This window comes from Bufo gargarizans, chromosome 4 (genome assembly GCF_014858855.1).
Source record: "Bufo gargarizans isolate SCDJY-AF-19 chromosome 4, ASM1485885v1, whole genome shotgun sequence".
Classification (NCBI taxonomy): domain Eukaryota; kingdom Metazoa; phylum Chordata; class Amphibia; order Anura; family Bufonidae; genus Bufo; species Bufo gargarizans.
In genome coordinates, this window is record NC_058083.1 from 472,520,552 (window position 1) to 472,592,640 (window position 72,089).

Sequence of the window (72,089 nt, forward strand, 5' to 3'; positions counted from 1 at the left end):
ACCTATTCTGAGGATAGAACATCAATATTACTGGCTGCCAAACGGCTTTTAAAGTCATTTAATAGCCATTGAACAGCCTTACTAAATATAGTAGAAAACAATAGATAAAATGAAATATATGACTTTTGAACACATATTTGTGGTGGCTGGATATTAGTAAGATTTTTAGAGTCACATTTATGTACAAATATTATGGAAGAGGCAGATTGTGCTCAAATATCATGGACGAGTGTCCAGGCCCAACCTTGGGTCTACAGATCTGAAATCACATTGTTAAAGGCATCTATAATATTGTAAGATGGGTCAGTAGATACACAGTTAGCTTGGGACACTTGTCCATAATATGGATGCGTAAATGCTTGTCTCAAATTAAAGGCTTAAAGGTGTTCTCCGGAAATAATTTAAAATGGTCGCCAGCAACCTGTCCTAAAGTGTCAGCTGAATTAGTTGCCTTCACCTGTAGAGCTACCTCGGAGGATGATGGGGCCGGGCCTCACTACACGTGACTCTGGCTCTTGTACATACTACGTGTTTCTGAGTCTTTATGTCGGGCTGCTCAGCCATGATGGCAAATTAGCTCACCTCATCTTTCTATCCAGTTCTAGACCCAGTGGATCCTTTCAGGATCATATGATTTTTTATTCTGGATATAGTTAAACGTTAAGCCCCTTGGTTTAAACTTGTTATGCCATGTATCTAACATAGTTAGAAGCAGACAGCAAAAAGAGCTTCCTAAGTATTATTGATGGTCTTATACATATTCCTGATAACACGTCATAAATCCTCCTGCTCTCTTCACAGTGCAAGCACATGCATATGGGAACAGGGCTTGACCTTGGTATTTTAAAGATACACAGATAAGCATTGCAAGCCTTTCTATTGGATAGGAACACATGCTATTGTGTATTTGTGTGATTGGGTTGACAACATGGAATTAATATTGGATGGATGTAAATAAATAACAGATTTGTATCCAGTCCTAAAAAGAAAAAAACATGCATTTTCTTATTTTTATTTTTTTTAAGATTGCGAATAAAGTTCTTTTAGCTGGAAATGTGATTGCTATGTGGATACCTGCCAAGTGAGAAGTAGACCATCAAGTTGCTAAGCTTAGGTCTGTAAGCAGCTGTTGGATGATAATGACTTTCAGTATGTCTTGGTCTATGCTGGAATTTAACCCTGTGACTCTGAGTTCACTGAGGCTCATGTATCTGTCTATATCTGTCAGCCTTTGATGCAATTCAGACCCAATGCTGCGTCTGCTGACTTATAGCTACTGAATATTAAAACTGCAAGGCTCATACCGTGCTTTATCATGTGACCCATAAAGAAGCTGAACATCTTATTAATTTCCATAGATGTACATAGATATGATGAGTCTGCAGAATATGTCAGTGCATATGACTTTACATACAGTATATATATATATATATATATATATATATATATATATATATATACAGTGGATATAAAAAGTCTACAAACCTCTGTTAAAATGTCAGGTTTCTGTGATGTAAATTTTTTTTGACAAAGATAAATAATTTCAGAACTTTTTCCACCTTTAATGTGACCTATAAACTGTACAACTCAATTAAAAAACAAACTGAAATCTTTTAGATAGAGGGAAAAAAAACATATTAAAATAAAATATTATGGTTGCATAAGTGTGCACACACCCTTAAACTAATACTTTGTTGAAGCCCCTTCTGATTTTATTACAGCACTCAGTCTTTTTGGGTATGAGTCTACCAGCATGGCACATTTTGACTTGGCAAGATTTGCCCACTTATCTTTCCAAAAACACTCCAAATCTGTCAGATTGCGAGGGCATCTCCTGGGCACAGCCCTCTTCAGATCACCCCACAGATTTTCAATCGGATTCAGGTCTGGGCTCTGGCTGGGCCATTCCAAAACTTTAATCTTCTTCTGGTGAAGCCATTCCTTTGTTAATTTGGATGTATTCTTTGGGTCGTTGTCATGCTGAAAGATGAAGTTCCTCGTCATGTTTAGCTTTCTAGCAGAAGCCTGAAGGTTTTGTGCCAATATTGACTGGTATTTGGAACTGTTCATAATTCCCTCTAGCTTAACTAAGGCCCCAGTTCCAGCTGAAGAAAAACAGCCCCAAAGCATGATGCTGCCACCACCATGCTTCACTGCGGGTATGGTGTTCTTTTGGTGATGTGCAGTGTTGTTTTTGCGCCAAACATATCATTTGGAATTATGGCCAAAAAGTTCAACCTTGGTTTCATCAGACCATAACACCTTTTCCCACATGCTTTTGGGAGACTTCAGATGTGTTTTTGCAAAATATAGCCTTGGATGTTTTTCTTCATAGGAAAAGGCTTTCGTCTTGCCACTCTACCCCATAGCCCAGACATATGAAGAATACGGGAGATTGTTGTCACATGTACCACACAGCCAGTACTTGCCAGATATTCCTGCAACTTCTTTAATGTTGCTGTAGGCCTCTCGGTAGCCTCCCAGACCAGTTATCTTCTCGTCTTTTCATCAATTTTGTAGGGATGTCCAGTTCTTGGTAATGTCACTGTTCTGCCATATTTTCTCCACTTGATGATGACTGTCTTCACTGTGTTCCATGGTATATCTAATGCCTTGGAAATTCTTTTGTACCCTTCTCCTGACTGATACCTTTTAACAATGAGATCCCTCTGATGCTTCGGAAGCTCTCTGTGGACCATGGCTTTTGCTGTGGGATTGGGTTAATCAGATGCGCTTTAAATAATGGCAGGTGTATGCTGACTCCTATTTAACATGATTTTGAATGTGATTGCTTAATTCTGAACACAGCTACATCCCCAGTTATAAGAGGGTGTGCCCACTTATGCAACCACATTTTTTTTTTCTTCCCTCCACCTAAAAGATTTCAGTTTGTTTTTCAATTGAGTGGTTCAGTTTATAGGTCACATTAAAGGTGGAAAAAGTTCTGAAATGATTTATCTTTGTCTCATTTTTTTTACAGTCCGGAAACCTGACATTGTAACAGGGGTGTGTAGACTTTTTATATCCACTGTATATTCACTAGGGTAGCTGGATGGGTCTACATCTTTATATTTTCTAGTTAGCAAGAACAGGATCGTAGCAATAATTCATAGGACCCCATAGCAAAATATGATGGCCCCCCAACAACTAGTGAAAGAAAATTAATACAGCAGCATAATGGCAATAGTTAAAGGCATGTATACTAGCACCATATGTCACAAAGCCCACATTACAGTAAAAAGCCTCTATATTGTTAATCTCCACAAACACTTAAAATGTTTTTGCACCTGACTGGGCTTCCCCAGCAACCTGGCCCAAAAGCAAACACTATAAACCCATAACGAAGAAATAAAATTTCAAATTCTTAAAATATATAATTTACCAATCTTGTTGGTATTGAATTACGTATCTTAGTTTACGGCTGATGTGGAAATAAGTAAATGTAGGAATAAATAAAACCAACGCAGAATAATTCTCCCTGCACTCTACCTGCAGTCTCTCTGCCCTCTCCCTGCACTCTACCTGCAGTCTCTCTGCCCTCTCCCTGCACTCTACCTGCAGTCTCTCTGCACTCTCCCTCTTAAATATTCTTCTATTAATTGTTTTCAGCAACACTGTCCCTAGCACATGCGCGCTTGTCACTTCTCTCCCTATGCTCAGATCACAGGACAATGGCGGAGACCACGCGGGATGAGGGTTTTATAAGGCTGGAACATCACAGGGGATAGCCATCTGCGGATTGGCTGGCTGCACGGCATTATGGGTGATCTCGCATTCCCAGGCTTCATACTTTCACTTTGTAACACGTGCAGCCGCTATTTTAGGAAAAACAGATTCTTTACCATGAAGAGCGAGGGAATTCAGATTCTTTGCGAATCAAAGTTTTCCTAAACTTCGGACTGAATTCCCCTTCGAATGCTTCGCTTACTGTAGCTCAACACTAGTCATCATAAAGTTGCTACCACTCAAAAAGCATATTTATCTCCTTGATGCCGTTTTAGTATAGATAACACAAAGTTTTATAACTTATTACGGAAATCTGAGTGAATAAAGCTTTGCCTTCAATTCAGGACACACATAGATTAAAAACACATATAAATGTCTGAAACCATATGGTGACTCATTGCCATTATATTACATTATTTAGAATTATTCTTTATTGTGCAGATCACATAGATGATAACGCAGAGACATAGTGTAACTGCTTCTTTTGATTCTCCAGAATAGTGCAAAGTCGACCAAGTATAGTCCATTAAGTTTATGATCTTCAAAAATAACATTTTCAACAGAAGTACATTCACATGAAAAACACATCACAAGCATTTCCCAACACATCTAACCACCGAACAAATGTTATTTTCGCTCTGGCAAGATTTTCCAGTGCTAACCTTTTGTATTACAGGGTTATGAATACTTGCTAATCCATAAGGTTTTTGCAGGATGACTGTGGATTTAGTATTCATTTTCATTTACCATCAGTTTACAGCACATTGCTGAAAGGAATCAACTTCCAAGTTGGAAGCTTAGTATTTTTATTTGAGTGCTTTTTGTCTGGACTCACTTTCCATTTTATTTTTTGCTACACTTTTTAAGACTGAAACTGGTTACCGGGAACTGGATCTTCTAAGGACCATGAAGCTTAGGGTAGGCGAAACCCCAAAGGGTGCAATCACCATAACATTCATACAGCACAAGAAACCGAGGAGAATGATAGTTTTATATATATATAAAGATTAAGTTTTTTTTTAAATTTATGCTGGGTTTATAGATCTAGTGGGTGGTGCTACTGAGTGAATAACAGGTAGCTCTGTATGAACACCTACAAGAAGGTTGTCAATCACTGATTAGGACTACCCACTGGACTCAAAAGCATGTTGTAAACAGTGAATTCCTAGTTAAGTGAATCATTAGTCACAAACTTAAAGAATTGTCTGAGTGACTTATGTGTTTATTTCTAAAGGAAGACAAGGAATCTATCAGAATAATAAAAAATTATACTCATTTTCCCGGACCCTCTCTGTTCCAGCTATGTTGTCCTGACAGCACCTTCTTTGTAGATGATCTTACATCTTTCTAATGCCCTTACAAGGGTCATCTGGTTCCAGATCTGTTTACAATTAAAGTGAGGCTTTAAAGGTCTCATAATGCAATTTTTTTTATTTGGCCAGGGTACCACAGACACTGCATATTTTAATACTGTTTATACTGTTTGTCATGTCAGCACCTTGTTTCCTGTTTTCTCAGCATCACTGCATCCTGGTAGGATGTTTACATGCAGAACTTCCTGTTTTCATCAGGGTTCTGCTGGGATTTGTAGCCACACCCAGAATGATTTTGTCATGCCTACCAGTGCTCTGCTTTTGCTCGCCGCACTGCTCACCTGCTCCCCATGCTCCAGAGGCTGAACGCACTGACCTTCCTCTCCTTTTTTATGGTGGGCCCAGCCGGTGGAGTAGCTGGCTGATCCTGCTTGCCAGCAGTATCTCTCATGGTCCATGAGGCACGAGTTCTCTCTTGCTCTTAAAGGGCTAGTGCATGTGCACATTAATCTTCCCTAGCTTATGTTTGGCCAACAAAGGTGTACTTAAGTCACCTTTTCCTGTGGAAGGATTACTGAGCAATACGTTCTTGTCCGCTATATCCTGCAAAGGTGTGCTGTTTCTGTGTTCTCCTGTGTACTGACTTCTACCTGTTTCCTGGATTTAGCTCTTCGCTGCCTGCCTGATGGCCTGTTTTCTGTTCTGATCCTTTGCTGTCTGCACTGACTTCAGACTGTTTATTGAATTGCATGTATTTTGCCTGTCGGACTTCAGCCTGTCCCTGAAAACTGTTTTTTTTTTCCTGATCCCTTGGTGCTCCCCACCAATGTCTCTTGACTCTCATGGGTCAGCAGTCACTCAAACATAGATTACTCCAAGAGGTAGTGGACTGGTGGTTCCCTTTCAGCAAAGTTCAAATCCCTGTATAGGGGTTAAATGTTGGATACAGAGGAGCCACTTAGATGACACCCTTGAGAGTAGTCTTAAGCCAAATCTGTTCAAGTGACACAGAAGGTCCACAGCCGCAGTACAACAGGTTTACTCTGTAATGTTTCTCAAGCCACACTGTTCTCTCTGCAGTAGTCATGCCCCCGACACCTCCCCTCTTAAATAAGTGGGGAAGCCAAATGAAAAATACAGGGCAAGGCATGCTGGGTTTAGATAGAAAACCCAGCAAGAGGCTGATGAAAACCAAAAGTTCTGCATGCAAACTTTCTGACAGGATGCAATGACGCTGAGAACAAGGGAAGGAAAGTGCTGACCTGAAAAACAGGTACTTGGACCAAAAATAGGAAATGGAGATCTCTGGGCTGATTAAAAAAAATTATTATGAAACCAGAGAATTTAATCTAGGGTTACATGATGACTTTGGACTGTGAACATCGCAGAGTCCTATTACATGTTCAGGGTTTGATCAGGTTTTGTTTAAGTTTTTTAATGCAGTTTTGATGCAAGAACCAGCTGTAGATGATAACGGGAAAGCAGGTATACAGAAAGATCATAACGGGAAAGCAGGTATACAGAAAGATCAAAACGGGAAAGCAGGTATACAGAAAGATCATAACGGGAAAGCAGGTATACAGAAAAGATGCAAATTGCAAAAATGGAAAATCAATTCAGCTCACCACTTCTAATGGTGCTCAAATGTGTCTGCTTCAGCTGCAGCAAGCCAATGACAATAAATCTGTCCTTACTCATGACTAGTGATGAGCGGCATAGGCAATATTCGTTTTCGCAATATTTCGCGATAATATTTGCAATAAATTGGAGAATTCTAGAATTCGTGATCTCCAGTCATTATTTTCATAATTGTGCAAATTGGCACTAATGATGCGCATATTTTTTGCGCAATACATGCAACTTTAAAATTTATCAGGTCTGAGTAGATATTAATCATTGGTGCACTAAATATTGTAGCATGTATGTATGGACAGCTGAGAAACAATAATTCCTATCACACTACCTAACACCCTGCAATTCCTACACTGACTATCTCCAACTAACTATCTGTATTATATATATGAGCTAACTAACTATCTAATGTAATTGGATAAGGAATAGGATCCAGATGAAAGCACAGAGCACAGCAATGTCACTTCCCTCTCTCCCAGAACTGCAAAAAAACTGCAGAAAATGGCTGCTGGGGAGGTTCTTATATAGTAAGGGGTAGGCAACTTTCCTTTTGGTTGCTAGGGATGTTGCTAAACTCTGACAAAGATATTGCAGTAGTACTGATGAAAAAAAATTCTAGAATATTCGCAAATATTATACGAATATATATACATCTTCGCAATTTCTCGAAGTGCTGATATTCGCGATATTACTCATGACAACCATGAGTAAGAACAGAGAGTAGCTGTCCGAAATGCGTAGAGTACAGTATATCTACATTTTAATGCCTTTTATTGGATTAAATGGAATAAATTAAAGGATGAAGTTTTAATGGACAAAGTGTTGGTATGGAACTCTTTATTGTCATTGATTCTGCTTTTTTGAATCCATTCCCGATTTTAGCTTCACAAACGACATCAAAAGTCTAAACAAAATCAGATTATAACTTAAAAGTGCAGTAGCAGCCCAACATCTGATCTCAATCAAAAGTACAACTGTCTACAACTTTGGTGTGACACTATACATGGGCGACTTCTCACTTGCAAGACTTGCCAATCCTTTTCGATTAAAAAAATGAATTGCGCAAAAGTCACTTGTGACTTGAAGTCAAATGATCAAAGTAGCCGAAGCCTTAAAAGGCTAGAATTTACTCAAACCAATGTAGATTGAGCGGACAGAGATTATTTATTGCTATAAATTATGGTAGGTTCAGCTGTAATTTATAGCAAACTAGCAGAAGGACCCGACTTTGCACAGGTATATTATATCTATTTTATTTCATGTTTGTGTGTGTCGTTAAAAGATATTGACAGTATCCCCAATAACAGTGACCTCCACAGCCCTCCACCCCTTAACACTAAACCCCCCACAGTGCCCCGCGTCCTTAAAATGTGACCTCCACCGCAGCCCACCCCCTTAACTTTGACCTTCACAGCTGCCCGATCCTCTAACAGTGACCTCCACAACACTAAACCCGCCCCCCCCTAACAAAGACCCCCTCAGTGGGCCATTATTGTCTTTAATTGACAGTATATAAAACCCCACAGAAGTAGTATACACTTAAGGTCATGTGAGTTACATCGGACTCTACAACAATGTTGGCTAAGCGTCGCAATCAAAATAATATTAAAGGGGTTGCTTGAGTTATTTTTTTGTTCTTTGTATGTTTCTAATTAATCAAATGTAACAGTTTTACCATACACTTACTTCATCTGTAGTTTCTCTTTTCTCAGATTTCACTGAGGGTCACATGACCTGTAATGTGAGCTTCTCTCCCTGCTCTGATGATGTTTCGTGCACAAGCCTGAGAGAGCTGATCTGTGTCTGTACACGAGGCGTCACTGTGCTGGCCATGCCCCCCTGCACTGCCGGCTGCTGCTTATTGCTCTCTCCCTGGATTCTTGAGGCAAAACATTAACCCCTTCAGATGCACAGACTCAGGGCTGAAGGTTTTACTCAGTAGCTGCAGGCAGTGAGGAGACAAATGCTGGGCATAGGAGCTGACATAGGAGTTCTGCAGAGCATTGCACAAGAACAGGTAGGGGGAAGATCCTGTGTGTATCAGCAGTGTCATTGTACAGCTGGGACTTGTAGTCCAACACATATAATATGCTGCTGAGTGTCCCAGCAGGTAGACATGTCACTCAGGGCAGCACTTGTATTTAGTCCCTTTGCAGAGCAGGGGGAGGGGCAGAGATTGTTGTTATTGCAGGTAAACAAAGGGCCAGAAGAGAACCATGGAAATGAGGAAATATAGATTTTGTTTGCCTAAAATTTGCTTAGCTTAGTTATATATTGCTGCCCATCAGATTTACAGTGCTATATTTTTTTTCATAACTCGGACAACCCCTTTAACTCACACATAAGGTGTCTTATACTAAGAATGTCCTTCTTTAAATATAGAAACCAATCAGAGCTCATATTAATGAACTGTAGCAAAATAGAAGCTGAGCTATGATTGGTTGTTATATGGAACCTGATGAATATCCAGGCTAACTGCTACAACAGCCAACAGACAATGGCTCCTGTATTTTGGCGGTTAGGTTACTAAGCATATTTTTTGGCAAATAATTAGAAAGTGATGGATGAAAATTTCCACTCAAAACATAATCTATGACGTTCCCCGAGTCACAGGAGGTGGCTGTGCAAAATTTTGTGAATGCGATGGTGCGGATTCCTTTAGCTAACATACATACATACAAACTGTACATACATACATAAACTCAGCTTTATATATTAGATCTGTTGAACTTTGGGAGGCCATGCTCTCCCGTTGAAACCTGTTTCTTTTATTATTTTTTTTAAAGTCCTATGAGTGGATAAAAAAAAAAAAAAAAGCTTTAAAATATTTACACAATTGTTGCTTGTACCAATTTTCTTGTACAAAGGCCTTGATAAATTCTAACAAAATGTTTTTTTATTTTTTTTATTAAAATTTATATAAATTTTTTTTAATTTAAAGGTTTTTCTTTGCCGCAGGAAAAAACAATTGCCTTTTAAACGAGCTATTCTATATATTTTGTTTGTCCATAAAGAACTATAACATTTCTGCCTATTGTATTTTGGTTGGTAAGTGCAGAATGTGCAGAGAAAAGGCCAGCCAAGATGAAAATACAATACCTGGTGATGACCCATTTTGGGAATTAACATTTAACTTTAATTATGCATCTTCTCTTCAAAGTCAACCCCATATCCCAACCCTGTTAAAAGAATAGAGTTTGAACTACAATTTGTCATGGTCTTCTAACCTCAGCATTTGAAAAGACCATGATGTATTGATAGAATCGCCTTGTTTTGGATCCTTAACCATTTTTCAAAATGTCTCACTTCTCATTAGGAATGAACGTTTATCTGTGTGATATGCTACATGAGTTTTGATCAATGCTATCCATGATCTCATTTTCTGTGAGTGGCACGTCAATTAGGTCTAATTTAATAGAAAAAAAAGTCTGAATAATCTGGTATATACAGTATATGATGGTGGCACAATACATAATCAAAATACATTTATGCCTACTGTGTCAACATCATATAATCAGCTTTCCTTTACCTCCAGGGACAGTAGCAGGTTTTATGGATTTGTCTTTGGAAATGTCACTGTATTCCCTGCATACTGTAACCCTCTTTTTTGTAAAAACGATATTTAATGTGAATTATTCAATCAACACGTCAGACTTTTCTAAGGTAACATTTAATGACCAGAACTAGTTCAAATGGATTAAAGGTTTATTCCCATCGTGGCCTTTCATGGCTTAGATGCAGTGATGTAGCTGGGGCTAAAGGAGTAGTTGCACCAAGCAGCAAAAAGCTAGGGGTGCCCAGCCGGCAGGCACTGTCAAGACAATGCCATTTACTCTCTCGGGCCACACCTCCAGCCACAGATACCAGATAACTAGACCGCTTAAGAAGGTCCAACTAGGATCGAAATGTCCGGTCGATATGTTTACTAGAAGTGGCTATGATAATGCATGAAGTATCTGGATCATGAGTCAAAAATTATGATGCTTAATCAATGAATGATACATAATTGCAAAGATATTTCTGTGTGCCGCAATCTTCTTTTCTATAATGCCATTTACTCTGTCATACACCCCACCATTTTCATTCAGTGAATGATTAACTGACTGGCAATGCAAGATGCGCACAATGCACGGCCTGCAAAAGAGTGAACCTACACTGCTCTGCAGCCTAGTAAAGCACTGGGCGAGCTCCGCTGCTCCACTCTAACTCCCGTCAAGCTCTATCCCTTGCTCAGTGTCTAGTTCACTTGACAATGACATCACCAGTCCCCAGAGCGTCACTCCACACACTGTAGCGGAAGTGCAGCGCTTCCTGTTTATCTACAGTGGCTTTGACCACTAGGGGAGGTAAATACAAGCAGCTGTCCAAGTGTGGGTCACGTAACATGTGGTGCTCCTACAAGTACTGGATTTTCTTATGTAGTGTGAAGTCTGTAGCTGTCTGCATACTATTATTTTGGTGGAAGCTGTAGTATTGGGACTGCTTACCTATGGAGGCAAACCTGAAGCAGGCAGCACTGCTTGCAAAAGATGCTATAATAGTTGTGATTAGAAGTAAGGCTAGGGCCACACTGCATAATGCCCCATGAGTGCTATGCAGTGACCCGGGGATCATGTGTCACAGGTTAGGGGGGTGACATACTTGGTTTTCCCTGGGCGCTGTCAACCCATGCTATGCCACTGTTGAGATGGGAATAACCACAGTAAAGGCCAGCTGGGGGTAGGCAGAGTTATAGAAATAGCTAAGTGGCTGGCACTCATTTTCTTTAAGTCTGTAGCAGTAGATGGGAGCTACAGAAAAAGCAAAGCATAGCACAGTAAGCCATGCCAAATCCCTAATTCCAAAGTTGTGCAAAGGCTGAGATGGAAATATTCCTCTAATGATGAGAAAGGATTTATTGTTGCCTGGTTCTCAGAACATGTCCTACCACCTATATAGCATTAACATATTCCACATTGTCACCATTCACATCAGTCCCATATTTATAGAAGCATTTATCCTATCTGTATATTTTTAGAGTTTGGGAGGAAACCACAGTATCTGGAGGAAACTTGGGTAAACAGAGGGAGAACATACAAAATCCATGCAGATGTTGCTCTGGGTTGGATTCAAACTAAGGACGCCAGTGCTAATCACTGAGCTACCACATCCTACTTCTTCTGAGGCGCATGGATTACAGATCCCTTGATAAAGGTCAAAACTGACCGAAACGTCTGGACCACTGTATACAATTCCATGCTATGCCTTGAAATAATATTGGATGTAATGGGACACAAAGTGTTTAAGATGAATGAATAAAACTACAACCTTTAATATCATTATAAGTGGTGTGCGATAGATTTTCTCCTACACATTGACTTGTTTCTCTATGAGCACCCACCTCCAAGAGGAGTGCAGATCTCAACAACCAAAATCATGAGCTACCACATTGACCATTATTGTACAGGTCAACAGAAAATACCTTCTGGAGCTATCCTGAAATATGAGTATAAACCCTTTTATAGTTTACTATCTTAGTACACCAATACCACGACTTGCAGTACATATTATCTTTTTCATATTTTCATATCTTCTGTTGTCTATGTTGGGGGTCCTACAGCAGGAAGAAGCAGCATATTTTTCAGTAATTAGAACTTCCTGTAAGAAGTGTTCCCTCTTACTCTGCAAAGGAGAGGTTTAAAACAGCATACTAATGAGCCTTAAAGGGGTTATCCCATCTTAGACAATGGGGGCATATCGCAAGGATATGCCCCCATTGTCTGATAGGTGCGGGTCCCACCTCTGGGACCCGCACCTACAACAAGAACGGAGCCGGGGAGAGTTATGGCTGGAGGACCCCGGGTTTCCCAGGGTCCGACCACCACCAGGCACAGCTCCCCGCCTCTCCTATTGAAGTGAATGGGAGCGCACCGCACATGCGCGGCCAACGCTCCCATTCATTTCTATGGGGCCGACGGAAATAGCCGAGCCAGCGCTCGGGTATTTTCGGCGGCTCCATAGAAATGAACGGAGGGCGGCTGCGCATGCGCAGTGCGCCCTCCTCCACTATCTCTGCCCCGTTCACCTTGTATGTGCGGGTCCCAGCGGTGGGACCTGCACCTATCAGACAATGGGGGCATATCCTTGCGATATGCCCCCATTGTCTAAGATGGGATAACCCCTTTAAGAAGTATAATAAGAGCTTCTGCCTCTAACTACAGATCACAGAAAGTCACTATTAGGCTCCATTCACACTTTCTATATGTTATTCTGTTGCATTGACAGAAAAAAGATGGGGAAAAAATTCCATCAATGACCCCACTGATAAAGATGGGAAAACGGCTTTCATGGTCATCTAACCCCGAATAAACTATGATCAATATGGCTAAATACTAACAGTCCTGAGCTTAATAATATTAGTGACTACTAGGGCACATGCAGATACTTGATCATTTATATTCATGTATGCAATACATATGACAGTACAGTATGGTTTGAAAATGGTTTAAAGCAAAATTAACTTAATTTTAAAAATAATATGCAATAATAACTATTTTCTATTTTTTATGTAATAAAAGTAAAAAATATATGTCAGGTATAGACTGATAGGTAATAAGTATTTCAGTTCTAATAACACATATAATAAAGTGTTCACAGCATTCAAGTGAATGCTGTAAAAATAAAATTAAAATGTAGCAATATCTTTTTTTATGCATAAAAACAAAACCTCAATATAGACTTAAAAGCTAAAAATGACAGAATGTTAAGAGGCAAAAGTAAAAAATAAATAAATAAAAACCTTGGCTCAGCTTTGAAAAATTAAAGTATTTTGTAATAGGTCTGTTACAGCTCCTATACAAACCTATTTGCTTTCATGGTAACAAGAACCCCCCCCAGTGTAATCTAATTCTGAAGTCACCCTTCCTCACATATTTCTCCCTATTTATGCTAACAAACATTCAGTAGGTTTGTCAAACAAAGATGTAAAAGAGTATGGCTGCAGGATAAGACTACAAAGGGTTTATTTGTTGTCTGTTACCATGGAGATGCAGACATTTTTTCATATAATATTTGTATCAAGATTTATTACAGAGCTGCTTCATTTTCAAGTCATTATAGTGCCTTGAAACATGACTTGGGTTATCAGCCAAACCAAAGTGCCATCTATAGATAGGTTTAGATTTCTGGTCTGGGTGATAACCTGAGTCATCTACAGGGCAGCCATCTGTAGATGCAAACAGAAATACAGTGTTACTCCTTCTTGAGGAATTTTGAGCATTTTTCCCCAGAGATTCCATAGTGGCTTGGTCTCCTCAAGGAGAATTAGGTATTTTCATGTGAAAGCTAAGGAGGAACATATCTCAAATCCTCTGAAGAAGGGCCAGAATATATTTTTTTTCTATAGCCCAGTCTAAAGAAGGGCCAGAATATATATTTTTTCTATAGCCCAGTCCCCAATATCATTCATTATTTGTTAGTCAAACCAGCTATAAATATAGTTACTATTTGCTAATGTTTACTTACTTATGATCACCTGTAAGACCATTGTCTGAAAAGAAATTTCATGAATACCTCCTTTTTCATAATATAGTTTCAATGGCTAAGCCCATATGCATGGGAAATATTCTTTCCTATTAAATCAAGTTCTAGATAATGATAGTGAAAATGGAAATTACGGGGATTGTTATAGAAGTTGTTTCATAATCCTTGCATTGAAATGAACATTTCAAACTTTAAAGTAAGGTCTTTACAACATGTGATAGCTATTAAGGAGAGGGGTTCTCGTGCCTTTATCACGGCAATTCGAACAAAGACTATGACATCAATAAAATAAAATTTAAGATGATAGTTTTTGCACATGTAGAAATAGATAAAAGAGAAAATGATTGATTGTCTAGACTATTAAAGAGAAATCCTTTTTGGACCAGTGTGATGAAAATCCGCCAAAAATGATGAAATATGAATGAAGAATATGGCCCTCGTTTACTAAAATGCACTAACACAAGTAATAATATCTATTAATGGTTTAATTTCTCTTGAAGGACTGCTGGAAGTGTTTTCTAGTGACTATTAGGCAAGAACTGGCCAGAACATGTATCGCTGAACCACTGTAGTTAAGTATTTCATCTTTAATCTGACCACACACATGAAGATATCATAAATAATGGTGGTATTCTACCTAAGTGGATGACCATATCAATGTGTCACGTTGGAACAGATTCCCATTTAGATTCTATGTAATCCAGCAGGGAGGAAATCTGAGTTACACAAAAACATCTATGAATTCATACATCAACTTCTTGACTCTCTCATTACAATATATGAACATCTGGAATACTTGGAGCAGCCATTAAGCATTACATTGAATATGACCTATAATGATACTGTCTCTTTTATCTCTGTATGGTAATAAAATGTGCTCTGCTTGTGGAATTTCCATATATAAGTTCCTTTCCAACAGAAAATTACGACTTGAGAACAAAACTTATGAATTAAGTTGGACTGCCTTCCCAAAAGGTTCAAGAATAGATGTATTTGAAAAGATATTTCCCAGAATAAATATCTGGAAATAGTGATGATGACAACCTAATAAAACGAGAGATGCTTTGTTTATAAATGTAGTAATGCATATGTCATGAATATCTCTGATGTGCATGGTTCTCTCTATTCTAGTTTATGGAATTCCAAAAGCAGCCGAGCAAGCTGCTCACCTTGCCATTCATTCCCTAGACAGATTTTGGCCACCTCTCCAATAGGTATGGAAGTCAGGGGACCACTGTTCTCCAGATAGGTTGGGTCCCAGAAGTGGAACCCCAATATATGAGATATTTATGCCAGTTTTTAGGATCCACCAGTCATTGGTGTTGACGTCACCGCACCCGGCTGCCGTGATGACATCGCACATCAGCACGCATGAGATTTAGTATGTTTTCTTCAATCAAGATGGCCGCAATGGCCTCTGGGCGAGCCAATGGATAAGTTGAGTATGTATTCTTTTGTTTTTTACTGCCATTTCAGGAAAAATGTATTCGTTACCACAAAGCTCCAGTAAATTCAGCTTTGTGGAAAATCGAATTTTACCTGAAATACAGATCAAAGTCAATTTGTTTAGCTTAGATTCGCTCAGCACTAGTCCTAGTGTTCCAGTATTACCAATTAGGCCGCCTTATAATTCTTCTCATAGTGTCCACATGGCCCCAGAAAGAGTGCATAGTGGAACCTAAAACAACATCAAGCATCAAACCTTTCAAGAAACTTCAAAAAAATTTCAGCCAGTTGCATGTGATCAGCTATGCATGATCGATTCAGACAGTAGACCTTAAGCCCCTTTCACATGGGTGCCGCGGAAGAGGTCCGGATCTATTGCGGGTGCCTTGCGGGAAACCCGCGCGAGTGCACACACAATTTCAATCAGTTTTGTCTGCGATTGCGTTGTTCAGTTTTTTCCGCGCGAGTGCAAAGCATTTTAATATGTTTTATTGTGTTTTGCATGCGCATGATAAAAAACTTAATGTTGAAACCCAGACCCGAACCCGGACTTCTTCACTGATAACATGGTTATAATGGAAAATAATAGCATTATTTAATACAGAATACTAAGTAAGATATACATTAAGGTTTAAAAAATAAAAAAAGACTTACATCATCCACTTGATCGCGCAGCCGTTATCGTCTTCTTTCTTCATCTTGCAGGACCTGCAAAAGGACCTGCTCTGACGTCATCGCTCTCACCACGTGTGAATGAAGATAGAAGGACCTACATTCAGCAGAAACTGCGCTAACGTCATCGCACTCACCACGTGGTGAGCGCTGTGATGTCAGCTCAGGTCCTGCTGAATGAAGATAGAAAGTCAGTGCAGGTGCTTTTGTAGGTCCTGCAAGACGAAGAAAAAAGACGATAATGGCTGCGCGATCAAGTGGATGAAGTAAGTAATTTTTTTATTATTTTTTAACCCTTAATGTACATTTTACTTAGCATTCTGTATTAAAGAATGCTATTATTTTCCATTATAACCATGTTATAATGGAAAATAATAAATTAAATGGACTTTAATGGGGTCCCGGGGCTCATCTCATCATCTCCTTAGCAACCATCAGTGAAAATCGCATTGCATCCGCACTAGTCAGAGACACTAGTGCAGAGCATTGAGATGTCAGGTAAAATCATAGTCATATACAGTACAGACCAAAAGTTTGGACACACCTTCTCATTCAAAGAGTTTTCTTTATTTTCATGACTATGAAAATTGTAGATTCACACTGAAGGCATCAAAACTATGAATTAACACATGTGGAATTATATTCATAACAAAAAAGTGTGAAACAACTGAAAATATGTCATATTCTAGGTTCTTCAAAGTAGCAACCTTTTGCTTTGATTACTGCTTTGCACACTCTTGGCATTCTCTTGATGAGCTTCAAGAGGTAGTCACCTGAAATGGTTTTCACTTCACAGGTGTGCCCTGTCAGGTTTAATAAGTGGGATTTCTTGCCTTATAAATGGGGTTGGGACCATCAGTTGCGTTGTGGAGAAGTCAGGTGGATACACAGCTGATAGTCCTACTGAATAGACTGTTAGAATTTGTATTATGGCAAGAAAAAAGCAGCTAAGTAAAGAAAAACGATTGTCCATCAGTACTTTAAGAAATGAAGGTCAGTCAGTCCGAAAAATTGGGAAAACTTTGAAAGTGTCCCCAAGTGCAGTCACAAAAACCATCAAGTGCTACAAAGAAACTGGCTCACATGCGGACCGCCCCAGGAAAGGAAGACCAAGAGTCACCTCTTCTGCGGAGGATAAGTTCATCCGAGTCACCAGCCTCAGAAATCGCAGGTTAACAGCAGCTCAGATTAGAGACCAGGTCAATGTCACACAGAGTTCTAGCAGCAGACACATCTCTAGAACAACTGTTAAGAGGAGACTGTGTGAATCAGACCTTCATGGTAGAATATCTGCTAGGAAACCACTGCTAAGGACAGGCAACAAGCAGAAGAGACTTGTTTGGGCTAAAGGACACAAGGAATGGACATTAGACCAGTGGAAATCTGTGCTTTGGTCTGATGAGTCCAAATTTGAGATCTTTGGTTCCAACCACCGTGTCTTTGTGCGACGCAGAAAAGGTGAACGGATGGACTCTACATGCCTGGTTCCCACCGTGAAGCATGGAGGAGGAGGTGTGATGGTGTGGGGGTCCTTTGCTGGTGACACTGTTGGGGATTTATTCAAAATTTAAGGCATACTGAACCAGCATGGCTACCACAGCATCTTGCAGCGGCATGCTATTCCATCCGGTTTGCGTTTAGTTGGACCATCATTTATTTTTCAACAGGACAATGACCCCAAACACACCTCCAGGCTGTGTAAGGGCTATTTGACCATGAAGGAGAGTGATGGGGTGCTGTGCCAGATGACCTGGCCTCCACAGTCATCGGACCTGAACCCAATCGAGATGGTTTGGGGTGAGCTGGACCGCAGAGTGAAGGCAAAAGGGCCAACAAGTGCTAAGCATCTCTGGGAACTCCTTCAAGACTGTTGGAAGACCATTTCAGGTGACTACCTCTTGAAGCTCATCAAGAGAATGCCAAGAGTGTGCAAAGCAGTAATCAAAGCAAAAGGTGGCTACTTTGAAGAACCTAGAATATGACATATTTTCAGTTGTTTCACACTTTTTTGTTATGTATATAATTCCACATGTGTTAATTCATAGTTTTGATGCCTTCAGTGTGAATCTACAATTTTCATAGTCATGAAAATAAAGAAAACTCTTTGAATGAGAAGGTGTGTCCAAACTTTTGGTCTGTACTGTACATGCTATATGGTAAATGATCCAAGGTCATGGAAGAGAGATTTTAACCTGATGAAGGGGCCCATTCAGCCCTGAAATGCGTTGTTCTTATTTCAATATGAAAAGCATCCTTCTGTTACTGTTGTCTCAAGAATCCTCTTGCCACCGTTAAGTGCAGCGCCACTAGATCTTCTATTCAGTGACCTACCTGCAGGTGAACTAGAGAGATATTTATTTATTCAGCAAGGTGGGATAATTGTTTTCCCCCAGGCATCTCACCCAACCAACTAGCACCCAACAACAAGATTCCCAACATCAGGTGGATCTCTAAAAGAACTAGAGTTCATCTCTAAACACAATTTAGTATGATTAAAGACTAATTAGATTTGTAATATCCCTATGCAATGAACACAGGGGCAGCCATAAATTCAAAACATTTCTGAAAACTTTTACCTATCTCTGTTGTAACTTATTTCTATTGTAACCCATTTTAAAACCACCGCAGCAGGTTTGAATCGTCCTTGTCATATGGTGTTACCCTACTCATAAAGTAACATGGTTCAATTGAAATGTAATTTTTAACTTATTTTGTGTGCAAATCTCAATCAAAACCAACCACATAAGCAATAACTGTTCTTCAAAATGAGTCTTTGGGTCAACTCTAGGCCAGTACGTTTGAACTATTTTGGAACAATTCATTTCTCGTTACAGCTTTGCTGGGGAGAACTAACGGCAATATGTTTTCTTTTGAAAGCATGGAGCAAGTCATGTAAGGGAGACTTTTCGTGGATCCCCTGCATATTGTTGACAGATTCTCATGCTGCCCACAGCAGCAATCTTGGATGTACACGTCTGGTGTTTGTAGAAACAAAGGATGGCAATGCTTTGTCTTCCCAGATGTGTTGAAGCAATACACAGCGGGAAGGAATGTCTGACCTGTCAGGAAGCCAACCCATAGCTGGTGCCTTATCAGGTTACTACTGCCAAGAAATTGTACTGCTTAGATCATCATCAACTAAATAATAAAAAAAAAATATTGCATTCAGATGTGGCAAACCACAAACAGTATTAGGCAGTCTTGTACTGTAAAACTGCCGAAGTGTAGCAGTCTGCAAGTTCAAGGATTACAACTTGTATTCAGTTCATTGAATGAGGTACTTCCTTTTAGGATGCAATTTGACTAAAATATTATGATTAAAAATAAGCTGAAATAAGTAATTAGCAGTCATGTAACTGAGTCCGACTAGGGCTGCATGGCGTGACAGCAAGTGGCATGCAAGTCAAAAAAATGTGTGCAATTTGACTTGTTGTGGCTTGACTATTTTAGACTGAAATTTGACCGAAAGTGCCCTTCAAATGAAGGACATCTCAAGTGAGTCAGTCACATATAAATTACACTGAAATTTGTGCTGGCAACATTTTATGTGAGTTGAAACCAAAATAAATAAATGAAGGCATTTACTGATCACATAGGAGCCTCTACTGTCTTCAGGAGCAACTAAGCAACAGGTAGGGAAGTAACACATAACTGTGCGATCTGACTACAGAGAGGGACTGTTTGTAGTCAGTAACGATGGCATTACAGCTGCATCAGCCTGGAAGCTACATACTCAAAGTTGAGGGATATTTTTAATGAAGACTAAATCAGGAACAAAATTTTAAAAAAGTGTAACTTATGGTAATTGACAGAAGTTCATTTTCAAAATGGATGACATCCACCAAATGTAATATTTTTTTTGAGCGCATAAGTGAAAAGCTGGATGCTATAACCATGTGCCCTGAGAAACCTGATAAACATTCAGGTATTTAGGTTTTATATAGGGATAGAGATATTTAAGATATCGGTGTGGCTCTGATTGCCGGAACCTTCCCTAGTCCTCAGAATGAAGGAGCTCCTTCTTGGTTTTTCCCACTCAGCAGTTCTCCTGCCCATCTTAAATGGTGACTAACCTTTCAACAAACTTAAGAACACATAATAATAATAATCTTTCATTATATAGCGCACAATCCACATAACTTTACAATCAGAGGGTTAATGTACAAACAAAAGCATACGTTACCCAGCAACCAGTCAACAATTTAAAAAAGAGGAATGAGGACCCTGCTCGCAAGAGCTTACAATCTATGAGGAGAAAGGGTTAACACTAGAGTTGAGCGAACACCTGGATGTTCGGGTTCGAGAAGTTCGGCCGAACATCCCGGAAATGTTCGGGTTCGGGATCCGAACCCGATCCGAACTTCGTCCCGAACCCGAACCCCATTGAAGTCAATGGGGACCCGAACTTTTCGGCACTAAAAAGGCTGTAAAACAGCCCAGGAAAGAGCTAGAGGGCTGCAAAAGGCAGCAACATGTAGGTAAATCCCCTGCAAACAAATGTGGATAGGGAAATGAATTAAAATAAAAATTAAATAAATAAAAATTAACCAAAATCAATTGGAGAGAGGTTCCATAGCAGAGAATCTGGCTTCCCGTCACCCACCACTGGAACAGTCCATTCTCAGATATTTAGGCCCCGGCACCCAGGCAGAGGAGAGAGGTCCCGTAACAGAGAATCTGTCTTCATGTCAGCAGAGAATTAGTCTGCATGTCATAGCAGAGAATGAGGCTTCACGTCAGCCACCACTGCAACAGTCCATTGGCATATATTTAGGCCCAGCACCCAGGCAGAGGAGGGAGGTCCCGTAACAGAGAATCTGTCTTCATGTCAGCAGAGAATTAGTCTGCATGTCATAGCAGAGAATGAGGCTTCACGTCAGCCACCACTGCAACAGTCCATTGGCATATATTTAGGCCCAGCACACACACAGGCAGAGGAGAGAGGTCCCGTAACAGACAATCTGGCTTCATGTCAGCAGAGAATTAGTCTGCATGTCATAGCAGAGAATGAGGCTTCACGTCAGCCACCACTGCAACAGTCCATTGGCATATATTTAGGCCCAGCACACACACAGGCAGAGGAGAGAGGTCCCGTAACAGAGAATCTGTCTTCATGTCAGCAGAGAATTAGTCTGCATGTCATAGCAGAGAATGAGGCTTCACGTCAGCCACCACTGCAACAGTCCATTGGCATATATTTAGGCCCAGCACACACACAGGCAGAGGAGAGAGGTCCCGTAACAGAGAATCTGTCTTCATGTCAGCAGAGAATCAGTCTTCATATCATAGCAGAGAATCAGGCTTCACGTCACCCACCACTGTAAGAGTCAATTTTCATAAATTTAGGCCCAGAACCCAGGCAGAGGAGAAAGGTCCCGTAACAGACAATCTGGCTTCATGTCAGCAGAGAATCAGTCTTCATATCATAGCAGAGAATCAGGCTTCACGTCACCCACCACTGTAAGAGTCAATTTTCATAAATTTAGGCCCAGAACCCAGGCAGAGGAGAAAGGTCCCGTAACAGACAATCTGGCTTCATGTCAGCAGAGAATCAGTCTTCATATCATAGCAGAGAATCAGGCTTCACGTCACCCACCACTGTAAGAGTCAATTTTCATAAATTTAGGCCCAGAACCCAGGCAGAGGAGAAAGGTCCCGTAACAGACAATCTGGCTTCATGTCAGCAGAGAATCAGTCTTCATATCATAGCAGAGAATCAGGCTTCACGTCACCCACCACTGTAAGAGTCAATTTTCATAAATTTAGGCCCAGAACCCAGGCAGAGGAGAAAGGTCCCGTAACAGACAATCTGGCTTCATGTCAGCAGAGAATCAGTCTTCATATCATAGCAGAGAATCAGGCTTCACGTCACCCACCACTGTAAGAGTCAATTTTCATAAATTTAGGCCCAGAACCCAGGCAGAGGAGAAAGGTCCCGTAACAGACAATCTGGCTTCATGTCAGCAGAGAATCAGTCTTCATATCATAGCAGAGAATCAGGCTTCACGTCACCCACCACTGTAAGAGTCAATTTTCATAAATTTAGGCCCAGAACCCAGGCAGAGGAGAAAGGTCCCGTAACAGACAATCTGGCTTCATGTCAGCAGAGAATCAGTCTTCATATCATAGCAGAGAATCAGGCTTCACGTCACCCACCACTGTAAGAGTCAATTTTCATAAATTTAGGCCCAGAACCCAGGCAGAGGAGAAAGGTCCCGTAACAGACAATCTGGCTTCATGTCAGCAGAGAATTAGTCTGCATGTCATAGCAGAGAATGAGGCTTCACGTCACCCACCACTGCAACAGTCCATTGGCATATATTCAGGCCCAGCACCCAGGCAGAGGAGAGAGGTCCCGTAACAGAGGATCTGGCTTCATGTCAGCAGAGAATCAGTCTGCATGTCATAGCAGAGAATCAGGCTTCACGTCAGCCACCACTGCAACAGTCCATTGTCATAAATTTAGGCCCAGCACCCAGGCAGAGGAGAGAGGTCCCGTAACAGAGGATCTGGCTTCATGTCAGCAGAGAATCAGTCTGCATGTCATAGCAGAGAATCAGGCTTCACGTCAGCCACCACTGCAACAGTCCATTGTCATAAATTTAGGCCCAGCACCCAGGCAGAGGAGAGAGGTCCCGTAACAGACAATCTGGCTTCATGTCAGCAGAGAATTAGTCTGCATGTCATAGCAGAGAATCAGGCTTCATGTCAGCCACCACTGCAACAGTCCATTGGCATATATTTAGGCCTAGCACACAGGCAGAGGAGAGGTTCATTCAACTTTGGGTAGCATCGCAATATAATGGTAAAATGAAAATAAAAATAGGATTGAATGAGGAAGTGCCCTGGAGTCCAATAATATATGGTTATGGGGAGGTAGTTAATGTCTAATCTGGACAAGGGACGGACAGGTCCTGTGGGATCCATGCCTGGTTCATTTTTATGAACGTCAGCTTGTCCACATTGGCTGTAGACAGGCGGCTGCGTTTGTCTGTAATGACGCCCCCTGCCGTGCTGAATACACGTTCAGACAAAACGCTGGCTGCCGGGCAGGCCAGCACCTCCAAGGCATAAAAGGCTAGATCTGGCCACGTGGACAATTTAGAGACCCAGAAGTTGAATGGGGCCGAACCATCAGTCAGTACGTGGAGGGGTGTGCACACGTACTGTTCCACCATGTTAGTGAAATGTTGCCTCCTGCTAACACGTTGCGTATCAGGTGGTGGTGCAGTTAGCTGTGGCGTGTTGACAAAAGTTTTCCACATCTCTGCCATGCTAACCCTGCCCTCAGAGGAGCTGGCCGTGACACAGCTGCCTTGGCGACCTCTTGCTCCTCCTCTGCCTTGGCCTTGGGCTTCCACTTGTTCCCCTGTGACATTTGGGAATGCTCTCAGTAGCGCGTCTACCAACGTGCGCTTGTACTCGCGCATCTTCCTATCACGCTCCAGTGCAGGAAGTAAGGTGGGCACATTGTCTTTGTAGCGTGGATCCAGCAGGGTGGCAACCCAGTAGTCCGCACAGGTTAAAATGTGGGCAACTCTGCTGTCGTTGCGCAGGCACTGCAGCATGTAGTCGCTCATGTGTGCCAGGCTGCCCAGGGGTAAGGACAAGCTGTCCTCTGTGGGAGGCGTATCGTCATCGTCCTGCCTTTCCCCCCAGCCACGCACCAGTGATGGACCCGAGCTGCGTTGGGTGCCACCCCGCTGTGACCATGCTTCATCCTCATCCTCCTCCACCTCCTCCTCATCCTCGTCCTCCTCGTCCTCCAGTAGTGGGCCCTGGCTGGCCACATTTGTACCTGGCCTCTGCTGTTGCAAAAAACCTCCCTCTGAGTCACTTCGAAGAGACTGGCCTGAAAGTGCTAAAAATGACCCCTCTTCCTCATCCTCCTCCTCCTCCTCCTGGGCCACCTCCTGTTCCATCATCGCCCTAAGTGTTTTCTCAAGGAGACATAGAAGTGGTATTGTAACGCTGATAACGGTGTCATCGCCACTGGCCATGTTGGTGGAGTACTCGAAACAGCGCAACAGGGCACACAGGTCTCGCATGGAGGCCCAGTCATTGGTGGTGAAGTGGTGCTGTTCTGTAGTGCGACTGACCCGTGCGTGCTGCAGCTGAAACTCCACTATGGCCTGCTGCTGCTCGCACAGTCTGTCCAGCATGTGCAAGGTGGAGTTCCACCTGGTGGGCACGTCGCATATGAGGCGGTGAGCGGGAAGGCCGAAGTTACGCTGTAGCGCAGACAGGCGAGCAGCGGCAGGATGTGAACGCCGGAAGCGCGAACAGACGGCCCGCACTTTATGCAGCAGCTCTGACATGTCGGGGTAGTTGTGAATGAACTTCTGCACCACCAAATTCAGCACATGCGCCAAGCAAGGGATGTGCGTCAAATTGGCTAGTCCCAGAGCTGCAACGAGATTTCGCCCATTATCACACACCACCAGGCCGGGCTTGAGGCTCACCGGCAGCAACCACTCGTCGGTCTGTTGTTCTATACCCCGCCACAACTCCTGTGCGGTGTGGGGCCTGTCCCCCAAACATATGAGTTTCAGAATGGCCTGCTGACGTTTACCCCGGGCTGTGCTGAAGTTGGTGGTGAAGGTGTGTGGCTGACTGGATGAGCAGGTGGAAGAAGAGGAGGAGGAAGCCGAGAAGGAGGAGGTGGCAACAGGAGGCAAAGAATGTTGCCCTGCGATCCTTGGCGGCGGAAGGACGTGCGCCAAACAGCTCTCCGCCTGGGGCCCAGCTGCCACTACATTTACCCAGTGTGCAGTTAGGGAGATATAGCGTCCCTGGCCGTGCTTACTGGTCCACGTATCTGTGGTTAGGTGGACCTTGCCACAGATGGCGTTGCGCAGTGCACACTTGATTTTATCGGATACTTGGTTGTGCAGGGAAGGCACGGCTCTCTTGGAGAAGTAGTGCCGGCTGGGAACAACATACTGTGGGACAGCAAGCGACATGAGCTGTTTGAAGCTGTCTGTGTCCACCAGCCTAAATGACAGCATTTCATAGGCCAGTAGTTTAGAAATGCTGGCATTCAGGGCCAGGGATCGAGGGTGGCTAGGTGGGAATTTACGCTTTCTATCAAATGTTTGTGAGATGGAGAGCTGAACGCTGGCGTGTGACATGGTTGAGACGCTTGGTGACGGAGGTGGTGGTGGTGGTGTTGGTGGTACATCCCCTGTTTGCTGGGCGGCAGGTGCCAACGTTCCTCCAGAGGCGGAGGAAGAGGCCGAGGCGGCAGCAGCAGAATAGGCCGAGGCGGCAGCAGCAGAAGAGGTAGCAGGGGGAGCCTGAGTGACTTCCTTGGTTTTAAGGTGTTTACTCCACTGCAGTTCATGCTTTGCATGCAGGTGCCTGGTCATGCAGGTTGTGCTCAGGTTCAGAACGTTAATGCCTCGCTTCAGGCTCTGATGGCACAGCGTGCAAACCACTCGGGTCTTGTCGTCAGCACATTGTTTGAAGAAGTGCCATGCCAGGGAACTCCTTGAAGCTGCCTTTGGGGTGCTCGGTCCCAGATGGCGGCGGTCAGTAGCAGGCGGAGTCTCTTGGCGGCGGGTGTTCTGCTTTTGCCCACTGCTCCCTCTTTTGCTACGCTGTTGGCTCGGTCTCACCACTGCCTCTTCCTCCGAACTGTGAAAGTCAGTGGCACGACCTTCATTCCATGTGGGGTCTAGGACCTCATCGTCCCCTGCATCGTCTTCCACCCAGTCTTGATCCCTGACCTCCTGTTCAGTCTGCACACTGCAGAAAGACGCAGCAGTTGGCACCTGTGTTTCGTCATCATCAGAGACATGCTGAGGTGGTATTCCCATGTCCTCATCATCAGGAAACATAAGTGGTTGTGCGTCAGTGCATTCTATGTCTTTCACCGCTGGGGAAGGGCTAGGTGGATGCCCTTGGGAAACCCTGCCAGCGGAGTCTTCAAACAGCATAAGAGACTGCTGCATAACTTGAGGCTGAGACAGTTTCCCTGGTATGCATGGGGGTGATGTGACAGACTGATGGGGTTGGTTTTCAGGCGCCATCTGTGCGCTTTCTGCAGAAGACTGGGTGGGAGATAATGTGAACGTGCTGGATCCACTGTCGGCCACCCAATTGACTAATGCCTGTACCTGCTCAGGCCTTACCATCCTTAGAACGGCATTGGGCCCCACCATATATCGCTGTAAATTCTGGCGGCTACTGGGACCTGAGGTAGTTGGTACACTAGGACGTGTGGATGTGGCAGAACGGCCACGTCCTCTCCCAGCACCAGAGGGTCCACTAACACCACCACGACCATGTCCACGTCCGCGTCCCTTACTAGATGTTTTTCTCATTGTTATGGTTCACCACAACAACAAATATATTATTTGGCCCAATGTATTGTATTCAAATTCAGCGGGATATAAATTTGAGGCCTAGTATTTAGGCGCTGGGTGACCGGTATGGATTTAGTGACAGAATTAGACTTGGAAATGCACAGAAGCGTGTGTGTGAAGTTATTCTGAATGACCCTATGTGCACCTTCAATATTATATACCCTTTTAGGGATAGATTTCAAATAGCTCTGATATAGCAGAAACCACTAAATTATGAAATTGCTAAATTGGGAATTGTACTTCAACCCAGAACAAAAAATGTGCTTTGACGGACACTAAATATCTTGCCCAGCAACAACAGTACAGCGGTGGGTAACGAGAGATTTAGAGGGATTTAAATTTGAGGCCTAGTATTTAGGCGCTGGGTGACAGGTATGGGTTTAGTGACAGAATTAGACTTGGAAATACACAGTAGCGGGTGTGTGTGAAGTTATTCTGAATGACCCAATGTGCACCTTCAATATTATATACCCTTTTAGGGATAGATTTCAAATAGCTCTGATATAGCAGAAACCACTAAATTATGAAATTGCTAAATTGGGAATTGTACTTCAACCCAGAACAAAAAATGTGCTTTGACGGACACTAAATATCTTGCCCAGCAACAACAGTACAGCGGTGGGTAACGAGAGATTTAGAGGGATTTAAATTTGAGGCCTAGTATTTAGGCGCTGGGTCACCGGTATGGATTTAGTGACAGAATTAGACTTGGAAATGCACAGAAGCGTGTGTGTGAAGTTATTCTGAATGACCCTATGTGCACCTTCAATATTATATACCCTTTTAGGGATAGATTTCAAATAGCTCTGATATAGCAGAAACCACTAAATTATGAAATTGCTAAATTGGGAATTGTACTTCAACCCAGAACAAAAAATGTGCTTTGACGGACACTAAATATCTTGCCCAGCAACAACAGTACAGCGGTGGGTAACGAGAGATTTAGAGGGATTTAAATTTGAGGCCTAGTATTTAGGCGCTGGGTCACCGGTATGGATTTAGTGACAGAATTAGACTTGGAAATGCACAGAAGCGTGTGTGTGAAGTTATTCTGAATGACCCTATGTGCACCTTCAATATTATATACCCTTTTAGGGATAGATTTCAAATAGCTCTGATATAGCAGAAACCACTAAATTATGAAATTGCTAAATTGGGAATTGTACTTCAACCCAGAACAAAAATGTGCTTTGACGGACACTAAATATCTTGCCCAGCAACAACAGTACAGCGGTGGGTAACGAGAGATTTAGAGGGATTTAAATTTGAGGCCTAGTATTTAGGCGCTGGGTCACCGGTATGGATTTAGTGACAGAATTAGACTTGGAAATGCACAGAAGCGTGTGTGTGAAGTTATTCTGAATGACCCTATGTGCACCTTCAATATTATATACCCTTTTAGGGATAGATTTCAAATAGCTCTGATATAGCAGAAACCACTAAATTATGAAATTGCTAAATTGGGAATTGTACTTCAACCCAGAACAAAAAATGTGCTTTGACGGACACTAAATATCTTGCCCAGCAACAACAGTACAGCGGTGGGTAACGAGAGATTTAGAGGGATTTAAATTTGAGGCCTAGTATTTAGGCGCTGGGTCACCGGTATGGATTTAGTGACAGAATTAGACTTGGAAATGCACAGAAGCGTGTGTGTGAAGTTATTCTGAATGACCCTATGTGCACCTTCAATATTATATACCCTTTTAGGGATAGATTTCAAATAGCTCTGATATAGCAGAAACCACTAAATTATGAAATTGCTAAATTGGGAATTGTACTTCAACCCAGAACAAAAAATGTGCTTTGACGGACACTAAATATCTTGCCCAGCAACAACAGTACAGCGGTGGGTAACGAGAGATTTAGAGGGATTTAAATTTGAGGCCTAGTATTTAGGCGCTGGGTGACAGGTATGGGTTTAGTGACAGAATTAGACTTGGAAATACACAGTAGCGGGTGTGTGTGAAGTTATTCTGAATGACCCAATGTGCACCTTCAATATTATATACCCTTTTTGGGATAGATTTCAAATAGCTCTGATATAGCAGGAACCACTAAATTATGAAATTGCTAAATTGGGAATTGTATTTCAACCCAGAACAAGAAATGTGCTTGAACGGACACTAAATAACTCGCCCAGCTACAGCACTAGGGACAGATTTAGCTGGATATAAATTTGAGGCCTAGTATTTAGGCGCTGGGTGACCGGTATGGATTTAGTGACAGAATTAGACTGGGATATGGCCAAAAAATAAACAGACTATTGCTGGTTAAATGCACTTGGTGTGACAGCTTCACCCTGATGTAGGCTTTAGCCAAAAAACAACCACACCATTGAGGGTTAAATGCACTTGGTGACAGGCGCAGCTTGCCCCTGATTTTGTATATGGCCAAAAAATGAACAGACTATTGCTGGTTAAATGCACTTGGTGTCACAGCTTCACCCTGATGTAGGCTTTAGCCAAAAAACAACCACACCATTGAGGGTTAAATGCACTTGGTGACAGGCGCAGCTTGCCCCTGATTTTGTATATGGCCAAAAAATGAACAGACTATTGCTGGATAAATGCACTTGGTGTGACAGCTTCACCCTGATGTAGGCTTTAGCCAAAAAACAACCACACCATTGAGGGTTAAATGCACTTGGTCGCAGCTTGTGCTGGCGCACCACAAGACACAAAATGGCCGCCGATCACCCCAGAAAAATGAGACTGACAAACGGTCTGTGCAGCCTAAAAACAGTGAGCAATTGAGGATCAGCAGCTCAATGATCCACAGCTGCAGATCGATCAGTTAATCAAGTCCTTTGGAGGAGTTAATCTGCCTAATCTCGCCCTACTGTCGCAGCCGCAACCTCTCCCTACGCTAATCAGAGCAGAGTGACGGGCGGCGCTATGTGACTCCAGCTTAAATAGAGGCTGGGTCACATGGTGCTCTGGCCAATCACAGCCATGCCAATAGTAGGCATGGCTGTGATGGCCTCTTGGGGCAAGTAGTATGACGCTTGTTGATTGGCTGCTTTGCAGCCTTTCAAAAAGCGCCAAGAAAGCGTCACAAAAGCGCGAAGAAAGCGACGAACACCGAACCCGAACCCGGACTTTTACGAAAATGTCCGGGTTCGGGTCCGTGTCACGGACACCCCAAAATTCGGTACGAACCCGAACTATACAGTTCGAGTTCGCTCATCCCTAGTTAACACAAATGGTGAAAAGTGCATGTTTTATACAATGGTCCTGCCATATTAACGAAATAGGAGAATAGATATAAAGCTGCATGAGCCAGCCACCAGCCGATATCGCTAGTACTTCTGAGTACATGGGATGTGGTGGATGAGGTATATTCTGTTAGATGATGGATCAGGCTCTGAAGATTGAGAGTGAAGAGGTGAATGGAATAGAGCTAGATTGGAGGATGTGATAGTGTAACGTCCCGCTAGGGGGCATTACCACTCTTTTTGCCCCATCAGTATCTCTTATGGTTGAACTAATGCCATCATGTGTATTTATTCCAGATCCTGAACAATGTCTATCTCTATTTCCAAGTAATGTTATATCAAAGTGTAATGTGCTGGGTTTACCACCAGATGGCAGCAATAATGGCAGAGCTAGTTTTCCTAGAGTGGAGCCTTCTATCCATTCTAGCCCTCTCTAGAGAGGGAGGAGTTTAGTTAGTGTGAGTCAGTCTAGCTTACCCCCTTTAAGGGGAAGAAGCAGGCCCTCGTCCCTCCTGGGTGAGCCTGCAGAAGTTGAGTCTACCCCCTGTAAAGGGAATGCTGTGTTCCATCCAGCAGAGCACTGTCTGCTCTGCTGGGCGCCGAGGCCTAAGCTGAGTGCCTCCAGAGTCAGGAATAAAGATTTCCTGGATAAAGACAAAAATACAGATCAAGATAAAGACAGAGTCAGACTACAGAAAGTTAAGTTGTAGCCTACAGCAGAAAGAAGAAAGGAAAAAGTTCCTATTTAATTCAGCCAGCATAGCAGAGCTGAAAGAGTAGAGATGTTTCAGAGCTGATTGTGTTTGTAAAGATGTATCAGAGCTGATTGTGTTTGCCTGCCAGAAACTAATGCCAAAACCTGCTGATAACCAAGATAAAGTTGGAAGATTTTTTCCTGATGAAAGTTTATTCAAGTATAGCTGTTAACTACTTCAATACCAGTCTGGACTCAATTTATTCTACCCATTCTTCAACAGTTAACCCTATTGGCACTGCTTTGGACTCTGGGGGGGGTTCCAGGATATCCAGGTAGGAACACAGTGATAAGTGCAAAGCCGTATCTAATGGGACACTATAGGCAACCCTTACACTACTCTGCCATTACTACACCTGGGTTCCACCATCACCTTCTACATAGGGGGACTTAGTCTCTCGTTGCTAAAATGCAACTGGTGTCACGACAAAAACTCTAAAAAAAACATTCTCATTTAAGGGAATCCCTGGCACATGTCATCCAGTAGTCCGATGCAATAGGCCTCCCCCAAAAAAATGCATTTTTAGGGAGCACCTAAAACTGTAGATGTTGGGAATTAACCTAACTGCTTGGGGTAGGGCATTCCAGAGAACTGGTGTAGCTCGGGAGAAGACTTGCAGATGGGAGTTAGAGGTTTGGATTATGGTGTTAGTCTTGAATCATTTGCAGGGAGTAAAGGACAGGTAGGGTAGTAGACAGATGAGTGAGGAGATGTACGTAGGAGGGTACAGCACTGTGGAGAGCTTTGTGGATGAGAGTGAGAAGTTTAAATTGAATCCTATACTGTATAGGAAACCAGTGTAATGACTGGCACAGGGTGGATGCATTGGAGTAGCAGTTAGACAGATAGATGAGCCTGGCTACTGCATTAAGGATAGATTGCAGAAGGGAGACCGGCCACCAGAGAGGCTGGCACTTTTTCTTACAGTATAAAAGCACGGCCACAGCTGATGGATTGCAGGGTGGTTGTAGAAATGAGCAGTGTATAATGTGAGGGAAAAATGAATCCAGCTAACAAAGGAAGCAATATGGACAATCACAATACATTAGTAAGTGCCTTGTATTAACTTTCTCTACATGATAAATGCCACTTGCTGAAGTGAGACAGCCCCTTCAATAATGAGTTACAGTAATCAAGTTTAGAATGTATCAGGGCAATAATGAAAGTTTTTGTTGTTTCCACAATTAGAAACAAGCGAATTCTAGAGATGTTTTTGAGGTGCAGGCGGCATTAGTGGGCGAGTGATTGAATTTAGGGGATGAAGTAACGACCAGAGTCGAACATAACACAGAAACAGCGAGAATGCTGCCTAGGCAATATAGTAGTGCTACACACTGAGAGAGATATACTGTATCAGGTTTAGGTAGGTTAGTAGATAGAGAAAACACAAGTAGTTCAGTTTATCAGATATTCAGTTGTAGATAGAGAGAGAACGTGAGACAGTGGACAGGCAATGACTGGTGTTCTGTAGTAGCGCAAAACACCACTTGGTATGAATCAACAAATGAATATAAGCAACTTTGTAATATATCTTGTCAATTAAAGAAACATCTTTCTCCATTTATCAGGCCCCCACCTAAACTAACTTTTTTTATTTTGAGACGAGATGTCACTCACTAAAGGATCAGATTATATGCATCCCCTAGAAGTCTATGATGAGGCAGGAGGGGTCACTCCAGATGACAAATGTTAGTTTAGGAGGAGGGAAGGGGGAAAATAAATTTCTCATACGTGGAGACAGAGGCATTATTATCTGATATATTACAATGTTTTCCTGGGCACCGGGTGGCTGAGAGTGCAAAAAGAGCTTTAAAAAAAGCCAAAGGAAGCCCTTCAATTAATAGTTATCAGGTGACCCTCACAATCAAAATGATGGCACATCCTAGCAGTATACCTTGACGTTATATAAGAGGAATATCTTTTAACCATTGGAATTAATGATCCTAATATCTATGAGAAGGGGTGCATCTAGCATTTAAATTGCCTGAGGCCTAAATTAAAATGCACATCCCTTGGTGTATTTAACCCCCTTCCAACCAGCGCTGTACATGTATGACAGAAGTCGGATGTTTAAAGATGGCGCCCTATTGCAAGCACAGCAGGCACCATAGCTGCCAGCTGCCAACCCCTCACAATTCGTGTTCAATTGTGACCACGGCATCTGAGGTGGTTTTTGTTCCTGGGGCCCGAACAGCTTCTTTGTGCTGAAATCAGGGAAGCTGTTTATATGTGGTAATAGTCTGGGTCTCTCTGAAGAAACCCAGTCTATTATAGCTGTAGTTGTCATGGAGGCCTGCTGGTGGCAGGGCTTCATAAGAACATAGCTAATCTGCAATACATTGCAATGATACTTCATCGCAGAGTAAGGCAGAAGTGATCTGAAGATAGCATGTACAGGTCCCCTAGGTGGGGCTTAAAACTTTTAAAAAGTAAACAAGCTATTCAAAATACCCCTTTCCCCAATAAACACTAAAACAATAAACAATAAACATCATAGGCATCACCGCAAAATTCCAGTACTATTAAAATATAAACATATTTATTCCATACTGTGAACGCTGTAACAGAAAAAAATCAAAATGAACTATGCGCCTTTTTTTGAACAATTGAACAAAAAGTGATTAAAAAGTCAAACACACTCCAAAATGGTATCAATAAAAGCTACAGATTGCCCTGCGAAAAAAGAGCATTTACACAGCTCTGTAGACATAACTTTAAAAAAAGTTATGGGAGGCCTGAATATGGCAATGCAAAGAGAAAAAAATAGTTTTTATTTGTTTTTCAAATTACACACCATTTTGATATTACAAAGTACGAAAAACAAGCGCACAATCATCTATGTGAAGAGAAAAATAAAAAAGCTATGGCTCTGGGAAGCTAGGAAGTAAAAAACAAAAATTGCGAAACAGAAACTTGCTGAAAGCGTTACACAATTGAAACTCTTTTGTGAGTAATTATTAGATACTGAGCTGAAAATATGGCTTCAGAATCAGATATAACAGACACAAGTAGTGGTTTCAAAGTGATGATCTAATGAAAGCAATGGATTGTTGTAATATCCCCCCAAAATGATAGAAAATGAAAATATTAGGACTCTTAGGAGTTTTTTTTTCCCGTTTACGTTCCTTTTTTTGCGTTTTATATACTGTCCGTATAGAACCATTCATTTCAATGGATCTGCAAAAAAAGGAAGGTACTCTGTATGCCTTCCGTTTCTCCATTTTCCATTCCGTTCAAAGATAGAACATGTCCTATTATTGTCCGCATAACGGACAAGGATAGTACTGTTCTATCAGGGGCCAGCTGTTCTGTTCCACAAAAAAACTAAATGCACACGGACGTCATCCGTATTTTTTGTGGATACGTTTTTTGCGGACCACAAAATACTGAAAAAGCCATACGATCGTGTGCATGAGGCCTTACATAGAGGAAATAGGAAGATTGACTGAAACTGTGCTGCTCACTTCCATCGCTTTTTGTATGTAGTTCGGCTCATGTCTGCTACTTTTAAGATGCCCAAAAATTGGTAACTGAATTTAAAAAACTGACTTCATCCTTTAACTCCTTCATTGTCTAGCTGTGCCGTTGCCTAAAATATAACACATTGCACTTGAGATTATTAATGGAAAATGAAGCATATTTTTATTACGTGATGTATGACCACAGCAGTAACACAAGGCACAGAGCCATACATTCATCAGAAAAATATCTTGCAGAAATATTTCTTGCAGGAAAGCTTTTACCCCAGAGCCCCTTCCTCCCTTGTGAAATTCCTGATAACTTTTACTCCCTTAGTTGCGGGTCTTTAAATTTATATCCCTCAACTCACTAAATGGCAAAACTGAGACCTAGAATAACAGAGACATTGAATATTGTATTTGTCGAAGTAAGCTGGCATGATCTTTTTTTTCAACGTAGACAAGTTGTAGAAGTTTTATTTCTCCAGAGGATTAATTTGAATCTATTTTATTGAATATTAGAATGACAGAAGTGGCCAAACAGGACTGCATTTATTAGTTCTTGGAGACCAAGTGGAATGGTGGGAGGTCATTTTGTAAAATATAGCTTTTAATTTTATTAGGAATTTGACATCTCCACATTCCTCCTGGGTTTTATTAAGTAAATACAACAATTTCACATGCAAAATATCTGTAGGACTTGTGCTGTAAAGGAGCCAGAATTTTTTTTAGGATTTGTCATAAGGGGTATGTTTCCTAATATATAGTGTAGTGCCCTGGAGCAGGGGGTACTTTGATGTTTGGATATTTGTGGACATTTGCCTATTTCCCCTATGCAAAGTTAAAACTTCTTACTTTAGTTCTCTTGAAAGGGTTAACTTATACTGTTTATTACCGTGTTACTGCATTTTATATGTATGTTGTGATATATGCCCTGTTCATTATCACTGTATTTTCAAGGCCCTGTGGAAAGATTTAATGAATACTGAGAGACTGTTAGGACTTTGAATAAGAAGCTGGCAATTTTCCACAGCTGCCATACAGTTTGAAGAAGAGAATGTTTTGGAGGAAAAAAAGCCAGACATTGTTTACCACCAAAATCAGAATGACTGACCTTGTGCCTGTCTGGTTTAGCTTTGTTGCTGGAAACTTGTTTTTGTCTGGAAAAACTGCTGTGTCATTGCCATTGAGTATCATTGAAGCTGTAATGTAAGTCTATGAGAGACAGAAAGTGTTACAATGTATCTGTTTGTGCTGAGCTTCTCCACGCCTCCACTCAAATTATAAGGTTCCAGTCTAGCTAGAAATGGTAAATAAGGAGAGCAGTCAGAGCCCCTAGTGCTCAGCAGTTAGGGACCAGTGCTTGGAGGGGAAGACTCATGCCAGCCTGCATGAGTGACCAGAAGAAGATGCTGGGATGGGGACGCTGAGGCACAGACCATGGGTCACTAGCCCTGTGACCAAGGAGCCACCCAAACTACTGAGCTACAGATATTGTGCCCTTGACCAGGATGCCTGCCTTCTGAGAGAGGGATAGCTAGCTTAGGCCTTTCCTCAGCATCAAACACTTCTTCTGCCAGGGAGGAGACTGGAGAAGCCAGCCCTATGCAGCACCTGTATTTTTTTGCACTTGAATCCCTCCAGTAAGGAAGCACACTGGTTTACTGCAGACCCTGACTCTCAGAACATATTTCCCATTGGGGCGCACAACGCATCCCTTCCGGAGAGCATCAACACGTGGTAAATCCTCAATGTGTTCGGGGAACGCAGCGCAGCGTTGGGGCCACCCCGAACCAGGCCACTACAAAAGCAACATGGCTAATGTTACTAAATGTCAGGGACTTTTAGTCTCTGCAATAAAACACATCTATATAGTGAATATAATTAAACTATGGGCACACTTTTCTTTCCTAGACCACCCCCTTATTAACCCTCTTTTATCATGCCAAACCATGTAGTAATACACTATAAAATGATGTCATTTTAAAGGAGTTGTGCCAAGTTTGAAATGTATCTCCTATCCACTGTATAGGGAATAACTGATTGATGACAGTCCAACTGATGGGACCCCCACTGATCTTGAGAACAGGGGACCCATTCCCCTGCTCTGATGGAATGGCAGATCAAAGATTCACCCTGCTACACTGCAGCCAGTGATTGGCTGAGCAGCATTTCCTGTAAGTCAAGAGGCGACCAGGTATTAGGGACCAGCATGGGACTGGAGAATCATCGAAATGACAGTGACATGGATCAGTGAGGTTTGTTTTTTTAAACTTTTTTATAAAATAATTTGTATCATCCCAAACAACTGCTCTAACTGGAGATATATTGTTGAATATAATAGGATCATTGATACAATAGAACAGACCTTGAGATATAAAATTAACAGAGGATCATAGTATTTTATCATGTATCGCCAAGGCACTGACATGCTTTCCAGAAGGAAGAAAATTGAAGGCTGTAAAGCTAAAAGTAAAGTAACAGAGAGACAAAGTTCAAGTGTAAAAGCAACCAGCTGATCCAGGGAAGAAGCGGGGCTAACACCTTTAAACTAAGAGGATAAGGGAGGTCAAAGTGCCTCTGTTCTAATGTACTTCTGTTTGAGCAACCGGCAGAATTTGGTGGGTCTAGAGCTGCTTTATTAGTGTGGAAAAACCTTTCACATGATGACGCAACAGATTAATCCCTTAGATTTTCACACCATTAAAGAAACTTGCTGGTGCTCCCACTTTTTTCAGAAGCTAGTTGGCCTTTTGAGAAGGAAACACAGACATCTGTGTGATAGTTTCAGGTCAGGATGAAAAGCCAACACATTTAAGACGTGCGAATTCTTCATGTTCCTGTCTGCTGATCAGAAGATGTCCAGTCAAAGGTTCATATGAGTCAAAGTAAAGTAGAAATCAACATTGACAGTGCCAACAGGTCTGTGAAAATACTTAATTAAAATTCTGTAAAGCTTAGGATCAGGTATTAGACGAATTTATCAAACAACTTCTATTCTTTACCAAGGTATTTTAGCTTCTCCTGCTTTTCAGATCTTTTCTTCTTTTTTTTCATGTGCTAGATGCCAACTGTTTTGCAATATTTTTCAGTTTTTGTTGAAATGCTGATAAATATATTAGGCAACAGGTTTTCACATTTTCATCTGCCTCCTACTTACCTTAGGCCCCATTCACACAACCGTATGGCCGCTGTACCCGTGTTGGCCACTGGACCGCAAACTGCCGGTCCCCAAAACACTTGCACCGGCCGTGTGAACGTGTGATCATGGTGCAGACCCATTGACTTGAATGGGTCTGTGATCCACAAGAAACAGCAAAAGATAGGACAAGTCCTATCTTCTGTGGTGCGGAGGCACGGAAGGGCTTCTGTGCATTTCCATGGGCTTCCGGGTCCATGTCCTATATTTTAACATATTTACCACTGCAATGCGGAGTTCACATGGCTGGTGCCTGTGTTTTTCGAACCCATGGTTTGCAGTCCACAACACAGGCCAGACGGCCATGTGGTCATGAGAAGGGTGCCTAAATCCGGCCTAAAAAGAAAGCTAATTTGCATAGTTCCATTTTAATCTAGTTACCAGATTGGAAATCTGATGGATATAACAGTGGTCCCACACCTGAATCTCTGAAAGACTGTCAGAGAATGCTGAGGGTTGTAGTATTGAGACAGCTGGAGAGCCACAAGTTAAGGACCGCTGGTCTATAGTGGCCCAAATAGTTTTGTTATTGCTTGGTAATCAGTACCATGCCCATAGGGGAAAAAGCTCAATTTCCTGCCATCATTGAGAGTCATTTGCAGCTTTTCCTTGAAATATTGAGGTTATGTGATGGTGTCAGTAACTGGCAATTTAACCATGACCATTGTACGTTAGACTAAAGGTAGTCCAGTTTTTAAAACACTCAAAATATGTAATACTATATGATAAGATCCTTTTATATGGACAGATAATCTATCTGTAAATTAATGTTTAGTACATTTTAATGTAGCAAGCATCATACTGTATGGGGAAAAATGATTGTTAATGGAAATGTGCTGCTGAAATACAATAATTTTATGGCCACATAAAAGATCCAAAGGATATAATTAGTGGAAGTGCAGTGCCTCAGTGGATCACTGCAAAGGTCAATTTCATGTTACCAAGTTAAATGATGTGATTTAATGCAGAAACACATTTCTTTATGCACTATATCCCAAGGGGTTCAATTATGGGAAGCATAGAGTTAATTCTGGTAGTCTTGTAGTTACTTGCTAGGAGATAGGCTAGTCTTGCCTCCTGGGTAGTGTCTAATTATCAGAGCTAGAGACAAGACATGCATGTTTGAGCTCCTGCTGACTGGCCCCAAAGTGAAGCTTCGTCCAGGAAAACACCATTCCTTAGACTGAAAAGCTGGAAAAGTACCCTTGAGAAACAGAATCTTAGAAGATCAAGAACTATAAATGTCATGCAGGATAGAGACAGTAAGGTATTCACTTGTTTATGGCAAAAGATTTGATTGCTGTGGAAAGGGTATAATGCTTCAATGCCCACCACACTTGAGACGGAAAGGTCATCCAGATATTTGATCTGCACCCTTCAGCCTGAGAATTGTAGAAAGAGTTAATGAAAATGGGATTGCATGCCTATGGTTATTTGGAGAAACTGCAAAGCACAGCCATTGAGAAAGCAAACACCTGGGCCTCTTCATTGCCTCCAGCATCTGCCTGGCACTGCATATGATTTCTTACCTTGCAACCTGCTAAACATCCACCATCAAAAGCACTCCACCTAACACAAGGCAGGAGACCCAAAAGAGTGCCCTTAGGGAAGAATGGGTGTGCCCCCATTTACTGCACAGCTCAGGGAAAGCCAGGGTGAGGACTGCCACCCTGAACTACAACCACCATCACAGCTACTACCACTTCTTCCATACTTGCCTCCCCTGCGGGTCGCTGCAGAACTTTATAATATGTGCTGATTTGCGGAAGCCTTGATTGGTTGGCTCGCAGGAGAATCATTCCTGTAGTAGAGTTATATATCAGGTATTGGCTAATGTGTACCAAGGGGATTTTTACGGAGGAAATAACAAAATATAAAATTGTGACTAGAGTGTCCCATTTGCCAAGAGACCTGAAGACAGGACATCATTGCCCTGGATTAACCTGTGGCATCCTGGTTGCCAGTGGACACAGGTTAAGCTGCAGTGGCTGGGGGAGACTTTTAAGCTCTAATAGGAATAAGAGGAATACTAGGTACCTATCAAGTTTGCTAATGCTAAAAGACACTGAGGTCCTACATACACTGACACTGTTCAATCAATGTTGTCAGTGACTGTGTGGTGACAGACCCTATCGAGAAAAGGGAACGGTAAAAAACAGTTTTCAATTTATTCAACATTTCCTGGAATAATGGCACAATATTATTTTAAGAATGTTCCTCATAGTTCTAAGAAAAGACGCACTAAAATTGTCATTATGTGGGAAATGCTGAAATTTACTAAAACACCTAAGGAGAGGAATACCTATGACAAATGGTAAAATTGCCAGTCCATACCTAAGGTGACAATATAGTATTAAAAAGTATTACAATATAAAAGTATTTAAATCTGATATGAAACACAGGGCAGCTATTTATTAGTATTTTAGTTTTTTCTACTATTTTAAATAATATTTATTGTTCTCTGTGCTTTTACACCTATTGGTTTAGACAGTGGCGTACATAGAGAAGTAAGTGCCCCATAGCAAGGATCAAACCAGGCCCCCCACACAGGACAGAAGGGTTTCTGCATAAATGACCCTTGGGCCCTTTTCAATGACCCTTGGGCCATTTTTCCACTGCCTCAGTTTGCTAAACGTTGTTCCTTTAGAAGGTAGAGCCCTGACCAAGTTTTCACCTCCAGTAGAAAAGGAGATAATCCCAACCGGGCCCCCTACCAGTTGCATGGTCTGCCGCTATTGTAGTTACACCCCTGGGTTTAGAACTTCAGACTTCAGAAAATACATTGTAGAATGATTGTTTTGATCACTAGTGCATGAAAAAAGCCATCAATCATTTTACTACTACTACTATGTCGTTCTGCAGTGACTGGGTTTGAGGTGGTCCCAACACTATGCTGGATGCCTTGGACATTTTTGAGGTGTCACCACTTGTTGCTGCTCTCTAGAATGGATAGTAAGGCAGGGTGTACCCCAATTGGAAATAAGTCCAGAGAGTCAAGGTTTGCAGAAAACCAATGTGCTTATTTCATGCCCCACCCCCTTAGATGCCTCTTCATAAAGGGGTTCTGCACTTTGTTTAAACTGATGATCTATCCTCTGGATAGATCATCAGCATCTGATCGGCGGGGGTCCTACACCCGGGACCCCTGCCGATCAGCTGTTTGAGAAGGCAGCGGCGCTCCAGCAGCGGCGCTCCAGTAGCGCCGTGGCCTTCTCACTGTTTACCGCTGGCCCATTGACGTCACGACTTGTATCAACTGGCCTGGGCGGAGCTACGCTCCATTCAAGTGAACAGAGCTTAGCCACGCCCAGGCCAGTGATACTAGTCGTGACATCACTGGGCCAGTGGTAAACAGCGAGAAGGCCGCGGCGCTGCTGGAGCGCCGCTGCCTGCTCAAACAGCTGATCGGCGGGGGTCCCGGGTGTCAGACCCCCACCGATCAAATGCTGATGATCTATCCAGACAATAGATCATCAGTTTAAACAAAGTGCAGAACCCCTTTAAGACTAAATATAATTATTTGAATCGCTCCTCATAACTAAGTCATTCCATGCCCCTGCTCTTCTTATTATATTTTCCAGCTCCAGGGCACACTCTCTTTGGACTGCTGCCCAGAACTGAACTGCATATTCCAGATGAGACTGCACCTTAGCTTTGTAAAGTGGTAGTATTTCATCCCTGCCCAATGAGTCCATGCTTCTTTTAAAGGGGTTGTCCGGGTTCAGAGCTGAACACATAGATAACCCCTTCTTCACTCACTCAGCATGAATGAGTGCAGCATTGGAGCATTTCATGCTCCGATGCTTCTCCTTGCCCTGTGCTGCTTAAAGAAGGGGTCATGTCCAGGTTCAGCTCTGAACCCGGAAAACCCCTTTAATACATGACAATCTGCTTGCCTTAGAAGCAGCTGATTGACATTGTATGCTGTTATTTAGTCTATGATCTACAAAAACACCCAAATCCTTCTCTGCAAGTTACTCCCCCTAAGACTTATGATGCATGTAAATAATTTTTTACCCAAATGCATACATTTATCCACACTGAACCTCTTTTGCCGAGTGGATGCTCAAACACTCAGAGTGTCCAAATCAGCTCGGTAGTTTATAGACATTTTCCATCGCCTGCACAGTACTGCTAATAAAAACAGTATAAAACTATTTATTTATTACACATGGTTAAGCTTTTTGTATTGCATAATAATACTTAGACAAACCAGGACAATAAATTCATTATGGGATATTTAAGGACATGCTGCATGTTATTTTCTGGGTTGTTTGTATTTATTGTATGGTGCTTTTTCTTTAGTATCACCCCATAACATATTTCTCAGTTTGAATTATAATATTACATACATAAAGTACTTAAAAAAATAAAACTAAATTACAGTCTACTAAGCCACAAATGCCACATAATATCTTTCACATACAAATATATAAGGTTGAGGAAAAACATTTGACTCTTAATAATTTCCTGCAAGATGTAAAACAACATAACTGACCATAAAAAACGGAAAGAAAAACTTAATTAGAAGAAAGTTATGTATGGTCCTTTAAATGTCACAGAGGCAATAAATACACCATTTACCATGTCCCAGCTTCTCTTTTTCATGAGTTATCATAAATGTGCTTTTAATATTACCACTCACAATTAATGCACAAATAAAAAATGTAACAATTATAAAATAAAATATAATAGTGTTATTGCAAATTCAATGGGCCCTTAAGATTTTCATCTTTACATGTTTAACCAGTGCCAGAAAATAGAGGGCATGAAAAAGACAGAGCGAGCTGGAACAAGAAAAGCTATAGGATAACCAATGTACATTATATTATGCAGTGTAATACATTGAAATGCCTCATAAACCCATCGATTATTTATTCCTAATTTAATAAATACAGTTTCATAGTGTTCCTTTAATAAAATTATACCAAGACACACTCCCACACAAAACTTTATTATTATTTTTTTATCATATAGATCTTCAAATCCCTTGCATAGACAGATTTAAAAGATAACATACTGATTTCCTACTGCTGCCACTAGTGGGAGCTTATGAGCTAACTGAAGACTATTATACATTGAACTCAATAATACCGCAGCATGCATTAAAGTTGTTCTATGAGACCGGGATCCCTCTAATAGACAGGGTATAGGGATTAAAAAAAAACCTGTCACTGGTGCCCTGGTTCCAGCACCAATCTCCATTATTATTTGCTTCTGGTCCACGCTGGACTGGAAGTGTGATGGAGCATCTACATGCATGTCAGTTCTGCCAGCCAATCGGTGGCCTTAGTGGTGATTTGGTGATGTGACTGCTCCCACCGCTTAGTCCATTGATAGACAAGTGAGTCTTTTTTTTTAATATCTCTGCACCCTGCCTGGCAATATTAACAGGGGTGTCTGGTTTATGAGAATTGCTTTAAGCTTCTTAGCTACCTCCAGTGGATCTATATTTCTGAGGTATTCTTGTGCTATTCTTTATCTCGATCCACAAATTCCACACGTCTGTGTCTCGGTATAACGTTATAAGTTACTCAGGTTGGATTCTGACCCAATATAATCCCATTAACGGACTTGGCTTATATCTAACTAAGAACTGGTGGCAGTCTACCGGGCTGGCAGGGCTCTGTTTCACTGGGGCAGTGAAAAGGCCATCTCAGCTTGGTTGCGAGAGAGTGTTGTGTCACGCCGAAGGTAGCCTCCCTGTGCCTGCGTGGACAGGAGGTGTCTGTGTACACTGTACCAAGCTGACCTTACGCACTCCCAGGGAGTAACCAGTGACAAAACCGTACTGTGTGATCCCGACGTACAGTGACATCAGGCGGGGCTGCGAGGTACGGTATCGTCACAGTGATATATAGGTGCGTTCTCGGCAGGCTCCTACTCCTTAATGGTGTGTGAAGGAGGGTAGGCCTGGCCCACTGTAGTTGTGTGCATCTTTCTCTCTTTGCAAATGTCTTGACTCAATTTTTTATTTTTATCATTATATGTATTTATTCACATGACATGAATATTGATATTTCATGACACAATTCTCTAGTGTGTGTAGTGCCAGGAGGCTGCCTGTTCTGTCACTTCCCCCTTTTTAACAGTATATTTTGTTATACATTGTAACTTAATAAAATTAAAAAAATGATGGGTACTTTGTGAGCTCCATTTTTTGTTTTGGTCATGCAATAAGTAGCAGACAGTGTCCAGGGTTGCCAACCATCCAGAAATTTCTGGACAGTCCGTAAAAATACGCAACTTTTTTCCTGCAGAATCTGTGGGGAAAAAGTGATTTGTCCGTGATTTTTTATTTTGAGGCTGGTGGCACTTGAGTAGATCATTTTGGTGGTAATTATCATCATTCTACAGCTCACAGTAAATGCTGGTAATGAGTTTTTATCGGTATATTGAGCCATAGGAATGCATTATTATCTTTATAATTTATTATGGTTTTTCAATTTGTCTGTAAAAAATGTTGGCTGTCCGTGATTTTGGGATAAGTTGTCCAGAAGAAAGAAAAAATCTGGTTGGCAACCCTGACAGCATGTGACAATGGAAGGGAGCTCAGACATGAGAAAAAGGGAGGTAGCCCTAGGGAACATGCAGGGGTAATCATACAGGCTTGTATGTTAAGGAAGAGACTGGGAATCAAAAGCTGCGAAAACATAGAATGTGTCGGCAGATAAGAACCATTTGGCCCATCTAGTCTGCCCAATATACTGAATACTATGAATAGCCCCTGGTCCTATCTTATATGAAGGATGGCCTTATGCCTACCCCGTGCATGCTTAAAGTTCTTCACTGTATTTGCAGCTACCACTTCTGCAGGAAGCCTATTCCATGCATCCACTACTCTCTCAGTAAAGTAATATTTCCTGATATTACTTTTAAACCTTTGACCCTCTAATTTAAAACTATGTCCTCTTGTAGCAGTTTTTCTTCTTTTAAATATTCTCTCCTCTTTTACCTTGTTGATTCCCTTATATCAGGGGTGCACAACGTTTCCTGGTTGGGGGCCACATTGCCATACTGAACCAATGATGAGGGCCGAAATTAAAATTTAAAGATGTATTAACAACTGAAATATTGTACTTATGGCATATTGAACACACATTATATACCATTAATGTCTAGTTACACTTCCAGGACTCCCATCTAATTGGAGAAATACATGAAAAATACATGTGAGCAGCCACAAGACATAGGCATACATGTCTGTTACCAGATGGTTGGGGGCCGCACAGAATGGTATCAAGGGCCGCATGTGGCCCCCGGGCCGCAGGTTGTGCACCCCTGCCTTATATAAACAATAAATCCAATAAATCTTTCTGGTTTTTAATGCATAGTCAAAGATGAGTGTGAAGGAAAATGTTTTTTGCTGTGTAGAAATCAACTACACACATTTCTCACATGTGAAGTGTCACTAAAAACCTGAAAATCATGCATTGGCATTGTAATATTCTTTATGACTATAAAAAGTCCTGTACTGTACTAATAATGCAGCGTTTCCACTGTGCCATAATAAAAAAGCCTTTGTTATTTACTAACAATATTCATGTGGGTTGAACACAGTTCACATTACACTATATTTTACCATCTTTATCACTTATGATACATGTGCTGTGCATATGTCTAAGGAACAAAGATATGGTTAACAGAAATTCTAATTTGTACAGAGCATTGAATGAAGTGAGCATGGAAACAATTAAGCTCGCAGTTTTGTCCCCTACAGAAATATGATGTCAGAGTTGTATGAATTGTGCAGCAAATTTGTTACAGTTCCTGATTTATTAATTTTATTGGCTCGCCTTCCCCTGTATGATGTATTTATTTATGTTGCTATCCAGTATAAGCTGTAGAAAAACATATTTTAAAGATCAATAATTGTGGCGGAAAGGGGGCAGAGGCAGGTCAGTCACTATTTTACTATGTGGAGTGATAATAAAAACTAAGTAACAAATTAGAATCAATTATGACTGAGAACAAGTTGATATTTGAGAAAATAGCTAGGATAAAGGGTCGAGGATATTGACTTATTTCTAGTGAAATTGTAAACGTTAAAGCAGCCTGAAATGACTGATTTCATCGTGGAGTAGCACTATATGACAGCTTACAAGGAGTCTGTCAGCAGTTCTCAATATGTAAAACTGCTGACAGCTCTAGGTAGTGGATAGGGAGAGCAGTACAAATATATCTCTTGTGGAACTTTTTTTATCAGGAGTAGTGAGGATATGAAATTTTGTTTTGCCAGATTCTGCTCTTGCAGGTGCCCAGGAGGAGGTGCCTCACTGTGAAGTGCTCTCACATCGCCTCCCCTCCGCTCTGGGTGCCAGATGTAGTGGTCTCCTGTTGGTTGATACAGCTGTCACAGCTATAGCCAGGCACTTGCAGGAGGAGAACAAAAATTCTTATTCACACTACTTCTTTTAATAAAAGCTTCACAAAAAAAATGATTGTACTGCTTTCCCCAGATCCTGTCTAGTGCTGTCAGCAGTTGAATATGGTCAACACTTTTGACAGAGTCCCTTTAAAAAAATTATGATGAACATGGGAAATGCGGTAAGTTTATGATTGAAGGGGGTTTGACTGTTGGGTCCTCAGCAATAATGAAAATGAGAGTCCCAGAGTCCCTGGTGTGAATAGAGTGGTAACATGCATTTGTGACCACTACTTTGTTCGCTTCTTTGGGACTGATGGATACAAGTGAGCGATGTATTTGGCAGCAGTGATGGCCAGTTCGCCGTGTTCGCCTGCGAACACATGCGGGCTGCCATCTTAACTCACAAGTCCGGCGATGCACAGGTAAGCCCTTATCTGTGCCAGTGCCGCGATCCGGTCTGAAACAAATGTAGTCACCGGGAGCAGGCAATTCAGAGAACAGAGCCGGGGGCCTTCATTGGGCTGTTCTCGGAACTGCCTGCTTCAGGTGACCACATTTGTTTCAGACAGGCTCCCGTTACAGGCACAGGTAAGGACTTACCTGTGCATCGCCGGACTTGTGAGTTAAGATGGCTGCCCACAAACACGGCGAACTGGCCATCACTGTTTGGCAGTCCCACAGTAGAGACTGGTATGGTGGTAATACATGCGCACCACTTCTCCATTCATATTGGGGACTCCTTTCTCATAAGCACTCCAATCCCCAGCGATGACACATTTATCGTTTATCTTGTGGATAATCAGAGCTCTCTTGGTTGTTTCTGCTTTGGCATTATTTGAAAATGTAAACGATCCATCTAAAAACAGGCTGCGTAGGGTCCACCATAGTGACCCCAACATATCTGCTATTTGATCACCTAACAGTCATATATGAAACAGCTCATGGAGGATCGAGCACTAGTATGTAGGAAATGTAGAAAAGAATATCAAAAACATTAAACACCATAAATCTAACATGGTATTGTGCATTCAGTACTTTTCTATTACTTTGCTCAATTGTTAATATATTATTGCATGAAGACAGCGTTGCAAAGTAGGACTTGAAAGCAGTGAAAGAGTTACTAGTGAAACCCTATGAGAAAATTATCGCAGGAACTCCTAGAGCAGGATCACATTACTGTGTGCCATGACCAGATTCCATCCTTTACTGTTTGTTGTAACCTTGCTAATTGAGATCAACCAAAATGTTACCATGAGCTCAAGTCAATCTCAATTAAAAACCTCATTTATATTCTATGCAAAAACACATGAGCTTCAAAAGGGTTTGACTTTCATGGGACCTCTCTCATCTGTTTGTCATTTAAAGTTCAGGCCATTTTCCATATTTCTATCAAATTCTGCCTCACATGAAAGTCTGGCAGACAGCTCTACAAAATATGTTTCTTCAGTTATAAATAAGCTAATATTTGCCTCACGTTGACCTCACTGTACACATTAAACCTAAGGAAGAGTGATGAGCAGAGTTCGGTAATTATTTTACAGCACCAGGTATATCATTCTGCGTATACTTGATAATGGTAAACTGATAAATAGCAACATATAAACACAATACAATAATAATAAAATAACAAAGTAATAACGTGACTAAAGATTTGCAAGGACTAAGGCAGGCCACATACATCAGAGAGCTGTCAGACCAAACTCTCGTCTATCCCTCCCAAGTGTCCCATTCAGATAGAGCAGATTCTAACTTCGTTAGACGTCATAGGCTGATATCGTGTCAGAAAATCCATTGAAAGCCATTGAAAAAGTCAAGAAAAGGTTTCTTCCAGCGTCATTTAACTCATTATGTCAAGTTGATACAGTAACTCGTTTCATCTTAAAGGGGTTGTCCCACAAAAAAATATTCTCCAGTTTTCAGGCCAGCACCTGGATCTGAATACTTTTGTAATTGCATGCAAAATGAAATAAATCTAGCAGAACCATTGGAGCAATGAATGGGGAGATTTCTGGATCCATGTGAGGTACAGGGCTGGTTCTAGCTTTGTTAGAAAGAGGTTGTCATGTACTAGATTATGTATGATTTTCATTATTCATGGGATAACCACTTTAACGCCTAAAGGACCAGGCTATTTTTCACCTTAAAGGATTACTGTCGTATCAATATTTTTTGGAGTATTGGATTGTGATGATTAATATCACCTTGGTGGCCCTATTTCAACGTTTCACTGTGTATTAAATTACCCCTTAATTCCACATTTTTGTTCCCTGTACTGCCTACTTTTACCTGTGCTTAAAATAGGGTTGCTAGGCATGGTCCGTCTATGTGTTGAAGGACGGAGGATGCAGAAGCATGCAGCGTGCAAGGTCAGATTACAGACAGCCAGGGACTGTAAGTAAATGATTAAAGCCAGGTCCTCCCCAGCAGCTGATAACAGTGCCTGGGCTGTGTGCACTTCTCCCTGTCCCTGCGCTTGGCAGACGCTCCCTCACTCAGCAGAGCTGGAGAATGCAGAGTTGGAGCAGCGCAGACCAGGGAAGGGAGATCTGCCGTCTGCTCAGTGTATACATGAAAGCAACATGTGGTAAGAGGACCCCTTTGTGCTGCAGGAGATTAACCCTTTAGGGGGGGAGGGCTCTGGTTACTGACACTTTTGGGGGGCTATTGTTATTGGCTAGTGAGGGCAGGCGGGATTAGCCTCAGGGTGAGGGCAGTGGCAGCCATCTTAGGCTACTTTCACACTAGCGTTCGGGCGGATCCGTTCTGAACGGATCCGCTCATAATAATGCAGATGGAGGCTCCGTTCAGAACGGATCCGTCTGCATTATTTTTAGCATAGAACAGCTAAGTGTGAAAATAGCCTAGTACGGATACGTCCAGACTTTCAATGTAAAGTCAATGGGGGACGGATCCGCTTGAAGATTGAGCCACATTGTGGCATCTTCAAACGGATCCGTCCCCATTGACTTACATTGAAAGTTTGGACGGATCCGCACGGATCCGCACGCCTCCGCACGGCCAGGCGGACACCCGAACGCTGCAAGCAGCGTTCAGCTGTCCGCCTGTCCGTGCGGAGGCGAGCGGAGCGGAGGCTGAACGCCGCCAGACTGATGCAGTCTGAGCGGATCCGCCTCCATTCAGACTGCATCAGGGCTGGACGGCTGCGTTCGGGTCCGCTCGTGAGCTCCTTCAAACGGAGCTCACGAGCGGAAACCCGAACGCTAGTGTGAAAGTAGCCTTAACTGAATAGTGAAATTGCAGTTTTATGCAGACTGATTGCTAAAGGCTGAATCTTATTAAATATGGGGTAAGTCAGTCTAATAGTAACTGATTCTGGAATATCATGTTATTAGTAACTACATATATGAAAATTTAAATGAGGGTCTAAATGTGACAGTTATCCTTTAAGGACCAGGCAATTTTTAGCAAATCTGACATGTGTCACTTTATGCAGTGATAACTTTAAAATGCTTTTACTCATCCAAGCCATTCTGAGAATTTTTTCTCGTCACACATTGTACTTCATGACAGTTGTAAATTTGAATCAAAATCTTTCATTTTTATTTGTAAAAAAATATCAAATTTACCCAAAATTTTGAAAAATTGGCAACTTTCCAAATTTCAATTTCTCTGCTTTTAAAACAGATAGTGATATCTCATATAATAGTTATTACTTTATATTTCCCATATGTCTACTTCATGTTTGGATCATTTTGGGAATGACATTTTATTTTTTGGAACGTTGGTAGGCTTTGAAGTTTAGAAGCAAATCTTGAAATTTTTAAGGAACAGTTCAGGTCTGAAGTTACTTTGTGAGGCTTACATAATAGAAACCACCCAAAAATGACCCCATTTTAGAAACTACACCCCTCAACAGATTTTACAAATGTTGTTAACCCTTTAGGTGTTCCACAAGAATTAATGGAAAATGGAGATGAAATTTCAGAATTTCACTTTTTGGGCAGATTTTCAATTTTAATAATTTTTTTCCGCTAACAAATCAAGGATTAACAGCTAAACTAAACTCAATATTTATTGCCCTGATTCTGTAGTTTACAGAAACACCCCATATGTGGTCGTAAACTGCTGTACGGACAAACGGCAGGTTTTTGGAGGGCAGATTTCACTAGGATAATTTTAACTTGCCATGTCACATTTGAAGACCCCCTGATGCACCCCTAGAGTAGAAACTCCAAAAAAGTGACCCCATTTTGGAAACTATGGGATAAGGTTGCAGTTCTGTTGGTACTATTTTAGGGTACAGATGATTTTTGGTTGCTCTATATTACACTTTTTGTGATACAAGGTAACAAAAAATTGCTGTTTTGGCACTGTTTTTATTTTTTGTTATTTACAACGTTCATCTAACAGGTTAGATCATGAGCTACTTTTATAGAGCAGGTTGTTATGGACACAACAATACCAAATATGACTACTTTTTGTTGTTGTTTGTTTCAGTTTTATATAATAAAGCATTTTTGAAAAAAAAATTTTTTTTTAATGTCTCCCTATTCTGAAAGCCATAGATTTTTATTTTTTGGGGCGACTGTCTTATGTAGGGGGTCATTTTTTTCGTTATGAGATGACGGTTTGATTGATACTATTTTAGGGTGCATATGACTTTTTGATCGCTTGGTATTACACTTTTTGTGATGTAAGGTGACAAAAAATTGCTTTTTTGACACCATTTTATTTTAAAAAATTTACGGTGTTCACCTGAGGGGTTAGGTCATGTGAGATTTTAATAGATAAAGTTTTTACGGATGCGGAAATACCTAATATGTCTACTTTTTTTATTTACACTAATATCATTTTTGGAACCCCAATAAAATCATGTTTTAGTGTCGCAATAGTCTGAGAGACATATTTTTTTTGGGTGGGGCAATTGTCCTATGTAGGGGCTCATTTTTTGCGGGATGAGGTGACGGTTAGATTGGTGCTATTTTGGGGGGCATACACCTTTTTGATCTCTTAGTGTTGCACTTTTAGTGATGTAAGGTGACAGAAATGGCTTTTTTTGACAGTTTTTATTAAAAAAATTTATGGTGTTTATCGGACGGGGTGGATCATGTGATATATTTATAGAGCTGGCCGTTACGGATGCGGCAATATCTAATATGTGTGCTTTTTCTTTTTTTTTATATTTTTTTATTATAAAATTAGGGGAAAGGGGCGTTTTTTCATTTTTTAACTTGAAACTTTATTTTTTTATTGAAAACACTTTTTTTTACTTTTTTTTTAAACTTTATTTCTGTCCCACTCGTACCTGTACGCCCTGTGTCCTTAAGAGGTTAAGCTATGTTACATTAGCACTAACGCATATTTGACTCTGCTGATCATGCAAGTGTTCTCTCTGGGAGAGAGTGAGTGTGGAGAAAGCTTCTTGTAGAAGCCTATATACCCAAGAACAAAAGGATAGGGCAAATGAAATCAATTTGGGGTTTGGCCAATTTACATCTGCAGTGGTATAAGGACTGGATATTATGTCAGAGTCATAAATTACATAAACCACAATTTAGGCTAATTCCATCTTGAAATGCACTAGGTATAGCTATAAATGGGTATACACTAAAGAATGGGGGAGGCAACACAGCATACAGAAATTGAGATGGCTCTATTGACTCTGTCCAAGACTACACAGAAAAGCTAAAAAGAATGTTGCAGAATAAAAGGAAACACAGGCTCACTTTGTGTGTCCTTCAGTGGCTGGTGTAAAAACCAAAATATTTTAAATATTTTTATATGGATAGTTACATTGAAAATTAAACGTGGTATATAGAGTCGACAATCACTAGTAACAGAGAAAGAAATTATAACCTGAAATATATAAAAAAATATGGTATGAATACAGTTTTATGATTTTGTACCTGTACTAAAAAAAGTATGTAAAAAACCCCAATGTTGATAAGAAGATGAACAGCAGAAATAATATTTTTGTATTTCTGAATGCATCTTAAATAAAGAATTAAGCAACTGCAGTCTTGATAAAGAAAAATCTAAAATTTTGTTTATGCAACATTTTGACATACATCTCTCCATTATTTGTACCATTTTGTATTAGGTTTTTGGAATTAATTTTGTGTCAAATTTACCAAGTATCGTCTTATATGAAAAGATGTGGTGTGTCTGATGTTTTATGAAAGCCTGATGGTGGTGTGCAGAAGCAACTTTAACTCCTTAAATGTATTCTGTCAGCTCAGAAACACACCCAAATTAGAGTAAACAGTGTATAGTGTAAGTGACGCAGAGTCTGACTATGTAATTGTTATCTTTACACTCACTTTCATTCAGATGCTATGGTCCCACAAACCACTAGTAAACTTCATTTAGAGGACTTCTGTGGTCATGCACATAATGGAGAGGACTAAAAGAGGAGTACTTTTTACTTGAATTCCGACTTGCATAACTTGGGACTTGCTGGTTTGTCAGAGCACAGAGTCAGAATGCAAGTATGAAAATAAAAATGATCGGACTCAGCACCACTTACACTATAGACTGCTTACTCTAGTTTGGGAGGTGTTTTGGAGCTGACAAACTCCCTTTAAAGAGATTCTCCAGGCTTTTAATATTGATGACCTATCCTCAAGATAGGTCCTCAATATCAGAACGGAGGGGGTTCGACACCCGGCATCCTTTCCGATCAGCAGTATGAAGGGAAGGCGCGCTCCGCGTGCGAGTGCCATCTCCCTTCTCTCTTCCTGCTCACTGCTGCTACGTCTATGGTGAGCAGGAAGAGAGATAGAAGATGGCACGCATGCACCTTCCCTTCATACAGCGAATCGGCGGGGGTTCCGGGTGTGGAACCCCCGCCGATCTGATAATGAGGACCTATCCTGAGGATAGGTCATCAATATTAAAAGCCCAGAGAACCCCTTTAAGGATGCATCCAATTTTGGTCTAAGGGACATAGCAATTTAGTTTTCATTGTTTTTCAAAGAGCCATAATGTTTTTTTTTTTAATCATTCCATCAACATAGCTGCCTAAGGGCTTGTTTTTTTTAAATGGCACCATGGTGTGTGTGAATGAAGGTGGGATGGGTAAACAAAAACAATCAATTTTGCCAGTGGTTTTTTGAGTTTTATTTTACGGTATTCACCATGTGATATTAATGACATGCTACCTTTCTTCTGAACAATAATGGCAATACCAAATTTATATATTTTTTTTTGTTTTACTATTTTTGAACAATAAAAACATTTTATATGAAAAATAAAACATTTACCATGTACCTGGATGAGAGCTTGTTTGGGGTCACAAAATGACAAAAAAAAAAACTACGTTGGCAAAGTGACTAAAGATTAACTGCCATCATAAGCCTGTGTTTAGCAGCAATGAAGGACATTGCTCAGCTCTAACTCCTCCTTTTAGTGATCATGGGGATATCAGCGCTCAAACCCTACCAATGGAACCCTTTGATATGTCACTGCTTTCACAAAGTGGATTTACCCAGTGATACATGTGGGCTAATGTACATTTATCCTATGTGTACTAGGTGGACATCATCTTTTCTCGCTGCAGTTCCTGTGTCATCATTCTGGTAGCTGGCTGCCTGTGGTTTATTGAGTATTGAAGCGGTATTTTATTTTTCGGAGACCATCTACTGAATGCTAAATTTGCATACACAGATCCTGAAGTCATATTTTTTCATTTAAACTCCACATGCTTGAGAGAAATGAACCGATCTCTCTGCTGAGAATTTTATTTTGTTAACAACTTATTAGCAGTCATATTTTAGATTGTCTTCACAAATCATTGAGAGAATATATTTGTTTGGCATATGAATACAGACAGGAGTTTTCAATCTGCTTTATGCAGAGTTTTACAGTGTGAATTACAAGTGTAAGATTCAGTGAAATGTCATGTCTGATTATTAAAATCAACCATGAGTGTGGAGGTCTACATCGTGCTCTTAACAAGAAAGCAAAATATCGTAATTTTGAGTACTAAGATCAGGGTCGATAGGCAACACGCTGGGTGCAATTACTCAATTAAAGGGCTTATCGAAAACTAAACTTTTTTTAACAGACTTCTTCAGATTGACTGGACCTGTGGTGGGGCTCATACTTACCTGGTCCCCACTGCTGGATTCTGACTGCTTTGCTCCACAGCCGTCTCCGCAGTTCCTGAGTCTCTGGGAATCAACATCCTGTTGATGGGCATCATGTGACAGCTGCAGCCAATCACTGACCACAGAGGCGACCCAGTGATGTGCCACACGCTGTGGCCAGTGATTGGCTGAATCAGTCATGTGATGCCTGTGAATAGGATGTTGATTACCAGGGACCCGGGAACTGTGGAGGTGGATATGGAGTGATGCAGCCAGAATCCAGCAGTGGAGACTAGGTACTTATAAACCCCACCTGGGTCCAGCTACTCTAAAGAGGTCTGCTGTTGAATAACCCCTTTAAGCGATACTCTAGTTTTACAATAATTTGCTGGTAGTGCTGTAGGCACAGCAGTCTGATAGGTGCACTGGAGAGGATATGGTGACTGACTGTCGCACAGGTTTAGGGTCATTGTAACCATTCTACATTTTACTGTAAAGGAAAGTGCTTGGTTCAAGGACTTGGTAAGTGGTGGTGACATGGTGCAAGTAAATGAATTATTGTCCACCTGACAATTAGTATGCTCATTCTAGGGCTTCTACTTTTTTTGTGCGTATGGAAAGAATGTATTTTCATGCCATCTTATTTTGGTGATTTGAAAGGAATCAAAAGCAGAATCTCCTGAAATATTGCAGTTTTCACATTGGCCACTGAAATACACACAGTAGGTGGCTATTTCCTGCTTTCTGTAGCTTAATCTTAAGCTTTGCTGTGTTGACTGTGACAGAATTATCTCATGATTAGCAGGTGGAGGATTTAATGACACACGATACAGAGCCTTGATTAAAAGCATTGTAACACTGTGGATGTGGACCCACTGTGCCTACTGAATGGATTTGGGTTGGGGCTACTCCTGAAGGTATTGTCAAGGTAGATCCCTGGTTTTCACCATTTCACCTCCATATATGGATTAGGACTTTTCTTCAGGGATTATCAAACCACTACCTACAGGAATAATGCAGTGCATGGCACCAAGTGGACAATGCATGGTCAGTAGACAAGCCAAGGTTATGACAGGCAGAGCCTGTGCAGCATGTTAGATAGGCAGTAGGCCAGGGCAGGTGGCAAAGGGTCAATACAATGATTAAGCAGGGGTTAGGACATGCAGCACAGGGTCAGTCTAGTGACAGGTAAATGTTGGGCTTGGGAGGTCGGACCAATACAATAGTGCACCTTTGCAATACTAGACAAGCTAGAAACATATATATTATTCAAAGGGTCGTACAGGCCTTTTAAAAGCCAGGGAGAATGCACCAACCCTAAGGGAACTAGCAGCAAGAAGTAGGAGGGATGGCCTGGAACAGAGCACAATGTGGAGCAGTGGGGTGGGTGAGTACTCTGGTGGCTGTGCTCATCAGGAGAGACGAGATGCCAGTGGGCATAGACCGCTGGTATCACAAGCATCCTACTATTTTGTGTACACAGAACTCATGCTGATAGACACATCTACAGTAGGTGTCAACAAGTTATACGGTGCTATGCCTAGTCTACAAAAATAAAATTATTTATCTTAACGTTGAGAGGTGCTTTCAGTCTTACTGTATGTTGATAATGATATGACTTCTTCTTGGCAAAGGGTAAATGGGGCAATCTGCAGCACCAGGCACAGCCGGGCTCCAACTGATGGTGCTGAGATGCAATACCAGACACAACTAGAACTCAGCTGATCAGCAAACTGAGGGGGTTAGAATGCTAGTGCCCCACCCAGACCCTTCATTGTTTTCACAGGCATAACAGCTCATCTGTACATGTGCTTCACAGTCACAGTGCTCCCGGACGGAAGTCTTCCACTAATCACAAATTGATGGCCTACTGCCCTAAGCATAGTCTATATATATATATATATATATATATATTCTCCTGGAAAATGAAATCTTTAACTGCCAGGCTTTTTTGACAATACTGTAATATACTAAAGATAATTTTGTATATTTTATGGAAAACTTTCAGATATCTACATTCATATTCCTAGATGCAAATTTTAACTACATTGCTGAAGGTGTTTTATGGGCTTGTGAATGACTGGATTATATCAGTGTTATAAAAATGATAAAGCATTTTAATCATATGAATGAAGGCTGAAATGTATAAAGTCATTTCATCAGTCATAAGCTCATGCTAAAGCCACCAAAATCTACTTTCGGGTCCATCAATTACCTTTGCATACAAGTGTGTTTTGAGACATATTATATGTCCTTTTCGGGAGCTTCTTATGGATTTCTGTTGACCCCTTCACTGACGGAGAAAATTAGTAAACCCAACTATTTTCATTAGTATCACTTTTGTCTAAATCAGAACAACCTGACCTGTCAAGCATCCTAAATATACAAATTACTTATTTTGTGTCCTAAGAAGAAACATCTGTTTTTTCTCTTCCTCTTCTTTTAATGCAATACTGGCCTGGGGGCAACGATTGTGAAATATGCAAGCGTATAATAGGTTTGCCTGCCTTGAAACTTGGCTAGTTGCATGTGAAGTAAATACACGGTTTGACAAACAATGGCAAGGAACTAAAGCCGCAGCATCGGGGTATGAGTGCTATAATGTACCAGCACAAACCAAATACTTAATTCTGATTGCAAAATCTACATAAATAGCTCACCTTCTCTGCCGTGAAGTTGTCTCTAAATAAAATATCTTCCCTTAAACAGTATCATGCAAACAGACCTCTTTACCTCTGAAAATTCCTTAAACCGGTTGTCCAGCTTTGAGACATTTTCAACTGTGGTCAGCAGCGTGTTGTACCTGTTAAAAAAGAATCTTACCTACCTGCTCCAGGTTGATCCATTCAGTGACTCTTTTCATTGGTCATTTGGCCCCTGTCCTCTAAACTTCCAGATGGACAGGGTCACATGCGCCACTGCAATCAATATCTGCCTCAGTGCTAATGTGTCCCCAAGTGGCACATCACATGCCTTTTGGCGACGCATTGTCACTGAGGTAAGTCATTGACTACAATGGCGCATGGGACATCATCTGTCCAAAAGTTTACAGGACAGGAACCTGAGGACCACTGAAATGAGCCAGGGAGCAAAAATGGGGTGATGGGGAACAGGTGAGTATGCTAAATGTTCCCATAGCTGGACAACCCCTTTAATATTCATAGTGATCATGTAGATAAACCCAAACCCTCCCAAAGTGAAGAAGACTTATGATTTCTAATTTCTTCGGCTTTCATCTACTTCAATAAGCTTAGAGTAGATAAGTATATGCTTTTGAAGTAGTAGGCAGCTTTTTAATTTAGCTTTTATTTTAGCTTTTTAACCTTTTTGATCTTTTACTAACTTAACAATAAATTATTGAAAATTCCAGAAATATGATACAGAGGATGGAAAAAGGGGCAATAGACTTGGTTTCTCCACCTCCAATTTCAAAGTTCCAGCATATATAGCAGTTTGAGATGTTTTTAAGTGTACCTCCAACAAATGTTTTCTGTGTAACAGAAGGAGATTATGTAGCTTTTACTAATATACATCACTAGAGGGTCTAATATCTTTTTTCATTATTTGAAGCTGCAAATTACCTGTACAGCTAAGTAGAAAAAAGCCCATGGTTGAGCACTGAAATCTATTGTCCTGAGGGGAGAAGGATAAGATGCCTTCAATTTTGGTAATCTCCAGATAAACAATGGATTCAGGGGAGAATTTATCATGGGCTTTGTGCTAGAAAATTGGCATGAAAAAGTTGCACATTTTTGAGTTTTACACTTCTCACAACATGGGAGAAGATTTATCATGAGGGGAATTTTTAAAGTCGGTTTTGCAACAGGTTGCATCAATTTGGTGCATCTTAAGTCCAAAGGTGCATTTAGATGAGCAGATAATCGTTGCTAATGATTCAAATGCTAACTAGTCATTTTGGATGATTATCGTGCAGGTGTAAATATATGTAGTGACTAAACGATTGTGCTGAAGACATTTGTTCAACATTTGTAAAATCAAATAAATTGTGGTAATATAAAGTTACCTTGTGAGATGTTTTGGTGATGGGAACGATGTATAAATAGGTGTGTTTTATGTAAATGATTGCCTTCTAAATACCATCAATGATAATCTTTGTAAGAAAATGCTTGTATGTCATCGCCTTTAAATAGCTAAATGCGATTGTGTTCCATCCAACTATCAAAACTACACTGAGTGGTGTAAAAATACAAACTGTTGTAAAATGTTTGTACAAATAAACCCAAAAAGTCATAAAGCTCTGTTTTGCAACTTTTTGAAGCCAGAATTGTGGCATGCAGGACTTGAAAAATGTCCTCCTAAGTCTTTAAAACATGACATGGCCTGATTGATTTACTATAATTTACACAAGAACCTGGCATAAATTATGTGCAAATGTACACAAGCTCATAGATTTCAGATGCCTGTTTTCTGGATGACTTGCAGTTGCCCTGGGTAATTTTTTAATCATATGTGACTCTTCCCTGAGTAAAAGACTCTGTCTAGACAAATCTGAAAAATATCTTCAAATTGAATAACATTTATCGAAAAATAAATATTACAATTGTTAAAAATCGGCAATGTAATATATTCGCGATAAAGTCTCGTTTAGAATATTCAACACTATTTGTGAATATAAATATATAGCACTATATTCTAAATATTTGTGAATTCTCGAAGTGGCGATATTCGCGATTAAAATTCGCAATTCAAATATTCTCGCTCAACACTATTTATCTCACTGTGATTTTGCAGCAAAAAGATCACAGAGAGGCACAGAGCATTATCAATCATGTTAATGCTCCAGTGTCTCTGCTGTCCAGTGCACTGCTTGGCACTCTTTCACACAGCGGATTACACGCACAGCATCCGCTTGTGTGAAAGAGCCCTTAGGCTCCAAGACCTGTTATAGTAAAGCTTCCTATGGAGCTCTGCCTGTGGCAGGGATCCTTAGGAACACACAGTCTATGGAGGAAGCAATCAGACAATCGCATGCTAATGTTACCTAGGGAGACTTTAAGGGTCACTAACTTTTCATAAAACTTTTGATATGTCCATAGAAGAGGGGAGAGAAGCAAGCACATATCGTGCTTTATCCCCTTGCTGCTGAGTATGGAACCCATTTTGTGCAGCGAGGAGAGAAAGAGAACACCATGTGTGTGCTTCTTCCCACTCGTTTTAGGGAGCAGCAGGGGTCTCAGAACTCAACTGCCCACCAATCACAACTTTTGATGTGTCTCTATGACATGCAAAAAGTTTTGTGAGAAGTTAGTGACCCTTTAAAATAAGTCTAAAAAAGTGAAAAAAAGTTTATGAAAACATAAAAAATAAAACATTATAAAAATTCTAATCTATCTCTCTCTATTTTAAAAGTAAGCAAAAAATAAAGATCACTAGCATCGCTGCATCCTAGAACATCCGAACTATTAAAATATAATAATATTTATCCTGTACAGTGAGTGGCGCAAAGGGAAAAAAATTAAAATAGTGAATTTGCAGGTTTTTTTTCGTCATTTAGTTGCCTCCAAAAAAGATAAATTGATAAAAAGTGATCAAAATGTTATACACACTGTAAAATGTACAGATCACTCAGCAAAGAATGAGCTCTGACACAGCTCTGTAGATAGTAAATATAAAAAAGTCAGAAAATGGCGTTAAAAATAAAAAATAAAAGTTCCTCAATTTTTTAAAATACTATAGCACAAGAAAGCACAGTGGCTCAGTGGTTAGCATTGGTGCCTTGAAGCCCTGGGTCCTAGATTCTAATATGACCAAGGACAACATCTGCATGGAGTTTATATGTTCTCCCTGTGTTTGCGTGGGTTTCCTCCGGGTTACTCCAGTTTCCTCCCACGCTCCAAAGACATACTGATAGGGAAGTTAGATTGTGAGCTCCATGGGGGACAGCATGTGATGATAATGTCTGTAAAGCGCTGAGGAATATTTCAGCACTGTATAAGTGAGCGAAATAAATTAGAAAAACTATAAAAATGTGGTATCTCTGTAATCGTACTGATCCCTAGAACTGATGGAAACATGTAAGTCTTATCGCATAGGGATTGCCATAAAACAAAACCCATAAAACTGTTGCAGAAATGCATTTTTTTTCTCCAATTCCACCCCATTCGAAAAAAATTGCAGCTTCCCACTACATTATATACAATATTAAATGGCGCCATTAGAAAGTACAACTACAAAAAAACTACAGAACGGAAAAAAATAAGTTTTGGCTCTGTGAAGGTAGGGAGTAAAAAACAAAAGCAAAGAAAATTATAAAATGCTGGGTCAGGAAGGAATTACGGTAATCCTGGTGATACACATGTATACATCCTAGAGCCAATTTTATAATAAATCAGTAAACCTACAAGAATATTTTTAGATTCATAATAAAAGACAAGAAATTTGAAAACAGATAAAAATTCTGCTGGAAAAAAATAAAAATACAGGACAGCTAAGCAAAACTAGCATGACCTCCTATTTGGAAACCATCGTGATCTATACCTGAATTTTCTAAAGCAGATTTTAGATTTTATGTCTTATGAATATTAGTCTATTCTTTGAGAAGTTCTTCCCATTAGAAGACAATTTGTAGAAGTCATTTTTGGTGGACGTCTCAAAGAAGTTTAACTGTATATTGTACAAATACATGGGATAATGGAAAATAGGTGATTTACGCATTACAGCATGAATGTCACCTTTACTTAAAAGCAACATTTTCAAGACACCAGTTTTCTATGGCCCAGGTGGTTTCTGTAAAGGAAATTCCTGAACTGCTGTTAACAGAGTAAAGCAGCAGCTCAGACCAGATAGCCGTCCCCATAATCATGTACAAAACATAAAAAAAGTACCATCAATAAAAAAATAAAAAACATTACAAAAAAGGAATATGTATCAGTTTCTGGTTATGATTAGTAAGGACAATTTTAGTGATACATTCCCTTTAAGAGCTTCTGATCTGAAATAATCTGATAAAAGACACAAGATAGCCGAAAGTCATTTTGATTTGTGTTCAAAGTGAACATCTACTCATCTTCTGTAGACATGTCCTTGGCAAAGTCTTTGGAAAAGGAAAGAGAATCTGCATTTTCCCTTTCAAATCACATTTTAAGTGTGCGGTGAACTTTGGATAACTTAAGTATGAAAACCTTCAGGACACACACTTTGTACCTGATAATTTTTTGGAATAACAAAACAAGTTACAGAATAAGGGGCTAGGGAGATTCTAAATTGCTGTTAATTGCATCTGGCAAGCTGTCCAGTGATAGATCCACATAGTACATCTGCTTCTAACAGTTACATACTATCTCCTCGACCCAAAATGAAACGTGTTATTTACAAGAGGAGGTTTATAGGAAAATGTGAGTTGTGTATGTTTGGTCAGCACTGTTTATGCACCCAAAATAGGCCCTCTCAGACATTACATAATGTATTTATTCACGTTGGCTTACTGCGCCTGGCCTCTCTAATAATCTCATATATTATATTGCCAGAGCATGCAGATAATTTAATTACATTTTTTTTCCTGAACGTCTGCATGCACAACAGCTAAAAAATGTACATTGCATTAGCCATGTTAAATAAAAGAAATCTAATTATACCGGCCATAAAGTTATGTTTGTTTGCTTTCATTTACTCTTCTTAAAATAAAAAATAAATAAAAAATAAACAAACAAAAAACATATTTATCATTAATTTTGAACAGCTGATTTATTATTAAAGATGACCTGATTTATGTAACTATTAGGCTTGATTGATTTGAGCTTCGAATCATAGATCCGAAGGCGATTCGCTCACACACTTAATTTTTATACTGACCAGAGACCTGTCTCCGTACAGCATTAAAATATATTGCCTTCTAGACTTCAGTGAATTAATTCGGTATTGATTTCTGAACCTTTAAAAACATTTAAAATTCGGAAGCCACAGTTGAGTTTGGTACCGGCTGGTACCTCGGTACCAAACCCGAATTACCGAATTCATTCACCGAAGTCTTGTGCGACTTTGGTTGAAACGAATTTTGCCTCCACGGAGGCAATACATATTAATGCTCTACAGAGACAGGTCTCCAGGCAGCATAGTGTGTTTGAATGAATCGACATCGGATCTATGATCAGAAGCTTGATTCGTTAAACAATTGTAACTATCTGTCTGTCTGTCTATTTATCTGTCTATTTTATTGATCTATATTTTCATCTATTATCTATCATCTATTATCTATCTGTCTATCTATCTAAAATATAAAAATGAACAGCACCCTCCAAAATTGTGAAAAAAAGTTATAGTCATTAAAATGGTTGCCTTTGGGTGAATAAAAGAACCTTACTTTTTTCACAATTTTGGAGGGTGTTGTTCATTCTTTATTTTTTACCAAGTGGGTAAGTGTTCGAGTGGCCTGGACTAGCATCCCTATTGTTTTTCCATTATTTACTTTGTACAGCTGGATTTTTGTATTTCTATCTATCTATCTATCTATCTATCTATCTATCTATCTATATATCTATATCATCAGTTAACTTTTTTAGCCAGAAAACAACTAATTGCCTTCTATGGGAGTTTGTTGTGGGCATGTTCTGTGACATGTGGAGAGGTCATTGTGTAGGGAGGGGGAGGAGGTGCGATATATCCATCACCTGTTATCAGAGGTGTGACTCCGATGTTATGAGCCTTCAGCTATATAATAGAGTTGGTACCATTTGTTGTAAATCTGCCCTCAGATGATAATGAGGTGATTGCTGAAAGTGACAAAAATTTCAAAGACCACAACAATATGTTTAACATAGCAATTTTATTTAAACAATAGGTGCAGCACAGGTTAAACTATAGTGTTTGCATAATTTAGAAATCATTCCATTTCCATTGTAACCCCTCATGCATGGGACCGTATGTATTTTGCAGAACTGCAAAATATGTATACTGGCTGGTTTGGATCTGCATTTTTTTGTGGACCTATTGACTTCATCCATATCTCTGTTCTAAAAAAGGATAAAATAGGTCCGCAAATGTGGACCACGGACCCATTGAAGTCAATGGGATAAAAAAACAATTGGGACCTTATATGGACCACATCTGTATTTTGGGGTTCTGCGACTTGTGGAAAGCAAAACGGATATTGTTGTGCGCACGAGACCTAACACAGCAGCAGTGCTCAATGGTGGAACCATGTTTGCATGCAACAGATGCAGCAAATTATTAGTAAAACTGAATAAATAATTACATTTATTTTCTCCAAGGTATCTGCTCCTGGTACCTCACCTCTAATGAAGGTCAGAAGCTGTAGATTGGAAAATCCTATTGCAACGTATTAACAAGTTTGCTGATTAGCTTGATTAAAATGTAAGCCATTGCTTTCATGAACCAGGGGGACATCTGGGTTAGGTTGAAACAGCTGCCATTGTTTTTAAATAGAGTACTGTTAATCCATAAATCCATTTGAGATGAATAGGATTTAGTGGAGTGATTTTCAGAGTAATTAGCATATCTTTAGGGGATGGGCAAATGTGCCTATGGGTGGGAATATACACTGAACGGCAATTATCTAGATGTTCCTAAGGAGAAACATGTGGTACCTACAAATGCTAGAACACAAATAATCAAACCATGACACTTATTTCATTATGGGTAATCAATCTATAAACAAACTGTTGCAAATTAGGAGTCTACTGATGAGAAAGGACCTTTATTGTGCTATGTCCAGTATTGTCAATTTCAAAGACTGTGTCAAGGTCATATGTTTAGACTGTATATAGCTGTCATCACATACACAGCAATCTTGTATAGTGAAATAAATGGAACGCTTACATTTTGAGCAGCATCGGTGATCACTAGTAGTGTTGAGCGCGAATATTCTAATTGCACATTTTAATCGCGAATATCGCCACTTAGAGAATTCGCGAAAATTTTGAATATAGTGCTATATATTCGTATTCGTGAATAGCGTGAATATTGTAATCGCTAATTTATCGAGAATTTATTGCGAATATCGACACTAAGCAACATCCCTAGCAACCAATAGAAAAGTTACCTACTCCTTAGTGTTGATCACGATTGAATATTCAGTATTCGCCCAAAAATTCACAAAATATTGCGAATTCGAATATTGCCTATGCCGCTCATCACTAAACACTAGAGGTTTCCATGTCCCAGTCAAGCCATACCAATCTGATTGTAGTACAGAGGTTTTACATGTAAATTCGTACCTATAAAATACTCAGTTAGAACCCTACTGCATTCCTACCAGTGAACATAAATGACCAAAACAAATCTGTGAGCAAGGTATCATCAAGAAAAATAAAAAATATAAATTATGTACGCCAGATGCCATCCTTTTCTTCTTCACTCTGGTTCCTGAGGTTTTTAATTTCAGTCAATACGATTACCATTAGAGATGGCCTTGCGGTTCGCCCGGCGGTCGTTTCACGGCAAACTTTCCTCGTCCGCGCTTCGCCGAACATGTGAACGAATGGTGATGTTCGCATGCGCCATATTCTTTTGCATTGCGCCAAACTTTGACCCATGACACATCCATCAGGTGTGACAGGACAGCCAATTGAGACATTTCAGCACATGGACACCCCCCCACCCTATAACAGAACCTGATCTGGCAGCCATTTTACATTTTGTGTTTTGCCAGTGTAGGGAGAGGTTGCTTTGTGGAGCAGGGACAGACTGTTAACCAAACGCTAGCTAATAGGACCACAAAAGTCCTTTTAAGGACTGGTATAGGTGTGCTATCGATAGGTGTGATATACTGAGGGGTGTGATATACTTATAATATACTTCCTAACATAGAAAGTATATTAAAGTGCATTTGTATTGTGCAGCAGTTGTGTGCGGTTCTGCTGCGATACCGCAGGTAAATAGAGGGACAAGCGTTATTGGAACAACTATTTGCAATGGGTGTGATATACCTGTTGCCCCAAAAAACTGATTGCGGGGTGGCATATACCTGCTTCCACAAAATACTGATTCAATGGTGCTATATACCTGCTTCCACAAAATACTAATTGAAAGGTGTGATATACCTGCTTCTACAAAATACTGTTCAAGGGGTTCTATATACCTGCTTCCACAAAATATTGATTGAGGGCTGCGATATACCTGCTTCCACAAAATACTGATTGAGGGGTGCGATACACCTGCTTCCACAAAATATTGATTAAGGCCTGCAATACACCAGCTTCCACAAAATACTGGTTGAGGGGTGCGATATACCTGCTTCCACCAAATATTGATTCAGGTGTTCTATATATCTGTTTCCACAAAATACTGGTTGAGGGGTGTGATACACCAGCTTCAACCAAATATTGATTGAGGCCTAAGATACACCGGCTTCCACAAAATACTGATTGAGGGGTGCGATATACCTGCTTCCACCTAATATTGATTCAGGTGTTCTATATACCTGTTTCTACAAAATACTGATTGAGGGGTGTGATATACCTGCTTCCACAAAATACTGATTGAGGGGTGCGATATACCAGTTTTTACCAAATACAGATTGAGGCCTGCGATATACCTGCTTCTACAAATAACCAGGGCCACGTTCAGCAGCAATTGAATATATCTCTGGCACACAGTATCGGTGCCAAGATACATCTGAACACAGACACGTGGTCTAGCAAACACGGACACGGAAGGTACATAACTTTTACTGCCCACTGGGTGAACCTTCTGACGGCCGTCAAGCATGGAACCCATGGCACCTGATTTGGTGTTACCGCTACGGATTGCATATAGGCCTGCCTCTTCTTATCCTACTCCATCCTCCGTCTCCTCATCGGCTGACTTCTCCTTTTCCACTGCTGCCACCTCTTATGCTGCACCCCCAATTTCACAAGAACCTATTCGACGTGCCAGGTGAGACGTTGCCATGCTGTGCTGCGGCTGTTGTGCCTGGAAGTCAAGAGCCTTACTGGTCCTGCACTGCTTTCAGCTCTGCGGTAACAGGCCGATCAGTGGCTAACCCAGCTCAATTTGACAGTTGGTAAAGTGCGACAATCTGCTGAGAGTGCTGAAACAGGGCAAAATGACACACATGCCATGCATGACACATGTCCTGAACTTACTCATGCAGCAATTTGTTGCCAAATACCCCGGTATCCAGGACGTCTTGCGGCACGCCAGGAAATTCTCTGGCCATTTTAGAAGATCTTACATGGCCATGGCTCGCCTTGTTGACGTTCAGCGGCGACACTGCCTACCCGTCAGATGTCTGATTTGTGACAGCCCGACGCGCTGGACTTCTGTGGCCATTTGATGAGATCACCAAACTGGTCAGTTGCAGGCAGGGCACCATCAGTGACATTGTACCTAACACCTACTTTCTGGAGCGTGCATTGCGTCGTGTCATTGATCAAGCTGCCGAGGAGCAGGAGCTGGAAGATGAGGAAGTTGCAATGCTGAATGAATTCCCAGGGGGGCTACTCCATCTGAGACAAGTCAGCAGGAGTCTGAAGAGGAGTCAGAGGAGGATGGTGGCTGGGGGGAGGAGGAGGAGCAAGAAGAGCAGGCTTTGAGGGGGACTTTAAAACTTTTAGGTGATTACTGGTGTTGTCTGTGGCTGGGGGGAGGAGACAGAGGACGACATTCTCCTGGGCGATGAGCAAGAGCAAGGGCACTCCACTGCTTCCAATTTAGTGCAAACAGGGGTCTTCATGCTCCAGTGTTTGAAGAGGGTCCTCCATGAAAAAAAGCCTAAAGGGCAAGGACCAGTACTGGATGGCAAAGCACTTAGACCCCCGGTACAAACACAAAATGGCAGAGATGTTACCAGCATCACAGAGGGCTGTCGGAATGCATCATTCCTAGGCTTTGCTGTGAAAGATGCTGCATTCTGCTGTTATGGGTGCTGACCGAGGAATTTCCACCCACAGCAAAACAGGTCCGGGTACCAATCCTACCGCGCCTGCAAGAAGAGGGCGGTTTAAAGATGTGTTGGTCACTTTGAATAGGAGATCATTCTTGCAGCCAACTCATCGACAGCCGCCCTCTGGTGTACGACTACATTGGGTTAACAGCTGATGTGGACGCTCTTAGAAGCGAGGGACCCCTAGACTACAGGGTGTGCAGGCTTGACCTGTGGCCACAGCTGGCACAATTTGCCATGGAACTCTTGGCTTGCCCCTCGTCGAGTGTCCTGTCCGAAAGGACGTTCAGCGCAGCAGGGGGGATCGTGACCGATAAGCGCACTCGCCAAGCTCACGACAGTGTGGACTACCTCACATTTCTAAAAATTTATGAGGCATGGATCTCAAAGGAATTCCACACCTGTGACGACCACGTGTAGTTGAATTTCCTCATGCCAGTCCACACATATCCGCCACCACCCAGAACAAATAATGGTCCTTGTCATATGTATATACAGCGGCATAAAAGGCATTTTTTTTGTCAGGTGAATGCCTAATTTTTGGGGCCTCTACTCCAGTGGCCTATAGTAAAATATTTAGCCGGTGACCGCCAATTGGATTACAGGTAGCATCTCTGTCATCTAATAGGAGCTAGTGATGTTTCCAGTTCCTAGCATATAAGGTCTGTCTCATTATTTGTGATGTCCGCAGCATTTTTCAGGACGACAGTTATAATAATAGAATGTACCTTATGGTGACTATATCCAAGTAGACACTGTATTTAGTGCTATTATTTGAATTTATCATTTGAACCTAGACTCCCTGAGGAGCCCCTGATTGGGCAAAACGTGTTGGGGTATTGTGTTATGGGGTATTTCATTGTTACCTGACTTCTGGGCAGCATCTATCTTTGTTGTGGCAGTATCATTGCTATATGTAATTTATTTGTTTCACCGTTCACTTTCACTGTTAGTGTGATATAGGGAAAGTAGGGAAGGTATGAGGACAGGGAAACCCCACCATCAGGGGTGGTCCCTGGGCAACGGCTAGAGGAGGACTACATTAGGGAAAGACTCCCTACATAAAAGGATACTAGCAGCCCCACCTAAGTATGGTATGACCTTCCCCTCTATCTATCTATTTAATATTTTTCTGTGTATCACTGTATATTAGTCACAAACGTGGTGGTTGCTGTATGTGTAGTATTAAGTAGCCGGCTTTAGGTCTGCACTTTTGTGTAATATCAGCCACCAAAACGGGGCATATATTTTAACGATAAATAATAAAAGGTATATTTTAAGGGTCCTAGTTTGAGTAGAGTGAATGACCGCCTATTGTACCTCCAGCACATCATCACAAGTTCTTTTCTGTCAGGTGAATGCCAAATTTTTTGGTCCTGTACTGGCCTACAATAAAATTGTTATCCACTGACCGCTTAATATACCTCCAGCCACATAATCACTTGTTCTTTTCTGGCCGGTGAATGCCTAATATATGGGGCCTTTATTCCACTGGCCTGCAGTAAAATTGTTATGCACTGACCGCCTAATATACATTCAGCCACATAATCACTTGTTCTTTTATGTCCGGTGAATGCCTAATTTTTGGGGCCACTACTCCAGTGGCCTACAGTAAAATTTTTAGCCAGTGACCGCCTATTTAACCTCCAGCCACATCATCACAAGTTCTTTTTTGTCAGGTGAATGTCTAATTTTTGGGGCCTGTACTGGCCTACAGTAAAATTGTTATCCACTGACTGTCTAATATACCTCCAGCCACATAATCACTTGTTCTTTTCTGTCTGGTGAATGCATAATTTTTGGTGCCTGTACTCCACTGGCCTACAGTAAAATTGTTATTCAGTGAACGCCTAATGTACCTCCATCCACATAATCACTTGTTCTTTTCTGTCCGGTAAATGCCTAATGTTTGGGGCCTGTACTCCACTGGCCTGCAGTAAAGTTGTAATCCACTGACCGCCTAATATACCTCCAGCCACATAATCACTTGTTCTTTTCTGTCCAGTGAATGCATACGATTTGGGGCCTGTACTCCACTGGCCTACAGTAAAATTGTTATGCACTGACCGTCTAATATACTTCCAGCCACATAATCACTTGTTCTTTTCTGTCCAGTGAATGCCTAATTTTTGGGGCCTGTACTCCACTGGCCTACAGTAAAATTTTTATCCACTGACCAGAGTTAACACTCCTGTTTTCTGAGATTTCTGAGTTGTGTTATCTAATCTAAGCAAACACCTTCAATTGCTTTTCAATGGCTTTTGTCTCAAGATAAGGCGATCAGTTAAGAAATTCGAGTTAAGAGTTGGAGTGCTAACCCTGCTACATCTGTACCTTCAGCCACATAATCACTTGTTCTTTTCTGTCAGGTGAATGCCTCATTTTTGGGGCCCATACTCCTGTGGCCTAAAATAAAAACTTTCTAGGCTCCAGCAGGGCACATTTTTGAGAGTTTCCCTTTAAGGGAATATTGCCCCTGATTAAAATACATATTTTTTGTGGGAATTTTTGCCATTGATCCCCTCTGGTATGTCACTGTCCATGTTGTGGGACTATTTGTGCAATTCTAGTAAGTATTTGATGGCTGCAAATATGATCTGAAGGTTTTTCAGGTTCGCCTGCCATTTAAGTGAATGGGGCCCGCCGCGAACACGCGGTTTGAGAACATTTGATCGCGAACGCGTGTTCGCGAAACGTCCCAGACGATGTTCATCCATCACTAATTACCACTGCTTCTCCTCCTATCCCTAGATCTGCATTTTCTGGCACTCTATTTCAGTTCTTTCAAAGTAGTTCATGTGATGTTTGGAAACTAACAAATGAGGAAAAACTGAATAGAGAAAAGTACGCAGATATTCTTAATGAAAACCTGATAAAGAGTGCTCTGGACCTCAGATTGAGGAGAAAATTCATCTACCAACAAGAAAATAACTCTAAGCACAAAGCCAAGACAACACAGGAGTGGCTTAGCGACCACTCTGTTAATGTCCTTGATTGACCTGCCTGAGTCGTGACTTGAACCATATCGAATGTCTCTGGAGAGACCTGAAAATGACTGTCCACCCGCGGTCCCCATCCAACCTGACAGCCTTTGAAGATCTACGGAGAAGAATGGCAAAAAAATCCACAAACCCAGGTATGCAAAGCTGGTGGCATCATACCCAAGAAGACTGGAGGCTGTAATCATTGTCAACAGTGCTTCAACTAAGTCCTGAGTAAAAGGTATGAATACTTGTGTCAATGCAAGAATTTAGTTTTTCATTTTCAATAAATTAGCAAAGATCTCGAAAATTCTGTTTTTACTTTGCCATTACGGGACATTGAGTGCAAAATGGTGGGAGGAAAACTAGATTTTTTTTATTTTACTTTAGCACAAGGCCACAACATAACAAAATTTGAAAAAAGGTAACGGGTCTGAAGACTTTTTGAATGCGCTGTATTTGACAAGGTTTTCCCCCTTATCACAGTTTTTTTGAATCATTCCTAGGACAAGCAATGCTAACAGAGACAGTTCCTCAGTTGTGCTCCTTTTTTAAAGCAACCTATGATAGGCACACCTGTTTGTAGTTGGTTTGTGGCAGTGCTGTTGCATGGTTCTGGCTATCGCTGTTCTGAATTCAGATAAGGTCAGCTCTGTATGGCTTATTTTCTGCTAAATGTGTTTCATCTGCTATCTACCTGTATGCCATACATATTATGGAGCAACACTGGAAAATGCCGCGCTCATCCACAGGAAGCCAGGAGCCCGGACGTCGCCCTGAACCTTGGGCGCACAGCGGATCCCAAAAGAAAGAAAGATGGTCCAGCTTCACTGAAAAATATTTGAGGCTTTATTCAATCCCGTGCAGATAAAAACCAACATACAGCAATGCAGAAAATCGACCGGTTTCGGATCACTATAGATGCGGATCCTTAGTCATGACCTGGCACATCATGACTAAGGATCCGCATCTATAGTGATCCGAAACCGGTCGATTTTCTGCATTGCTGTATGTTGGTTTTTATCTGCACGGGATTGAATAAAGCCTCAAGTATTTTTCAGTGAAGCTGGACCATCTTTCTTTCTTTTGTATGCCATACATCTACCATTCATTCAATTGATGGATCCTCTCCTCCTTCTATGACCTTGAGCGTTTGGTTCCTGTCATACACCGGTAAGTTTAAAGGGGCTGTGCAGGCCATATATATTAATGACCTGTTGTCAGGATAGGTAATTAATATCTGATTGGCAGGGGCCCGACACCTGTCACCCCTGACGATCAATTGTTTGAAAAGGTGGCGGTGCTCCATGTGAGCGCTGATTCCTGTTCTTTACACTACGCGTCATCTCCTCTAAAGTGGTGAAATAGTGTAATGACAAGTACTCACTCCATTCAAATGAATGGAGCGAGTACTTGTCATTATACTGCACCACCAAAACTTCCAAGCAGATAGGCAGTGTAAAGAAGATGAAGCAGCACTCGGATGAAATATCGCCTGCTATTCAAACAGCTGATCGGCAGAGGTGCTGGGTGTCGGACCTCCGCCGATCAGATATTGATGACCTATCCTGACGCTAGATCATCAATATACATGACCTGCACAACCCCTTTAAGTGTCTTGTTTAGTGCCGGTATTGATACATGAATTATTTTATATGCTTTTTGTGACTCTTTGGTTTTTGCACAATTCAGCCCTACTGCAAGTCCTGGGGGTATCTATGTACCATGAGCCACAGTTAGGATGTGGGACAGGTGACTGCTATAAGCTACGTCCAGTTCTGCAGTCTTGTACATCCGGCTTTATTACAAGTGTCCCCTCCATCTGTGCATTACCAAAAGTTTTTCTGCATGCTCACCTTTATAGTTAAGTTGAACTGGACAACCTGTAATGCACATGATTACTCCATATAGAATAAAGGTGGACCAGCTAGGTTAATGAACTTAAACTACAATCTAAGTTTGTGCGCGCTGTGCTTTTATCCTTTATTTGTGTGCGGATGGTTAACAGCTCTAGGAGTCTTTTGAAGTCTGAAAATAAACTCTGTAAAGTTTTATAGACATACCTTTTCACTAATATTTTTTTTAGCTTACTCAAAACTTTGCGTGTGACTGAGATAAACTTTTAATGGTAAACTATGATGACCTCTGAATCAAATAAAATTGGCACTAGGAGATACTGCAGAGAACTGACTCTTTTACTTTCCCAGTTTGCTTTGTACGTATACGTATCTTTGTTCCAGTCACTACGGTATATTACACAGTAAGCAAATATCTATTTTTCCCATCACTACCCTGAAAGGCATTGACAATAGTATATCTAACACAGAGACTGTTTTATGTATCATTTGTAAGCAGCTAATAACCCCACGCAACTAAAAATTGGGCAAAAACCATTTGTCCTATACTAAATCGCGTGTGCGGATTACAAATCCGAAGTCAGAATTGTTATTTGGTCTAATGTAGTCTCCCCCTTGCCTTGGGTCAACCTGGGAGATGGGGTCCATGATTTTTAGTTATACAGTTG